At 43.7% G+C, this 72,089-nt stretch overlaps 1 protein-coding gene across 1 annotated transcript; it reads left to right on the plus strand.

Moving 5' to 3' along the window:
* Positions 1-5,721: 5,721 nt before the first annotated feature.
* On the plus strand, positions 5,722-52,168 carry LOC126187725 (glucose dehydrogenase [FAD, quinone]-like). Its single transcript, XM_049928968.1, has 3 exons — positions 5,722-5,771; positions 16,105-16,436; positions 47,810-52,168. Exons 2-3 carry the CDS (start codon positions 16,107-16,109, stop codon positions 49,397-49,399), a joined length of 1,920 nt encoding a protein of 639 aa, XP_049784925.1. The 5' UTR covers positions 5,722-5,771; positions 16,105-16,106; the 3' UTR covers positions 49,400-52,168.
* Positions 52,169-72,089: the final 19,921 nt, after the last annotated feature.

The raw sequence follows: 72,089 nt of genomic DNA on the forward strand, positions 1-72,089 counted from the left end.
TGTGGGCTGTGTGACATGACCCCAAGCATGTCAGAGCGTGTGTTTTGTTTCAGTGTGATAAATATACTATCACAATAAATTCTTTCAAAATAAATAAAGTACACTCCTTCCTCTCCAGCAGTCCAGGGCAAACTGAGTCAATTTCCCACCAATCCATAGGAAGAGGTGGCGGTCAGGTAACTTAGGTTAGTGGGGTAGCCCAAGTGCCCTCTCTTTCCTGCCAGTTTCTTAGATTAGAAGAGACAGCCCAAGTGAGCTTTCTTTAGTGCCAAAATTCAAACTTCCCCTGAATCCCTAGGTGGAGGTGGCGGTTGGGTGACTTAGGTTATTGGAGATGACCTTTCTTCCCCAGCATTTTCTTAGGTTAGTAGAGATAGCCCAATTGACCCTTCTTTCCCACCAAAATTCAAACTTGGCACCAGTTCCTAGGAATAGGTGTCGGTCAGATGACTTAGCTTAGTGGAGGTAGCCCAAGTGACCTATCTTACCGCGATTTTCTTAGATTTGTAGAGATAACCGTGGTGTGATGGATTATCCTGTTGGAATTTGAACTTCCGCAATATTTGTGGGGGAGATGGGAGGGGATTAGGTTAGTGGAGATTACCCAGTTGACCTATCTTCCCACCAAAATCCGCCATCTTAGATATCGTCACAGCCGTCATCTTGGATGACATCGTGTGCTGTTGCCAAGTTTACACGCCGATATCTTGGATAGCGTCGTCACCGCCTTCTTGGATGCATCTCGCAACAATCCAGAGTGTGCCAGAAACCGATTCGTCCCAATACTTAACTTCACGTAACTGGATGTAACATTGCAAAGCGATATGCAATGGAACGAGGATGTGAGAACTGTGGTTGAGAAGGCAAATGGTCGACTCTGCTTTCTTGGGAGAATTTTAGGAAACAGTGGTTCAGTTATAAAGGAGAGTGCATATATAGGACCCTAGTGCGACCTGTTCTTGAGTGCTGCCCAAGTGTTAGAGATCTGTGTCAGGTCAAATTGAAGGAAGACATCGAAGCAGTTTAGACATGTGCTGCTAGATTTGTTAGAGGTAGGTTCGAACAATATGTAAGTGTTACTGAGATGGTTTTGGAACTCAAATGATAATCCATGAAGGGATGGCGGCGTTCTTTTCAAGGACTGAGAAAAATTAGAGAATTGGTTTTTGAGCTGACTGCCAGATGATTCTATTGCCTCCAAAATACGTTATACATAAAGACCACGAAGATAAGATACGAGAAATTAGGGTTCATAGGGGGTATATAGGTAGTCGTTTTCCTCTCACGCTATTTGTGGGTGGTACAGGAAGGAAATGACTACTTGTGGTACAGGGTACCCTCCGCCACGTACTGTAGTTGGGCTTGCAGAGTATCTCTGTAGATATCGATGTAGGAAGACTCCAAGCACGAGTCGGGCTGTGGTTCTGCCGTCGGCCCTGCTATGTTGCGACGGCAGACGGCGCTCGTAGTGCAGAGGTGCTGGCGGCGTGGCGCAGCAGGTGTGCGCCATTGGGTCCGCCAGATCGCGCATCACTGCTGTCAGTGTCTGACAGAAACTTGCAGTTCCCTTGCCAACTTCACGACGCTTGTGTGATGGTATCCATATGTGATTTCACAGACTGGATATTCGCCGTGTGGTCTGGCTTGTCATTCCCCCAGCTTAAATCCCACGGAACACGTGTGGGATGCGTTGGAGAAATGTACGGCAGCCCCCACACACATATCAACGGCCACCCAGCAGTTGTGAGCCTTGCTGGTGAAGTGGAGGGATGGAGGCCAGGCCAGAAGGACTCCTCACCAACCTCGCACTGCGATCCGCGGTGATTGCAGCACACGTGGTGTCATTTTACTTTCTCACACAGGTCGGCGGGCAGCAGCGAGAGGGCCGTGCGACAACGGTGGTGCTGTAGCAAGGGTCCAGAATGGGCACACTCTGAAAAGAATGTGTGAGCGCACGACCAATCATTTCCCTGTTTCACTTTTTGACTAACTACATCATTCTGGACTCGAAGCGTCGCTCGCATGCGAAAGAAATTCCTTCCCGATTCCGCACCGAAGTGGGCACATTATTTGGATGAGCCGTATTTCTGGAGACTTTCAAAACTAGGGAAGAAACGGTGACTAATCTGCAGTGCCATTTCTTGACTGGGACATTGACAGGCTGATCAAAACACTTATACTACCTTATTCATTCGGACTTGTACCTTCTACTCCCTTATGGGACAGCGCATGAGATGGTGCAGAGAACGATAAATTAAGCGCTGTATCAGGTAAACCTGCAACTACGCCGTAAGGTGTCCGGAGAACAGAATGATCGGTATCACGTGACATATTTTTGAATTGTTGAATAAGTGAAACTATTATTTAGGTACATAAATCTACTGTGAACTGAAAGCGGTTTATATGTGGAAAAGTTGCTGTACGTGGTCAATATTTATTGCGCAATGCTTAGTACTGCGGAACAATATTGATAGTCTATGGGTGATTTTGACGGTTTCCGCAGTATATTGAAGCAGATTACGGAGCTGAAGAGATGCTGACGCTCACTCGATATATTGCGCCGTATACTGAACAGTGGAAGGGAAGTATTGCGCAATAGATGACAGTTCCTACCGAGACCGAGAGAAATTTAATCCACTGTGAACAAATTTCTGGAAATAATGAGAAAAGTAAGTGACAAAAGAACGAGGCGTGCGTTGGAGGGTGTATAGTAAAGCGGCATGCGGTGCTTTGAGCAGTTAAGTTCCTGAGTTCTTAGGATACGCCAGATACTTCGTTTTCACAACAGCAGAGGACACTCAAGATGTGAGTGTGATGACAATAAGCAGAAATGTTAATTTTCCCTCTAGCAGTTTTCAGAATTGGGAAATAAGATCACGTAACGTGTCCAGTGACCATATATGCTATGTTTATTAAACAGTTGTCAGACCACCGACATAAGGATAAGTAATTTTTCAGTCGATATTCGGTAAATAATTATTTTATGTCGTCTTCAGTAAACTGTTGGCGTACCGAAATGTATGGCGAACAGCACATGCAAGCGGTAAATTACACAGTTCACTTACTCAATTTGTAGTTTGTTGTTGTAGTTGTGCTTGTTGTGGTTTACGAATCTATGCTGCAGTAAATGAACCACTGGAATACTGAAATGTTTACCGAATGACTCTCAAACGTACTTCGTCCTTCTGAGTAATTTATGTTTGTGTTTTGCAAGACGAGTAGCACAGTCGGAATATAAGTGAATTCCACATGGTCGAGCTCTAATATGTTCGTCAAGGAGACAGATTTCTAACTGATGCAGAGGGGTCAACAAAAATATAGACACTCTTTGATGGTTAATATCTTTCCGTTAAACACATCAATGCAATTTTGCGCTATAGCGCACTCCATAGTTTTCTCAACAGCTCTTGGAGCGCGTTTTCCAACGGATGACAGTGCAGCAGTGAATGAAGTGAGATTGTCTTTTGAACAACGCAAGGCCATGTTGAAGTGGTACTGGAAGTAGGAAAACATGGTGGAGGTACAACGGCAATGGCATAATGTGTACTGAACACGTACATCCATTTTCCGTATTCGAGATAAATCTGAAGCTCACGGTACTGCTCAAGTGGTCGGTAAGGAAAGGTCTGGCCGACCAGAAACATCAACAAGTCCAGCTTCCAACGCTCCTGTGTTGCAACGTTTTACTAGATCACCTCAGAAATCTGATGCAGAGTGCACGCGAAGGTGGGGTGAGTCGATCAAGCGTACGAGGAATTCTGAAGACTGCAGAGTGGAAAGTGTACATTCCAAGACCGCTGCACGGTATCGACGATGACTACCCGGATAGAAGGATGCAGAAGTGGGAGTGGTTCGAAGGCATGCTTCGCCAGTATGAACAGTTCGCACGGATGGTTATCTGTTCAGACAAGGCGCAGTTCAAACTTAACCGTGCTGTAAGCCACCACAACTACCTGTACTGGGCTCCTGAAAACCTTCACGTTCAGATGGACAAATATGTTCATCTACACGGTGTTAATGATTAGTGTGGTCTGTCATCGTGCGGTTTGATTAGTTCATTCTTCTTTGAAGGTACTGTAATTGGTGAGGTCTATCTTCATATGCTGCAAACATCGATTTTATCTGCCATCCGAGAGTGTGTAGTATATGCTATCTGCAATGTTACAAGAAAGACTAGTTGTTTCATGTACGGACAAATCGAGGAAAAACTGTTAAGATTGTATTTCTGTTCACCAAATAAAATGGTCTGTTTCTTTAAGTTTTCCTTATCTTACTTTTTGACGCAATTGGGAGGAGAGCGTCTGGGGCATGTTTTAACGCAGTGTGTGTCCATATGGATAATGAGGGGCGGCTAACTGTGAGAAATGCTGTGTGGGACACGTTTCGTTCTGTTTGGTATGCACGCAGAAGCTGGAGGGCCTCTCAGTCGATGTAGTTAACCGGGGCACCCACGACTGGACTTACACCCGTGCGACGAACGACTCACACACTCATCTTCTACTAAGCGTAACACAGTGCGCACTATCGCTCGACGCATGTAACAACAGGGACTTATCTACTATACGGTTTATTGGATAACAAGGCAAATTTTCCGCTGGGAAAAATCAGTATCAGCAGATAAATATGTCAGTTAGTGTGCAGTTTAGCCAGAAAATTTCACGGGCGGGATATCAAACGATTCGTAATAACGAAAAAACGTGCCAAATTTGTCTGTCCAGTTTTCCGGATCACAGGGTCTCGAGTAACAGAGAGAAATTTTGAATAGAAACGCCTCCAGTCACATTTTTTTGTGTTTCATTAAATTACACCACGCATTTCGAATGCTGTAGGTCAATCTTCACGTGAAAATCGTGTAATTCGTATATTAAGTTTGGTCTTGAGTGAGGTGAAATGCGTTTTCCTGTTACGAGAAAGTTAGATGTTACGTTTTCATAAAAGGAAAACGCATTTCACCTCACTCAAGAAAAAAAATGTAAATGTAAATGTAAGGTTTTACCTACAGCCAGATGGCGCTCCACCTCTCTACCACAGAGATGTCAGCAGAGCCTACTTGGATGTAAATCTACCTGGACGATGGACAGGTCGAAAAGACCCACCATGGCCTTCTGACCTTACCCTTCCTGACCTCTAACTATGGAGGACCTTGAAAAATGCAGTTTATCTATCGCAGTCAGCTACGTTGAACGAGCTACGAGGAAACATCGAGGCTGCCTGTGCGGCTATCACACCGGCATGACTAGCAGTTGTAGTTGGGTCAACAATCCAGCGTCATCGATGTCGTTTCGCCGCTAATGGGGGTCACTTTGAACACATAAAATAGCCTTATCCCACACTCGCGCCACCGTGCAAGAATTGTAACGGTATGTGATTTTGTTCTCTTAATATTGGCTATCAAAGAGGGCCTACATTTTTCTGAGCCCCACCCTGTTCTGCAATAATATTGCTCCGCTCAATACAGTGGCACAATGTTATTGCACAATAAATACCGAGCGTGTGGAAAGGCCCGTTAAGGAAAGGATGGACAAGAATGGCGTACCATCTGGTGCACCGCGTGACGCCATGTGGTGCAACCGGCAGCCACCAGAAGGTGCGACAGCGAGACACCACAGCCGGGAGGATGAGGAGGGTGCGGCGTGGCGGGGGCAGGAGGTCGGGGGCGGCGACCTCTGAGATAGCGGCGGCAGAATAAGAGGCGGCGGCTGCGGCCGGCGGCACAGCCAGTGCGTCGGCGGCAGCCGTCCAGCCAGCAGCCACTCACTCCTCGCCCAGAGGTAAGGCCGGCCGGGCTGACACGGCAGCGGAGCAGCCCCCACACCGCGCTGCCGCAAGCCAACTGCTGCTCAATCACTGTCTATTAACCTTTCCGTCTCAGTCGTGTATAATTTTCACAACGGTAACTAGTTTCGAACTTCTCCGTTCATTTTGAAACCGATACCTGATTCAGAAGATGTAACATTAATAAAAACAAAACCGAAGTACACAGCGTACAGGTTACACTAGTGCAAACGTCGTTTATTATATATCTGCATTTCTAAAGTCTGCCAGTACAGAATTCCAATGGAATTTTCAAAAGATTCGCTTATACAGGGTGTTACAAAAAGCTACGGCCAAACTTTCAGGAAACATTCCTCACACGCAAATAAAGAAAAGATGTTATGTGGACATGTGTCCGGAAACGCTTAGTTTCCATGTTAGAGCTCATTTTAGTTTCGTCAGTATGTACTGTACTTCACCGCCTGTTGGCCCAATTGAAGGAAGGTAATGTTGACTTCGGTGCTTGTGTTGACATGCGACTCATTCCAACGACATTTAAAAGCTCGACGGTCACCTTTACTTGTTTACACTTTCAGAACTTGGCACTCGCCTCGAGTTGTTTACTACGCATTCGTGCGCACTGTCTCTGGACTTGCTGTAAAGTTAAAATGAAATGCGTTCGTGTTGCACCGATAAAGGCCACAGACATTGTCGCACTATTTTACGAGACACTATCCGGGACAGTAGTCAGCTGATGCTTGCCATCTGAGTATTATGCAAAATAGTACGACAGTGTGTGGGGCATCTATCAATACAGTATGCACTAGGTGGGCCTACCAGGTGAAACTAAATGTAGCAGGTTGCTAGAATTATTCGACGAAGAGGCGATTATTACGGAGTTGCTTCGTGAACTCGGGTGGTAATCCCTGGAGGGAAGACGAGTCTCCTTTCCACGGAACGCTACTGAGAAAATCTGTAGACGCGGCATTTGTAGCTGATTGGATTCTAATGCCGCGAACGTACATTTTGTGCAAAAACCGCAAGACAAGGTAAGACGAGTTAGAAGCTGTACGTGGGCACATACGGACTCGTTCTCCCCTCCGCCTATTTTCGGTTGTTACGGCGCTTAGCGTCGGGACCAAACGATATGTACCCAGTTGGTAGACATACGTGCAAAATACATTTGCATTCAGTAAGGGCAGCAAGAACTGAAGCATAAATCAGACATGGAATGAGTAAACAAACATCACTGCAAAATACTCACATTGTACATTGAACATCTGCATGTCGGGCATTACAGAGTCCTTTGCCTACTGATGGCGTTGACATGCACAATTCTAAGTCCCTGTACAATACTTCTGTTGCATCCGACTGAAGTTAACGTTCTACGAACCTAACAGTTCTAGCCGTGAGATGACGTCACCGAGGCGCGGTAAACACTGAATAGTGATGTAGGAACAATTCTTTTGAGAACGGCGTTGGAATTCTGTACAGCAGGGTCGGGCAAGATTTGGGCTCGCTGGCCTTGCCCGGGCCCGAGTGCCAAAGCGCTCAGCCTAGATTCACGTTTCCCCCACCGCCACGACACGCTGTCTCAGCTAGAGGAGGGAGAAGAGGGGAAAACTGCAGTGCAGCCGCCTTGCACCCTACTTATTTTTATCTTGCACAGTCCTCAACAACACAGGTCCCAAACAAACAAATTTTCAATATTATTTAATTATTTTTGGTGTGGATATAATTTTTATCTGATACAAACAGTCGGCTTACCGACAGACGCAGACAGTTTCACAGAGCTTCGCACCTAAATTGCCATGTAATCTTGATTTACACTGAAGAGCTAAAGAAACTGGTACGCGTGGCCAATACCGTGTAGCGCTTCCGCGAGCACGCAGAAGTGCCACAACACGACATGACAGACACTTGACTAGTCTGGAGCAGTGCTGGAGGGAACTGACGCCATGAATCCTGCAGGGCTGTCCGTAAGCTGTCCATAAATCCACGAGAGTACGAAGGGATGCAGATCTCTTCTGAACAGCAGGTTGCAACGTATCCTAGATATGCTCAATAATGTTCATGTCTGGGGAGTTTAGTCGTCAGGGGAAATATTTAAACTCAGAAGAGCGTTCCTGGAGCAACTCTGTAACAATTCTGGACATGTCGGGTGTCACATTGTCCTGATGGAATTGTCCACGTCCGTCGGAAAGCACAATGGACACGAATGGATGCAGGTGATCAGGCAGGATGCTTACGTACGTGTCACCTGTCAGAGTCGTATCTAGATTTATCGGGGTCCCATATCACTCCTACTGCACACGCCCCACACCATTACAGAGCGTCCACCAGCTTGAAAAGCCCCCTGCCGACATGAAGGATTCATGCATTCGTGAGGTTGTCTCCATACCCGTACACGTCTATGGATACAATCTGAGACGGGACTCGTCCGGCCAGGAAGGAAACTTGACTTAACGTGCTCAGTACGTTTCGTTCTACTGAACGTCACGATAAGATCCCTGAACAACCTCTCCGCTATGTTTTGCACATCGGCTGTATCTTCTGGAGCCCACTCATCTTTCAGTTTCTCCTTCGGTGTGTCCATCAGATCCCTGGACGTCACAACTGCTTTGCTTTAATTGAAGGTGGTTTGTAGCTCAGGTTAGATGGCGCATTCCCCAAGGCATTGAGCTTTGTGGATATTCTTAATCAGGAATTAGAAGTTTCCACAGACAGTATTCTATTACTCAATCGTTTGAATGATTGTAAAGTGCTAGTGATGCCTTCTTTTTGAGTCTTTTTAAGTACAGAAAGGTGAAACTTTCTCGAAGCTGCACTCTTTACTGTTAAAAACACATTCTGAAAACCGGAATGAGCTCTGTTACTAGACACAATGCTTTTGAAATGAACTCCTGAGTTAGGACGACTGACTGCACGTGCCCTCTTATTTGACTGGGCGTTGATACCTACCAGCCCGCATCTCGTGGTCGTGCGGTAGCGTTCTCGCTTCCCACGCTCGGGTTCGATTCCCGGCGGGGTCAGGGATTTTCTCTGCCTCGTGATGGCTGGGTGTTGTGTGATGTCCTTAGGTTAGTTAGGTTTAAGTAGTTCTAAGTTCTAGGGGACTTATGACCAGAGCAGTTGAGTCCCATAGTGCTCAGAGCCATTTGAACCTTTTTTTTTTATACCTACCAGTGGCCTACGTTTTCCACTGGGAGGAGAATGAGAGAATTTTGAGGGCTCCATATTGGTCCCAATAGCAGCTAGGGAAGTGTAACTCCATCTAGACAGAACCTCACATGCCTAGATAAGCCTTATACAACTGCGATTTGGCACGTTCCCCAGAGGTAGCCTTCTAACGACTGTTCCACCTCAATAGCCACGCATCTCAATTGCGAGCAGCACACATTGAGATTTAAGGTTTTCTTTATAGCGGTTTTTACAACTTCAGCGATCTGGCCGGTCAAGCCAAGGTGTCCGTTCCCTGTGACGCCGCCGCGCCGCACGGTGGTCGCTGAAGCGTGCCCAGAGCTTATGGTGAGTGCGGACTGGCTCTGCTTACCAGTCCCCAGCTCAAGAACCTCGGGGTCGCCAAGACCGTACCCAGCAAACGAATGCTGTGCCCCTGAGGGCTTAAATAACTATGACCTAATGGATTACGAGATTTTTTTGCAGCCGGGGTTTGGCAGCTCAATAATGCTATATACAAAGAATAGGTGTTCCCCGTTAATCGTGGTTGTGAAAGTTGGCAAGAGGCAGAGTTATTTATTGCCATCAAACACAAATGGACACAGTGACCAGCATTATCATACGTCTCTGCTCACGGCTAAGCTCGGCATCGGTCAAATATATTGAAGTATCGTCACACATTGCTGGAACAATTTGCACACAATAGTCCGCATTTCAATCTCCTGGTCGGCGCGGTAGTTGCGAAAGCATTATTTCGGGACTCCGTATTTATAACGACTTTTCAAATAAAAACACTTTCTAAAAATTTGGTAGATTCTCTGGGGGTCAACCCACGTCGAATGTGCACACGCTCAGCCAGAACGATATTGCCGCTCGCCCTTCAGCTACGCCACTACAACCGCACTCCCCACACTACTGCTCGCTGCATCCCTCAACAGTAACACTCGCAGATCACACCGGCGCTTCACTATCGACGCCTGGGCTATGCTCGGCCCGTACGAGTAAAATATACTTTTCTCTGTGCACTCTGAAAGACTTCTTTTGAATCACAGTCTGAAAAGAAACTGGAAAAGTAAGTTAGGGTTACAGGACAGAATTTAAAGAACATTAAATTCCAGAACAAGTAATAAAAGTTACAATATACCGGGGATAATTTCCCTTTGACTCTGGTAATGAACTACAAAAAAAATCGTGCCAACATTGAGTATACATTAACGGAAAATGGTAAATATTTACACAAGGTTTGTTTTACATTTAATTGCAATGATTATTTACTTTCCATAGTTTGTATGGCCATAAAACACAACCATAACTTGTTATTTTTGCGCCACTGCACAGAAGCATTTTTTATTTCAGGAACCCCCTTTAATTTTCCTCCCTTTCAGCACGGCTCTCATCCATTCTATCAAGATTATTTCAGCTCAACTTAGGCACCACCCACGAAAGGTAGAGAAGAAATACCACAAATCAGTAACAATTTCATCCTTATCTTTGCTCTACTAATTGTATACATATGAGTAACAAAACATGGTCCTCATACATCATAATAGACAGATTGACAACTTTTTACTTTTTAAGTCAATGCTCTAAACATGTCTTAAGTAAGTACAGACAATTGTAAGTAATGTGTTTATACATACAGAAAATTTACAGCAATGACGTTATTAATCAGCCTTAGGTTATTTATTTTTGTTATACAGCTATTATAGCTTCTTCAGTCAAGACATCATTTAAAATGAAGTGTCAGTATTCCGTACTGATTAACTACCATCAGAACTTCTGAAGCCTGGAGCAAATTCTTGCCTATCGACTCCGACAGCTAAGCAGATCATTGCATCATTATTTAATTGCCATTTGTGAGATACCTTTAACTTCTTCTCGTCATACGTTTTTCAAATGGTTCAAATGGCTCTGAGCACTATGCGACTTAACTTCTGAGGTCATTAGCCGCCTAGAATTTAGAACTAATTAAACCTAACTAACCTAAGGACATCACACACATCCATGCCCGAGGCAGGATTCGAACCTGCGACCGTAGCATACGTTTTTCAAGATCACTTATAGATACATACATTCCTATATGAGTGGGACAACTTGTGTGAAATAAGTGACATCATTCAAATGTTATTTCTTAAAATACGTCATATTCCATATACTTCTCTACTCACTTGAACATCCATTACACATATCCCTCTCAGCTCAATACCGTCTTTATCTGAAACATTTTCTCCTTAAGCATCTATTAATCATCATTATTTACCTCAATAATTACTTAACGATTTCTGTATGTTCCTTAACTTAAAAAACCATCCACCACATTAAACGATTTATCCTTCTACTTGGAATCACATATCTAAATAAATGAGTCCTCATCTTCGTGTCATTTTAAATGTTATCCTATTTATCACAATCATCAACCATTATGTCATTCCAGCTTTTGCAGTTTCTCTGCTCCTTCATGACTCAACAGAACAAGAATACATGAACACTTTATTGATACTATTAGGTTGGTGCATAAGTTCGTAGTGTTTTTTTCATAAGTCTAATGAACACAACAGATACACATAACAGAGATTTTAATTGGCAATAAAATATTCTCCTTCACTATTTACTAGCCTACCAACGCTGCAGTAACTTCTAGATTCCACGGTAGTAGAAATCACATGGTTTTCAGGCAAAGAACTCATCGAGCCAAGTTTGGGGCGCATTTTCATCAGCCACGGAAGCTGCTTGACGGTTGTTCGCTAGCGACCCGTAAAGGCGAAAATCTAGGGCGCAATATCACGTGAATGAGGTGGGCGCGGAATGAGTTCTCAAGCCAATTCCTGTGCAGCGCGTTTTGTCAGTCTAGCAGAATGCGGGCGCGCGTTGTCGTGCTGTAGCATCACTTCACGTGGTCTTCGTGGTCGTTGTCCTCGGACTGCGTCTGCAAGGTGACTGAGTTGTCGACAACAAATGTCAGCTGTGATGGTCACACCATGGGAAGCTACCCGTAGTGCCCCACATCGTCGCTGTTGAACCAGGTGCGTAACACTATCTTTTGTGGATGCACACAACTCTTTGTACTGAGAGTCGGTGCTTTTTTTGGGCTCGACCACTCCTTTTCTCTCCTTATGTTAGCATAAAGACAGCATTCATCGTCACCAGTAACGACACAGTATAAGAATGGTCGGTGTCGTTCACACACTAACTGATGACGAGCAAGCAGAGACGCACACATCGCCACCCACTTATTTTTGTGAATTTGGCTTAGAGCATGCAGTACTCAAACACCGATTTTTGAATCTTCCCCACTGCGAGCAAATATCGCACGAAGTTGGAAACATCACCGTTCATCACATTTGTCAGTCACCGGGAACACTGACACCAATCATTGTGGAATAATGCGTTTAAAAGATATTCATCAAACCACAGGTCAAAACAATCCTACAATCCTCCTTAAAGCAAGAAAACCATTTTCTTGCCATGGTGTGTCCGGTGGTATTATACCCATACACGGAGCGAATATTTCTGGCACTCCCCTTGACACTCCATCTTCTATCGTCCAAGGCTGCATTCACTATCTCCAAATGACAAAATGGCAATACGTAAACTCAGTTAGCAACAGTGAACTACAAATAAAAATTACAATCGATGAATAAACCTGTAGCAGCCAGAATACGAATGTGCAAACCAAAACAGTACGAACTTACGTACCAACCTAGTCATTAGCTTCACTCACCATTTTAAGAGATGTTTCCTTTTACATTTCACATTTACATATGTTATTTTGGGACTAATACTTTTATAATTTTGACTTTGAATAATTACACAAAACATGGATTTTTTGACATCTCGATTACTGCTATAATACTGACGTTATATTTTTACGGTCTAAACTGTTCCTAATTAAAATACCTGGACAACCACCGTTTAATCTACTGCTACTGTTTTCTTAATCCAAGGCTAGGAAGCACGGGAGAGAAGTGAAACAGGAAATAAAGTTTCAGCCGTCTGGGAACATACCAGTCGCAGTTCGTATACCAGTAAGAGAGTTTCTAGTTCCATACAGGTGTTCTGAATCTATCTTGTTGTCTGAGTTATCCTAGTCTGCAACTAAGTGGTGCCTTTTTATGTTTTCACCATGTTCTGAGCCATGAGCTCTCTTAATTAGCACTTACTCTAGTTCCACAGTGTTTGGATGTTCAATCTTTATGACCCTGTTGTTGTGGTTGTGGTCTTCAGTCCTGAGACTGGTTTGATGCGGCTCTCCATGCTACTCTATCCTGTGCAAGCTTCTTCATTTCCCAGTACCTACTGCAACCTACATCCTTCTGAATTTGCTTACTGTATTCATCTCTTGGTCTCCCTCTACAATTTTTATCCTCCACGCTGCCCTCCACTGCTAAATAGGCGATCCCTTGCTGCCTCAGAACATGTTCTACCAACCGGTCCCTTCTTCTTGTCAAGTTGTGCCACAAACTCCTCCCCATTTCTGTTCAATACCTCCTCATTAGTTATGTGATCTACCCATCTAATCTTCAGGATTCTTCTGCAGCACCACATTTAGAAAGTTTATATTCTCTTCTTGTCCAAACTATTTATCGTCCATGTTTCACTTCCATACATTACTACACTCCATACAAATAGTTTCAGAAACGACTTCCTGACACTTCAATCTATACTCGATGTTAACAAATTTCTCTTCTTCAGAAACGCTTTCCTTGCCATTGCCAGTCTACATTTTATATCCTCTCTACTTCGACCATCATCATTTATTGTGCTCCCCAAATAGCAAAACTCCTTTACTACTTTAAGTGTCTCATTTCCTAATCTAATTCCCTCAGCATCACCCGAGTTAATTCGACTACATTCCATTATCCTGGTATTGCTTTTGTTGATGTTCATCTTATATCCTCCTTTCAAGGCACTGTCCATTCCGTTCAACTGTTCTTCCAAATCCTTTGCTATCTCTGACAGAATTACAATGTCATCGGCGAACCTCCATGGATTTTAATACCTAGTCCGAATTTTTCTTTTGTTTCCTTTACTGCTTGATCAATATACAGATTGAATAACATCGGGGAGAGGCAACAACCCTGTCTCACTCCCTTCCCAACCACTGCTTCCCTATCCTGCCCCTCGACTCTTATAACTGCCATCTGGTTTCTGTAAAAATTGGAAATAGCCTTTCACTCCCTGTATTTTACACCTACCACCTTTAGAACTTGAAAGAAAGCGTTCCAGTCAACATTGTCAAAACCTTAAGTCTACAAATGATATAAACGTATGTTTGCCTTTCCTTAATTTATTTTCTGAGATAAGTCGTAAGGCCAGTATTGCCTCATGTGTTCCAATATTTCTATGGAATCCAAACTGATCTTCCCCGAGGTCGGCTTCTACTAGTTTTTTCCATTCGTCTGTAAAGAATTCGCGTTAGTATTTTGCAGCTGTGACTTATTAAACGGATAGTTCGGCAATTTTCACATCAGTCAACTCCTGCTTTCTTTGGGATTGGAATTATTATATTCTTCTTGAAGTCTGAGGGTATTTCGGCTGTCTCATACATCTTGCTCACCAGATGGTAGAGTTTTGTCAGGGCTGGCTCTCCCAAGGCCATCAGTAGTTCTAATGGAATGTTAGTTGTTGTAGTACGCAGGTCGGCTCCCAGGTGATGCTGCCGCTCTATTACTCTGGTGTGCCGAGATCGGTGTTTGGAGTTCCCAATTTCGCCACTTGAAAGCCTCCTCTCTTGCACGGTGCAGTTCAGTTCGATTGTGATCTGCAAATTCCTTGTGTGCGTCCGGTGTAGAGTTACTCCGCTACCGCCTGTCACTCAACAATCGTATTCATTTCGGAACTGACACACAAATCACAGATAACGGCTCGATTTAAAATCAACCGATTTTAGCTGCTTAGGCCTGCTACGTACGTGACGAATATTTGACCTTTTTCATCGCTATAACGTCACATGTGTCTGTTCAGGACATGACTTTTACTGTTATATACACGATATACAAGAATTTCAACGTTCGCTCTGTAAGACACAGTACATTAACATTGTTTGTGCCGGCCGCGGTGGTCTAGTGGTTCTAGGCGCGCAGTCCGGAACCGCGGGACTGCTACGGTCGCAGGTTCGAATCCTGTCTCGGGCATGGATGTGTGTGATGTCCTTAGGTTAGTTAGGTTTAAGTAGTTCTAAGTTCTAGGGGACTGATGACCACAGATGTTAAGTCCCATAGTGCTCAGAGCCATTTGAACCATTTTGAACATTGTTTGCATCATTTGATAAGATACGTTCTTTCTGTCCATTAAATTTCGGCCATGCAGACGCGCAAATAAAATTTCTTCCACTGCTATTTCGGCCGCGTATCGTCGTATCGTGCGGCCATCTTCAGAAGGAGTCACAAGAAGTCTTGCGACTGAGTATGAGGATGGCCGAAAAATACGCGGCCGAAATAATACTATCCAGTGGTTTGCTCTGGACCAGAGGTCTTAAATAAGGGTCGAGGAGAGCAGTCGCTCCCGCCGTTCCTCTGACGTTTGAGACATCTCGCTTTCCACGAGCGGCGTAATCAGCTCCAGATCAGTTGGGCCTGCAGAACGCGTTTACCTCATTGCTGAAGCCTCAGTGTTTAAAGGAAGGTAACTGGTCTCCAATTAGCAATAAATTTAATAGTTTTGTTGCTCACTGGTTGCAGTTATTCGCTCAGCTAGGGTAACGACGATCACTGAAATTACGAGCGTCATCAATGCCATCCCTCAAGGAACACTAAATGTCTTACTGCTCTCGCACCATTGTTGCCACATACTCTGGTGGCTTTATTTATTTCGTGTAATTTGTGTTCTCCAACTATCCGCGCAATGAGAGTCGAGTTTATTCTGCATTCAACCGAATAACATAACTCACTCTTTGCTAGCAATGTCAATGCGATTACGTTTGTCTAATAGCGAGCCTCTTGTACAGAGTGGGTTGAACAAAACTGACTCGGAACAATATCCTTCAGATGGACAACAAAACCCACATCGTCTGCCCTAAATGCAGATCGTGTAAGTTGGCTTACCTGGCGCAAAGTGCACGAAATCCGTACTGAGCCACTTTAGTTCTGCCCGCCGCGTGTATGTATTCGCAGACTTGCGTGTATCAATATGCTAGTGACACGCCACTGTTGAGCGCTCCCGTGTGCGCAGCTATGGACGCGGCCGGCGCTTCGCAGTGGGCGGCGCAGGCCGGCAGCGCGTGCCCCGTGGGCGGCGGCGCCGGGGCGCTGTTCGCGCAGCTGTTGGCCACCCTGGTGCACGCACAGTGCGCGCTCGCCGACCGCAGCGCCTACCCGCCGGACACGGCGCGCCCGCTGCCCGAGTACGACTTCGTGGTGGTCGGCGCCGGGTCTGCGGGGGCGGCGGTGGCCGCCCGCCTCTCGGAGAACCCCGACTGGACGGTGCTGCTGCTCGAGGCCGGCGGCGACCCGCCGCCCACCTCCGACGTGCCCGGACTCTTCCCGCTGCTGCAGAAGACCGAGGTGCGTATCTCCTGAGCATCGCCAACTGTGTCACACAAACACAGAGGGTCCCAGCGATGTACTCACCGACTGCCCTCCTAGACTCGTATACAGGACTCTGCTCAAAGGGCAGCCTTTACTCCCTGACTTCGGTTTCGTTTCGGCACCACGCCGTGGTTCTTACCTTAAAGTACGTCAATAATTGTATGCCGTAAGACCGAGCATATCTTATCTAACATTTAAAACTGAAATGGCGCCCAAGCTTTTTTCGTATTGCGTAGTTCCAAAGGATTAGATTTACGCACTTCTTGTGTTATTACTGTGGTCTTCAGCCCAAAGATTGATTTGATGCAGCTCTCCATACGAGCTTATGCTGTGCATCTCTAAATAACTACTGCAACCTACATCCTTCGGAATCTGCTTACTCTATTCATCTCTTGGTCTCCCTCTACGATTCTTACTCCCCACACTTCCCTAGATGGGAGGATTCTTTGATTTCTCAGAATGTATCCATCAACCCATCCCTTCTGTAGGTCAAGTTGTGCCACAAATTCCCTATCTCCCCAATTCTGTTCAATACCTTCTCATCAGTTGCGCGATCTGTCCATAAGATCTTCAGCATTCTTCTGTAGCACCGCTTTTCAAAAGCCACTAATCTCTTCTTGTCTCAATTGTTTATCGTCCACGTTTCAGTCCCATATATGGCTACACTCCATACAAATACTTTCAGAACAGGTTTCGAAACACTATACTCGACGTTTACAAATTTCTCTTCTTCAGAAGCGCTTTTATATTGTTGCCAGTGTAATTTTATATTTTCTCTACGTCGGCCATCATTAATTATTTTACTGTCCAAACAGCAAAATGCACCTACTACATTCCGAGTTTCGTTCCGTAATATAATTTTCTCAGCATCACCTGATTAAATTAGACCATATTCTTGTTTTACTTTTGTTAATGTTCATCTTATATCCTCCTACCAAGACACTGTCCTTTCCGTTCAACTGCTCTCCAAACTCCTTTGCTGCCCCTGACAAAATTACCATGTCATCGTCGATTTTTATTTGGTTTTCTTTACTGCTTACTCAGTGTACAGATTGAGTAACGTCGGAGACAAGCTGCAACCATGTTCCACTTCTTACAAACCACTGCTTCATTTTCAAACCCCTCCACTCTTATAAGTGCCGTCTCTTATTCTAAACAGACTTTCGCTTCCTGTTTTTTACCCCTTCCAGCTTCGTAATTTCAGAGAGTATTCCAGTCAACATTGTCAAAAGCTACCTGTAAGTCTACAAATGCTATATATGTAAGTTTGCCTTTCCTTCATCTATCTCCCGAGAGAAGTCATGGTACAGTATTGACCCGTGTGTTCCAACATTTCTCTGGCATTCAAACAGACCTTTCTCGAGGTCAACATCTACAAGTTTTTCCGTTGCTATGAAAAGTATTCTTGTTAGTATTTCGCAACCATGACATACTAAACTGATAGTTTGGTAATATTCAATTCTTTGGAATTGGAATTGTTACATTGTTTTTGAAGTCTGAGGCTATTTAGCCTGTGTCACACGTCTTGCACGCCAGGTAGAAGAGCTTCGTGACGGCTGGCTCTGCTATCAATAGTTCTGAAAGAATGTCTATTCCAGGGGCCTTTTTTCCCGTCAGGCCTTTCAGAGATCTGTCATATTCCTCTCGCAGTATCATATCTCCCATCTCATCTTCATCTATATCCTCTTCATTTTCTTTCATAATGTCTTCAAATTCATATCCCTTTTATAAGTAATTTACATACCCCTTCTTCGCTTGATACTAGTTTTCGACCTAATACACTCAAAGACCTCTTTAATTTTCCTTCACGTGATATCTATCTTGGTCTCTTTAATTTTCCTGTTGGTGGTGTCTACTTTTCTTCATATCTGATATGCTTGTAAATCCTTAATACTTCTAGCAATTTTGCACTGCCTGTCAATCTCGGTTTTAGCCGTTTGTATTCGCTTTCGCCTGCTTCATTTGCTGTGTTTTATATTCTCTCCTTTCATCAATTAAATTCATTATCTCCAGTGATGTCCAGGGATACCTGTTTGATCCTCTGCTGCCCTCATTATTTCACCACCCAAGTTACACATTCATCTTCTATGGTATTCTTTTCCCCTGTTCTAGTCAACCGTTGCCTAAAGTTCCCTCTGAAGCTCACAACACCCTATCGTACTTTATACGTTTCCAGCTACCGTCTCCGTAATTTCCTACCTTTTTGCAATTTCCTCCGTTTTAATCTGCAGTTAATAACCAATAAATTGTGGTCAGAGTCCACATCTGCCCCTGGAAAGGTGTTTCGATTAAAAATGAGGTTCCGAAATCTCTATCTTACCATTACATAATCAACCTGAGACCATCTGGTGTCTCCAAGTCTCTTTAACATATATAACCTTCTTTCATGATTCTTCAACTAAGTGTTAGCGATGGTTAAATTATGCTCTATGCAAAATTCTTCCAGGCAGTTTCCTCTTTCATTCCTTTCCCCCAGTCGATATTCAACTACAGTTTTTCCTTCTCTTCGGTTTCTTACAACTGAATTCCATTCTTTAAACAATTCTTTAAACAATTAAATTTTCGTCTTCCTTAACACTGTGAATAATTTCCTTTATCTCATCGGAGCGCTAGCTGCCATTCAAACTTGTAACACTGTGGTGAGTGTCGGCTTCATATCTGTCGTGGCTACGAGACGCGTTTACTACGCTGCTGATAGTAGCTTACCCCCATTTCTATCTTCTTATTCACTATTAAACCTGTTCCTGCATTACCGCTATTAGATTTTCTTACATTAACCGACCGGAAGTCCTGTTCCTCTTGCCACCGAACTTCACTAATTCCCTTTATGTGTAACTTGATGAAAACATCCTCCTAAGTAGTTCCTGCCCGGATATTTGAATGATGAACTGTTTTACCTCCGGAATATCTTACCTGTGAAGATGCCAACATTATTTAACCATACAGTAGAGCTGCATGTCCTCGGGAAAAATTCCTGCTGTTGTTTCAGCTCGCTTTTTCTGTACGTTCACAGCAAGGCAGCTTAGGCTGATGTCAGATCAGTCAGTCATCAAGACTGTTGCCCCTGAAAGTATTGAAAAGTTGCTGCCCCTGCTCAGGAACCACACAGGAACCACCACCACAATCGCAGCCACGCTCTGCTACCACTGAAACACAGGGCTTAGCGAAGGCAGCATTTGGCGTGGACGTGGCCTTACTCAGTTACCGTTGGTTGTTCAGATTTCTTTTAAAAATCTCGTCCACTTTAATTGGAACCAACTGCATATAAGTTTAACAATCAGGAACAATTATCAAATTTGACTGTTAAAACAAAATCTAATTAAAAAGTCTTTAGACAAATTGCATTCACATCTGAAGGCCTTATTGACTAGGAATTCAAATTATTTGCGGCTGAAGACCCAATAGTAATTACTCAAAAAAATTTGATGACTGAAGGTCTAGATAGGAAATTCTTACTAAAATATTTTAAAAAGGACAATCATGTTAAGAGATAATAATTAAAAATTCCTAAGACAAATTGTATTCACGGCTGAAGGCCTTATTGACAATCATCACAAGCCAAATTATCTAGACGCGCCACAGAAATATGTAATATTTTAAAGGTTACTGTTGTCTAAAAATTGTAAATTTTTGAAAGTTCAAAAGCTAATATCTCGGCAATGCTTTGGCCGATTAATACGAACAAAGTGTCTACGGATGCAGTTAGTAGAGCTGCATCGACAAATCATAGCCGATTTAGCATAATCTGTACCATTTGTGAATGAGAGATCGGAAAATGGGATTCGAGTGAGGGAAACTGTGTTTTTGTCAATAAATAAATATAAAGAGACGAAACTAGCGACAGCATTCTAAAGTTTAAATAGGTAGATGAGTAATTATGTATTTTTATTTGTTTACTTATGTTAAGTATAAAAAATCCGGGAAAAGCAATATCACGCCACAAGAACATTATTTGTGGTAAAACGATGGCAGATACAGAAAACTGGACCTTAAATTCTTATTGCCTGGAACATTTCCAAATTTTTCAATATATCATATATTTTTTGTATTTAGTTTTAGAATATTCGTAATTTTTGTCAAACATTGTTTTGAGTTAGGCAGTCGTTTCGAAGGTGCATAAGACGGCCATCTTTGATGACTGGAGTTCTTTCTGAGCGACGCTAAGAGCCGCACCGCGACAGGAGTGGAAATACAGGTAGCAATATGTTTTACGAGATCTTGTCGTATAGACTGTTCTGCACGACAGGTGTTGTATGGTAAAAGTGTCGGCCTACTTCAATAATCATTTTTTCTGAGCCCACATGTGCTAATGGACATGGCTGGGAGAAATGGAAAAAGTGGAAATTTGTAGTAAGATCTTAGGGGACCAAACTGTTGAGGTCATCAGTCCCTAAGCTTACGACCTACTTAACTTAAACTAACTTACACTAAGGATTACACACACACCCATGCCCGAGGGAGGATTCGAAACTGTGACGGAGCGAACCGCGCGGACCGTGACAAGACGCCCTAGACCTCGCGGCTGCCCGCGCGGCATGGCTGGGGGAAGGTTGAGGTGGATAGAGGAGGGGACGTACAGAGAGAGAGAGAGAGGCTTAATACGAGAGTATGAACAGAGAGCAGCAAGCAGGAGGACATGGATAGGAAGAAGGGGAAAAAGGTGGATGGTGTAAGGGGATCGAGGAGATGAATAGGGAGATGGGGCGGAAGAAAATGAATAGGTAGAGGTGGGGAGGAGGTGAAGAACACAAGTAAAGGGAACGGGAGGAGGTAGATATGGAGAGGGAGCAGGAGGAGATGGACAGAGACAGTGGGGGAGGAGCAGATGGACAGGCAGAGGGGGAATTTAGACAGAGAGAGAGAGAGGGCGAAATAGATAGACAGAGAGGCGGAATGGTTGCAGAGATATAGCGGAGGATGGGATGGACAGAGAGAGGGGAGGGGAAAGTAGGCAGCGAAATGGAAGTATACGAGATGGGCAGAGGAAGCAAAGAGAATGACATGCTCAGAGAGAGGGGGAAGGAAAAAAGAAAGAGGGTGGCAGAAGGAAATTTGCAGGTGACGTGGGGAGGAACTTATTGTCGGAGTGAGGGGCCATAGGAGATGGACAAAGAGAAAGGGAGTATAAGGAGAACAGACAGAGAGAGAGGAGAGAGTAGATGTAGGGACAGAGGTGTGTTCATCCCTGGTTACAACATTTTCACAGTTCCTGAGCACAACAGCGCCTAATGTAATTCAGCCAATCAATATATTGCTTCCTGCTCCATGTATCTGATGGAAAGACCACGAGTGCAAGATTAGATAGATTCGATCTCACACGGGCCCTTATCATTTCTGTGAACCACTCACGACCGCAGCAGGAAACACGGTGAACTGCCTCAGGTACGTGGCTCGCGGAGTACTGAGATAGATGCAGATGTAGACCATTAGTGTCAAAACTGGTTAACTGTAATGTATCTAACAAATGTTAAAAGTTCATTTCACCTTATAACAAGGGCTTAAAAATGGCAAGCAGTTACAGGGTAAGGAACTGGATTGGAGCAATATTTCAGTTAGCTGATGTACCTCCAATGTTGTCTTGTGCCGAAAAGCACTCACACGCGGGTGTTCTTCCGACGAGAGGTACATACACAAAAGACATAATTACAGTAAAAATAATTACACAATAATAAGCGGAAGAAATGCATCGTTATGATTCCTGACTAGAACTACCCACTGTTAACCATGTATTCTGCCGGCATATGCAGCGTTAGTTTACCAGTGACGCTCACCAGTGCGTGTCTTGGACCCCATCTTGCTGGCCAAGGTAGTTGACTTACACCTTCTAGAGCACGTTGGGTGGCACGGGATACATGCGGACGTGCATTGTCCTGTTGGAACAGCAAGTTCCCTTGCCGGTCTAGGAATGGTAGAACGATGGGTTCGATGACGGTTTGGATGTACCGTGCACTATTCAGTGTCCCCTCGACGATCACCAGTGGTGTACGGCCAGTGTAGGAGATCGCTCCCCACACCATGATGCCGGGTGTTGGCCCTGTGTGCCTCGGTCGTACGTATGCAGTCCTGGTTGTGGCGCTCACCTGCACGGCGCCAAACACGCATACGACCATCATTGGCACCAAGGCAGAAGCGACTCTCATCGCTGAAGACGACACGTCTCCATTCGTCCCTCCATTCACGCCTGTCGCGACACCACTGGAGGCGGGCTGCACGATGTTGGGGCGTGAGCGGAAGACGGCCTAACGGTGTGCGGGACCGTAGCCCAGCTTCATGGAGACGGTTGCGAATGGTCCTCGCCGATACCCCAGGAGCAACAGTGTCCCTAATTTGCTGGGAAGTGGCGGTGCGGTCCCCTACGGCACTGCGTAGGATCCTACGGTCTTGGCGCGCATCCGTGGGTCGCTGCGGTCCGGTCCCAGGTCGACGGGCACGTGCACCTTCCGCCGACCACTGTGGAGACCTCACGCCCCACGTGTTGAGCAATTCGGCGGCACGTACACCCGGCCTCCCGCATGCCCACTATACGCCCTCGCTCATATATATATATATATATATATATATATATATATATATATATATATATATATATATATATATATATAAGCGGTCCACCGACCTCCGAGCCTGAAAGCTAGGCAATCTTTCTTCTTTTTTTGCTATGTAAAACAGAACGTCTCGGCATCTCCATCAAACACCTAGTCACACCTATGGACTGCCTTAACCAACACTCTGTCTAGTAAACTTGAGATTTACCACGTTAGCAAAATTGTCTCCATAGTGCGGCAGATGCGAGTCGTCCTAATTTGTGGTAAGCATGTACTGCTGAAACGTCAAAAGGCCATCACCCTTCCTCCCCCATACCAGCAATAAAAAATATACAAATTGAGCAAATGGTTCAAATGGCTCTGAGCACTATGGGACTTAACATCTGAGGTCATCAGTCCCCTATAACTTAGAACTACTTAAACCTAACTAACCTAAGGACATCACACACATCCATGCCCGAGGCAGGATTCGAACCTGCGACCGTAGCGGTCGCGCGGTTCCAGACTGAAGCGCCTAGAACCGCTCGGCCACACCGGTCCAAATTGAGCAATTAACCAGCATCGTGAAGCAGAAAATGATTTAATACCCCTTGATAACTCGACGAAAACACTCGCTTTTTTATCTACACACATACATTATTCACTGTAAAAAAAATAGTTCCTAAAAATGTATGTTAAAAATTTCAAGAGCATGATGCCGTTATAACGCTGGAAACTTTAAACGCTGTATCTCTTTGCAACGCAGAAGCTGCCTATTTCAGTAAGGGAAAATTACACATTAAGTGTTACCAATCTAACGCTTCCCAAAAGATCCGCAGCGTCTTGGAAGGTGTCGCCAGATGGAAGTTAAAATCGCATTATGACGAGCACTATGGGTGGCTGTGTGCTGCCTGTTGCACGTTAGCCGTAGTCGCTATCCTAAACAGAAAAATTTACAATGAAAATTTATTTACTGAACTCCAGAAGAACCGATCAGGTATTACACTTTACTAACCCTTTCACGTAATTCTATCTCACAGTCTACGTGCGGCTGGGGACTACGGGATGGGAGAAAGCGTGCTCGAATGCTCATTGCGAAATAGTTTAACGAACTGAGTAGATGCATGATTTATTCAACAGATGGAGCATGCCCCTGAAAGTGCATTTACACGCAACTAACCTAAAAGCACAAACCCTGCGGTTGCATATGAGCGAAAGGTAACAACGTACCGATAATTTGTTAGTCGGCAACCATTTGTGGTCTAAGGAAACGCAAAATGGACGCTCAAATTACTTACACACGCAAAGATTCTAAAGCAAAGTTTGCTACTTTGCGTTACTAAATGAATCTTCAAAGCCATCTCGTGACTCAGAGCGAAAACTGGCATGACAATCGACTGGGCACACAATATATGAAGTGTACTGGCATTGTTCGATTCCATCTAAGTTAACGTAAAACGATACTGCAAACGCCACTGGCGAGAATTCCGTCCAGGTCCTAACCAATGAATTCACTTCTAATAGATAAACCTGGCTCAAAATCGAACTAACTACCATCGAAACACGAATACGCACTTAATCACGGAGCAGCGACTGCTTCCTGCGAGTCGTTTTGTTCGCGCCCCAAGTCTCAAATTGTCTCGCCTTGACCAATCGTCAATCTGCTTTTTTGAGAAAGGGCGGGCGTTTTCCTCGATTTAAAAGGTAGGAAATTCCTCATCCTTTCGGTGTAAAATTCGCGTTCGGGAGGACGACGCTTCAATCCGCGTCCTGCCACCTGGATTTAGATTTTCTACGATTTCCCTAAATCGTTCCAGGCAAGTAACGGCTCATTTGACAGGGCACGGCCTGTTTCCTTTTCCGTCCTTGACACAGTCCGAGATTGTGCGGCGTCTCTATCTTGATGTCGACGGGACCTTAAATCTAATCTTCCTTCCTTACTTCTGGTACGATCAACGGTGGAAATTCTGAAGGCCTTTGTCAGTACCCGGATTGGAACCGGCCGACCGCGCGCCCGCACACCTGGAGACGCGGGGTCGGCCACGTGGCAGCCTCCACGTGCCTTCCCAGGCCGCTACTGCACAGCTCGACCAAGCGCCGCCACCCGAACTTGCCTACTTGCGTGTATTTGTTATTTCACCTACATTCACTCAAAGTGACCGGTCATACATCTTTAGGATAGGTGGCTATACGCCTGACCTCTGCTGCTGTAGCGATGTAACAACTTGCTCTTTAAACTACTCACATTTTCGCTACGTTTGCCGTCACTGCCTCTATGGCGAATATAACCAGACTGTTGGAGCAGCGGCGTGGCTGTAAGCTGCAAGTTATTTTAGCAGTGGTAACACACACTGTACACGGTCACTCCAAGACAGCTTCAAAGTGCGATCGCGATTAGTAAAAGAAGTCTTCTGCGAGTACTAAATTTCAATGCATTCCATCTGCTCCACATTTCGCACCATCAACAGCTTCGTGTTCAGATTCGCCGAAAGGTGTCTAGGAAAGATGCAAATTGATGTGGCGTTCCCGTGCAGTATTTAGTTTAAGGATGAAGAATTTTACCAATCCACTAGCAAATCAGTCTTCACAGTACGCCCATCAGACAGTTGAAAATCATCACTAGGTTATAAACAACGACCTTGATGAGTGTTCGTGTGGTGCGTAGTTTTCAAGGAACGTATCTCTGGTCCCTGTTTTAGTGATGTGACCCTAAGTAGCCTCAAGCATATAAAGTTATCACGTCCTCCTGGAAAGCGTGATAAGTTCGTGACAGTTGTAGCTGTTACGTAGTGCGCCCGTCCATCACAGCTAGGGACAACAGTGATAAAGGAACTTGGCGACACTGTTAGCCGGTTCCTTCTAACTGATTACTCGCCGTTAAACATCGAGTCCACACTGTCCCTATTTGAGCGTGCGCAATCACGGCTGCACTAGAGTCGCTTTCAAATGTGTCATCACGAGGAAGCAGAGTAGCAGTACTTTACTACAAAATGGCTCTGAGCACTATGGTACCTAACTTCTGAGATCATAAGTCCCCTAGAACTTAGAACTACTGAAACCTAACTAACCTAAGCACATCACAAACATCCATGCCCGAGGCAGGATTCGAACCTGCGACAGTAGCGGTCGCGCTGTTCCAGACTGTAGAACCACTCGGCCATCCCGGCCGGCAGTACTTTACTCACAACTCACCTGCACTGCTTCACGGCGACGTGATTCACCAGACTAGTACGTTGCTACGAAAATTGTTTCCAAGTTGCGGCACGTAATAACAACATGTATACAATTTCAGTGAACTTGATACATTAATTAGCAGGTGAACTAATATTAAAACAAAAATTTAAGCATTTCATTTTAAATTTATAACTAAATGACGTACCTTTTAAAATTGTAACATCAGAGCAAGTAAAATAAACCTAGTGTATCATCACATTACCAGTTATCTGTCTGTTCGCATACCAAGTTTTATCAGTCCTTTCTAAAATCTGTTTATATTTGTAAGCTCAATTTTTTTAGAATCTACCAAGAACCTGTGTAAAGAATTTCTCAAGCTCTTAGTTGTTCTGCGCAATCTCTAGAAACTCCCACTTGAAGATTACTTCCCTTCGGTTCAGCTGCTGCTCTCCGCTGGCTATAGCTCCTCTTTCCTGCACTGAATCATTATGTTGTTCAAAGAGACAGACTCTGTCGTTTAATGAAACCACCCTTCGACAGTCAAGCCCAAGTAGTTACATATCAAGGAAACTAATTTTTGAATCTTATTTATAATATTTTAGAATATTAATTCCTGACTCATTCCCACCAACACTTCATTCATTCTGTGCGAGTTCTGGTTTCTCTTATTTTATTGTAATGATCATATCTCCCTATGTACTTGAGGGCAAACAAAATATTTTCACACTTCGAGGAGAAAGCTGGTGACTGAAATTTCATGAGAAGGTCCTGCAGCAGCGGAAAACAACTTCCTTTTAATCACTGCCACACCAACTGGTGTACCATACCTGTGGCATTCTTTCTCCTATTTCACGACGATTCAAAACGAGCTGCCCTTCTTTGAAATTTTTAGATGTCCTGCGTCAGTCCTATCTCATGCGGATCTCACATCGCACAGAAATACTCCAGAGGAAGGCGTACAAGCGTCTCTAGTAGACTTGCTGCATTTTCTAAATGTTCTGTCAATAAATATCAGTGTTTGGTTAGCTTTCCACAGAACATTATCTATGCGATCGTTCCGGTTTAAGTAATTCGTAACTGTAATCACTAAGTATTTAGTTGAATTTACAGCCTTTGGGTATTGTAATTTATCGTGTAACAGAAATTTAGCGAATTTCCTTCAATGCTCATGCGCATGTCTTCACATTTTTCATGATTTAGTCAGTTGCCACTTTTCACACCATGTAACTATCTTGTCTAAATCATTTTCATATTGCATTTGATCATCTGATGACTTTACAAGACGTTAAATGACAGCCTCATCTGCAAATAAGCTAAGAGGGCTGCTCAGACTGCCTCCTAGATCTTTTATATACATCAGGAACAGCAGAGGGCCTATAACACTTCCTTTGGGGGCAGCAGATATTAATTCAGTGTTACTCGTCGACTTTCCGTCAGACTTTCGCGACAGGAAGTCACGAATCAAGTCACACGGCTGAGACGATAGTCCTGGAGCAAGCAATTTATTTAGAAGTCGCTTGTGAGAAACGGTATCAAAAGTCTTCTGAAAATCTAAAATTACGGAAACAGTTTGACGTTCCCTGTCGATAGCACTCATTACTTCGTTGCAATAAAGGCCTAGATGCGTTTCACGAGAAAGATATTTTCTGGCCGGCCGTTGTGGCCGAACGGTTCTAGGAGCTTCAGTCGGGAACCGCGTTGCTACTACAGCCGCAGGTTCGAATCCTGCCTCGGGCATGGATGTGTGTGATGTCCTTCGGTTAGTTAGGTTTAAGTAGTTCTATGTTCTAGGGGACTGATGAGCTCAGATGTGCTTCCAGCCATTTGAACCATGTTTTTTATATTTTATGAGTTCGTGTATGCTCCTTGTCAATAAATTGTTTTCTACGATGTTATTCATAATGTTGGAACACGGTATATGTTCTAAAATACTCCTGCGAATCGACGTCAGCGATACGGGTCTGTAATTCGGCGGATTACTCCTATTTCCGTTCTTGGGTATTGATGTGACTTGTACAGCTTTCCAGTACTTGGGTCTAGATATTTCTACGAGCGAGCACCTGTATTTGATTGCTGAGTTTGGTGCCAGTGTGTCAGCGTACTCCGAAAGAGACATGACTGGTATACAATTTGGACCGGAAGCCCTGCTTTTCGTAAGTGTTATTAGCTGCTTCACTACAGTGCGGATATCCACTTCCAAGTTACTCAGCAGTTGTTCTTGATTCGAATTCTGGAATTTTTATTTCGTCTTTTTCTGTGAAGCAACTTTGGAAGACCGTGTTTAGTAACTCTCTTTAGTGGCTATGTGATTAAGAATATCACCATTGTCATCGTGCAATGAAAGCACTGATTGCTTTTGGCCACTGGTGTACTTTACATAGGATCAGAATGTCTTTACGTTTTGTGCCATGATTTCGAGACAATGTATCGTTGTGGCAACTACAAACACCAAAAAAAGTTTTGCATCACCCCGGTTCCCAGAACTACTGAAGATAGACATTGACTGTGGATACTGTATCACAGACACAATCCCTTTGACTATTCAGAGATTTTACTAAACCCGCCCAAAGATGTAAATAACCATGTCTGAGCAGCGCCTTTTAGACGGAGGGGGTCCGACAGCGGATCAGTTCCAGTCATTCCAGCAGGAAGGAGGTACAGGGCTCATATTGTTTACGTTTAACCATGCCTAGAAGGTCAATACCGCGGTTCGATAGCGTCCGCATTGTTACTTTGTTCCAGGAACGGCTCTCAACTAGGGAAGTGTCCAGACGTCTCGGAGTGAACCAAAGCGATGTTGTTCGGACAAAATGGTTCAAATGGCTATGAGCACTATGGGACTTAACATCTGTGGTCGTCAGTCCCCTAGAACTTAGAACTACTTAAACCTAACTAACTTAAGGACATCACACACATCCATGCCCGAGAAAGGATTCGAACCTGCGACCGTAGCAGTCGCGCGGTTCCGGACTGCAGCGCCTAGAACCGCTCGGCCATCGCGGCCGACCTTGTTCGGAGATGGAGGAGATACAGAGAGACAGGATTGTCGATGACATGCCTCGCTCAGGCCGCCCAAGGACAACTACTGCAATAGATAACCGCTACCTACGGATTATGGCTCGGAGGAACTCCGACAGCACCGCCATCATGTTGAATCATGCTTTTCGTGCAGCCACAGGAAGTCGTGTTACGACCCAAACTGTGCGCAATACTCTGCATGATGTGCAACTTCACTGCCAATGTCCATGGCGAGGTCCATCTTTGCAACCACGACACCCTGCAGCGCGGTACAGATGGGCCCAATAACATGCCGAATTGACAGCTCAGGATTGGCGTCACGTTCACGCATAGGCCTTCAACCAGACAGTCGTCTGAGACGTGTTTGGAGGTAACCTAGTCAGGCTGAACACGGACATACTGTCCAGCGAGTGCACCAAGGTGGAGATTGCCTACTTTTTTGGGGTGGCGTTATATGGGGTACGCCGCTGGTGGTCATGGAATGCGCCGTAACGGCTGTACGATACGTGAATGCCATCCTCCGACCGATAGTGCAACCGTATCGGCAGCATATTGGCGAGGCATTCGACTTCATGGACGAGAACTCGCGCCTCCATCGTGCACATCTTGTAAATGACTTCCTTCAGGATAACGATGTCGCTCAACTAGAGTGGCCATCATGTTCTCCAGGCATAAACCCTTTCGAACATGCCTGGGATTGAAAAGGGCTGTTTATGGACGACGTTACCCATCAAGCACTCTGAGAGATCTACGCCGAATCGCCGTTGAGGAGTGGGACAATGTGGACCAACAGTGCCTTGATAAACTTGTAGATAGTATGCTACGACGAATACAGGCTGGCATCAATGCAAGAGGGCGTGTTACTGGGTATTAGAGATACTGGTGTGTACAGCAACGTGGACCATCGCCACTGAAGGTCTCGCTGTATGGTGGTACAACATGCAATGTGTGGTTTTCATGAGCAGCAAAAAGGGCGGAAATGATGTTTATGTTGATCTCTATTCCAGTTTTCTGTACAGGTTTCGGAACTCCCGGAACCAAGGTGATGCAATACTTTTTTTGATGTGTGTATTAAAAGCACATCGTATATAAGTTCGTGCTAAATTTCGAACTTATGTAAAACATCGCACAGTCTCACTTGTGTAGTTCCCGTAGTGTCTCCGTCCGTGAAACAGACATATTCGCGAATACCTTATCCGTACCCGCCGCACGCCTCTTATACGAAGTGCTCATAAATCCATTCAAGAAGCAAGCCCTGCTGCCACATTCTTAGTGTTTCCCCAAAATGCACGGACGTGGCCACTTAACCGCCTGTCAGACAGTGGAGCAAATGCTCCCATCTTCTGTCGTTACGCTTCTTTTGATTTCTCAGCGAGTCACCTCAGTTCCTCTACCACCAAATTTGTTAACTCTGTTTTATCACGTTCTCTTTCTATCGATCCCTCTGTGGCATCCATTGCTGTCTCTTCCTATAACTTGTCGCTTTTCAAGATCGAATGTAAACTGCGTCTATTCTCCCCTTTTTTTGTCCAATAGCAACGACTATCTGTTTTATGATGTTGTGTATGAGATGGAACTTGTATGATACTTATCGTAAAGTATGTAATATGTAGAACACGTGGTTAGATTGTCTAATGGCCCTAATCTTGGCAGGTTAAATAAATCAAAGGACGAAATAAAATAAATAAACACACGGCGCTGGGATGCGATAACTCAACGTGCTGAGTGGTCTGACCGGAACTTTTTACGGAATGCGACTGTGGCGAAGGACAACACTTGGTGCGCTGCACATGACAGTCACGTTAATAAACTAACGATGCACAATAGCCTGTCACGCGTGCTTACAGTTGTTGCAGTAGCGCACCAATTTCTGACGGCGGGACAGTGCTCTGTTATTTTCTCACTGTTTGAACTAGTCCAATATACGGGGTGATTCAAAAAGAATACAACAACTTTAGGAATTTAAAACTCTGCAACGACAAAAGGCAGAGCTAAGCACTATCTGTCGGCGAATTAAGGGAGCTATAAAGTTTCATTTAGTTGTACATTTGTTCGCTTGAGGCGCTGTTGACTAGGCGTCAGCGTCAGTTGATGCTAAGATGGCGACCGCTCAACAGAAAGCTTTTTGTGTTATTGAGTATGGCAGAAGTGAATCGACGACAGTTGTTCAGCGTGCATTTCGAACGAAGTATGATGTTAAACCTCCTGATAGGTGGTGTATTAAACGTTGGTATAAACAGTTTACAGAGAATGGGTGTTTGTGCAAAGGGAAAAGTTCTGGACGGCCGAGAACGAGTGATGAAAATGTAGCACGCATCCAGCAATCATTTGTTCGCAGCCCAGGAAAATCGACTCGTAGAGCTAGCAGAGAGCTGCAAATTCCACAATCTGTCCGTAACTACCTGAACGTCAACAACCCGAGGCGATGGATCGGCCGCCAGGTAGCCCGTGACAGAGCACTTCATCACTGGCCTCCAAGAAGCCTGATCTTACCCCCTGCGATTTTTTCTTATGGGGGTATGTTAAGTATATGGTGTTTCGGCCACCTCTCCCAGCCACCATTGATGATTTGAAACGAGAAATAACAGCAGCTATCCAAACTCTTACGCCTGATATGCTACAGAGAGTGTGGAACGAGTTGGAGTATCGGGTTGATATTGCTCTAAAGTCTATTCACCGAGAGCTGGGACGAAACATAAACAGTGTCACGTGAGCGACTACGCTCGTTTCCAGAGAAAGCATTCGGTGTTCACGTGATACATAGGGGTGTGGAAAATCCTTGGCGCACGCTTTGCAGCTGGCGGCGTTCGGCTGGCTGCCGAGCGGTCACAGCGGACCGTGAGAAACCTGGGCAACAATGTACGAAATAAGTTTAACAATAATGTTAAAACAATGTTAAACTGAGTTCATTCTGTCGAAGCAGATTTATTTTCATTCAGGTTGCTAACAAAACGCTCCATTCAAACACAATTAATTGTTAATTCTAATAACAATACCAGTAATAATACTGATAAAGGACGAAACAAGGTTCACTCTGTCGAACTTGAACTGTTTTCATTGAGGTTTGTAACAAACCGCTCCTCTCTCTCCTCTATAATGCAGTCTAATTGCCAGATTTGAGTTTCCACTTTTTCTACGACATGGAGGATGCACTTGTTCCAAGTCTCTGCAGTCACTGTTCTTACTGCTTCTTCTAGCAGTACTTTAACTTCCGGCATTTTGTATGTTTTGTTTTTCGCTGCCTTTGATTCAGGCCCACACTAACTCGATGGCGTTTGATTCACAGTGGTACGGAGGAATTCTGAGAACAGTTTTCCGTACATTCTTCGCCATTTCATCTATTGTGTATTCGTTGTGCGCTGCTCTGTTATTTTTATCTATATCTAAAAGTTCTTCCTTCAACATACCGTCTTCGAAATCGATGTTATTAGATTTTAGCCACTCTGATATTTCGTGCTTATTGGAATTCGCGTTGGGAACTTTTTCTTTTCTCCGAGAATGGTACGGCATGTTATCAAGAACAATAACTGCATTTTACTGAAGCCGAGGAAGAACATCTTGAAACCACTTCTCGAAGGTTTCGGCGCACATCTCCTCATGATAATCTCCACTTTTCTTGGATTCGAAAGTCCACAAACATCCTTCAAGGAACCCTGCTTTGCTGCCAATGTGTGCGATAATCAGACGTTTCCCTTTACCTGATGGGCCCTTGCTTCCGGTGGATAACCCGGACAGAAACTCTTGTTTTGAGGAATTTATAGTGTCATCTACCTAGACGTAACTTTGGGTATGTCCTGCGTTCACACACGTGTCGTACAAATAGTATATGGGTCTGCCTTCATCTCTCAACCGTTTAATGGTTAGAAGATAACGCCGGCTCCATAAAATGATGTCATCCCTGTCTATTAGGATGCTATCGCGCCCACGCCGGACATATTTGAAATTCATTTCTCTCAATAATTTATCAAATGTAGTTCTCCGAAAATTGCCCAGATCTGCATCTTTGTTCACGACTGTAAGCACTTTGTCAGTTGTTGGCAATTCGTTACGAAAAAAAAAAATTCGTGTACTTTCCTTCGTATCGCATTTCTATCGAAGTCATCAACACTTTCAGAAAGTTTCTGTCGTAATTTTCCTTTCTCGGGAGACTTCAAAGAGTGTGTGGCCTTGTACTCACATATCACACGATACACTGAAGAACGTCCAACTCCTGTAGCTGCAGCTGTTTTCGAAACAATATCACTCTTCGACTGCTCTGGATGTAACAGCTCCGTTTTATACACATTAAGCACCACGTGCTTCTCAGAAGAACTTAATGATTTCCTCTTTGCTCGCTTCTTTGGTGGACTCTGAACTGACACGTCGACCTCGCTCGCTGAATCGGTGGATGACATAATAAGGACAGCCGTATGTGATGCTAATGAAATAAGTGAATATATAAAATTAGAAACCATGCGATGCTATCGGATGCGCACATAAACAGTGAATGCTTAACGTGACTACAAACACATATACTTAGTCTAATAATCAACAACTAGTCTTTCAAGCGTCTTTACAGATGAACTTAAGATATCCTAAAATCGCCGCTGTACCCACTAATGAGCTCACACATGCAACTGAGACGGCCACACTGACAGAGCGCAGCGCCTGCGAACCGCACAATGCATCGCTCATAAAGGACAAACGGTTGCACCGATCGCATTCGAAGAAACTACAAAATTAAATTCAAACCTTTCTGAAACTTTTTTCGCTTACACCCCCACAAAAAAATTCAAAGGGGAAAAGTTTGTCGCTTACTATATTTCGGATGATGATTTGGTAAAAGTTATGCATCAGACGTGAGATTTTAATTTATTACTTCAATATTACTGACTCTATTGGGCAGAAAATTTGCAGACGTCATCAAAATACAGTACTGAAGGCAATTATAAAATTATTTTGCTGTGCGACACACAGTTTAGGAGATATGGCGTGATAAATATAGAGTAACGCGAAAAGACAACTTTTCCTGAAAGCTTAAATATTTCTGTTTTTCAGTGACAATAAATTTTAGTGTAATGTAAAATGAGGTGTCGGAAGGTAGTTCTCGGATCACTTTATCATGTTCAGTGCCAAATTATAAAAAAACAGGACTTTCATTTTTTAGTTTCTGACACCCGTGCCTTGTACACCCCTCGATGGCAGCGCTGTGGTCACGCGCCTTGCCGTGTTTACAGTACGTTTCTTGTTTCGGTGAATGGAGTATAGTGTCTGGAGAGGGCCATATTGAACATCTCCGAACTTGTTTTTGAGTGAAAAAAAACCTTTTTAAATACTCTTTGTAATGATGTATAACAGAAGGTTATATTATGTTTCTTTCATTAAATACACATTTTTAAAGTTGTGGTATTCTTTTTGAATCACCCTGTATTTTATGTCTTTGAAGTGTTCTTCGAGACCAGTAAATGTTTCCGTTTTAAAAAAGCGGGTGCCGCAACGTCAAGGTCACGTGGCGCAAGTCAGAGAACAGGCCGCAGGGAGCGCTCCTGGCTGCGGACTGCGGCCGCCCTCCCCCGCCCCCCTCTGTGACGGCAGCCGTCCGCGCCCTCGCCCTGCTGGCTGCGGACTCGCCGCGCCGCCCACACCGGCCAGTCAGTCAGTGAGCACGACGAGCGCCGTCGGCTGCGCTGCCGCTCCCTGGCGCTCCCCCGTCGCTCTACTGTCCAGCACTCCGTCCCAGACGTTGCTCTACACGTGACACGGCTTATGTTGTGTTGGCAGAAGAGCCAACACCGTGTTACTAGTGGATGCCGAAATGCACGCATTTGACTCACGCAGGCTGGCGTGAGGAGGGAAGAGCTATACTGACGCGAGGTCTAGAACATGACAAGGAATTAGAATTCACAAAGCGGGACGTAATTTTTTTTTTTCATCAGTCTACTGACTGGTTTGATGCGGCCCGCCACTAATTCCTTTCCTGTGCTAACCTCTTCATCTCAGAGAAGCACTTGCAACCTACGTCCTCAATCATTTGCTTGACGTATTCCAATCTCTGTCTTCCTCTATAGTTTTTGCCCTCTACAGCTCCCTCTAGTACCATGGAAGTCATTCCCTCATGTCTTAGCAGATGTCCTGTCCCTTCTCCTTATCAGTGTTTTCCACATATTCCTTTCCTCTCCGATTCTGCGTAGAACCTCCTCGTTTCTTACCTTATCAGTCCACCTAATTTTCAACATTCGTCTACAGCACCACATCTCAAACGCTTCGATTCTCTTCTGTTCCGGTTTTCCCACAGTCCATGTTTCACTACCATACAATGCTGTACTCCAGACGTACATCCTCAGAAATTTATTCCTCCAATTAAGGCCGGTATTTGATATTAGTAGACTTCTCTTGGCCAGAAATGCCTTTTTTGCCATAGCGAGTCTGCTTTTGATGTCCTCCATGCTCCGTCCGTCGTTGACTATATTTAGATTCAGATTTTCTAGTTTCCCTATCACGTTCAAGCTTCTGACATTCCACGCCCCGACTAGTAGAACGTTATCCTTCCGTTGATTATTCAATCTTTTTCTCATGGTAACCTCCCCCTTGGCAGTCCCCTCCCGGAGATCCGAATGGGGGACTATTCCGGAATCTTTTGCCAATGGAGAGATCATCATGACACAGGCCACATGTCCTGTGGATACACGTTACGTGTCTTTAATGCAGTGGTTTCCATTGCCTTCTGCATCCTCATGTCGTTGATCATTGCTGATTCTTCCGCCTTTAGGGGCAATTTCCCACCCCTAGGACAAGAGAGTGCCCTGAACCTCTATCCGCTCCTCCGCCCTCTTTGACAAGGCCGTTTGCAGAATCAAGCTGACTTCTTACGCCGGAGGTCTTCGGCCGCCAATGCTGATTATTTATCAAAATATAGGCAGTGGCAGGGATCGAACCCGAGACCGAAGACGTTTCGATTATGAATCAAAGACGCTACCCCCAGACTACGGGTTAGTTTGATACTTAACTTTAATCCATTGATGATGAACGTCGCTCTTGACGGTACATGATTCACAATATTATCTGTTCAGAATACATTCTAGTAACTCAATATGGCACCTTGCTAGGTCGTAGCAAATGACGTAGCTGAAGGCTATGCTAAACTGTCGTCTCTGCAAATGAGAGCGCATGTAGTCAGTGAACCATCGCTAGCAAAGTCGGCTGTCCAACTGGGGCGAGTGCTAGGGAGTCTCTCTAGACCTGCCGTGTGGCGGCGCTCGGTCTGCAATCACTGATAGTGGCGACACGCAGGTCCGACGTATACTAACGGACCGCGGCCGATGTAAAGGCTACCACCTAACAAGTGTGGTGTCTGGCGGTGACACCACAGCTTGAGCTTCCTTCTCTCTGCTACCATTCTTGTCGTCATTACGTGACGCGACACACTGCAGCACTGAAAAATTGAGAGATCCTTCTCAGTCCAGTTTCTCACACAGTGATTATTTCTTTGTCTTAAATTCGCACTTGATCAACACAATTCCGGTTTTTTTGTGTGTTATGTGATTTCTGCTTTAATTAAAGCACCTATACATCGAATTTGTTGTAATTGATCGATTTTGCCAACTTACTGTATTATGCTCAAGGTTCAAATGGTTCAAATGACTCTGAGCACTATGCGACTTAACATCTGTCGTCATCAGTCCCCTAGAACTTAAACTACTTAAACCTAATTAACCTAAGGACATCACACACATCTATGCCCGAGGCCGGATTTCAACCTGCGACCGTAGCGGCTCCCGACTGAAGCCCCTAGAACCGCTCGGCCACAATAATTGTCTTAAACAAGAGAACGAGGTCACCTTTATACTACTAAATCATTAGCGGTAAACTTCTGTAGCCTCGCTACACGTCTGGTCGTCATAGAACGAAGACAAATGAGGTAAAACAAATTCACGGTATCACCAGAAGGCAAGGCAAACGGAAGACAGTTTTGCTAGCCATACTCCTGGAAATTTAAGTCCACTGTTGACGAGACCGAATACAACATAGTGATGCGGCCTGACCTCGGCGAGTGGTGTTCTCATCAAGTAGACCTGACAGTGGACGTTCCAGGAATCCATTGGCGCATTGAACAAACTGTAGGACCTTCCTTAATACGTCAGACGTGCACTACATGCAGGAAGCGGCTACTCGGGTGTACACGTGGATTTTTAGGAGAGAGGATAACCTCCAGACGCCCGGTAAGATGCATTGCGAGTCCAGGTAGCGTAGCATCTGTCATACCAGATGCAGGAATGAAATATCATCATCGTATTAGTTAACTGTAAGAGCGACGCAGAACTAGTCTCACTTACAAACAGTAACAATGCCTTCATAGTACTGGGAATAGAAATATGAGTGAAATCAGATGGCCGGCCGAAGTGGCCGAGCGGTTCTAGGGGCTACAGTCTGGAACCGCGAGAGCGCTACGGTCTCAGGTTCGAATCCTTCCTGGGGCATGGATGTGTGTGATGTCCTTAGGTTAGTTAGGTTTAAGTAGTGCTAAGTTCTAGGGAACGGATGACCTCAGAAGTTAGGTTCCATAGTGCTCAGAGCCATTTGAACCATTTTTGAAATCATATGTCAACAGCAGTAAATTTCTAAATTAAAAAAAAAATGGTTCAAATGGCTCTGAGCACTATGGGACTTAAAATCTGACGTCATCAGTCCCGTAGAACTTAGAACTACTTAAGCCTAACTAAACAAAGGACATCGAACACATCCATGGCCGAGGCAGGATTCGAAACTGCGCCGGTAGCGGTCGGGCGGTTCCAGACTGAAGCGCCTAGAACCGCCCGGCCACACCGGCTGGCCCCTCTAAATTCAGACACGAGTGTAAATCGCAAAGATAGGTTGAACACTGGTGGTAGAGACGTCATAAAAACACGATAACATGTAGTGAGATTGAAAGAAGATTACTGTTAATGAAGTAAATGATCCACGCAGTGGACAAAATGAAAAAGCTACTGTTAATCAGAAGTCGTAGTTTAATTCACAATCGATTTATTGATTTTAAACAAGACAAGACAACAAAATTTTTAAAGAATCATCATACAAAAAAAATATTTATTTAACAAAAGCCTTCCTAAAATGGGATCTATGGTGGACAAAGTGATCTGTTGGGAATCGACACACGACATTAACCAGAACACTACTCACTTTATCTCACTTCATACACGTGAATACAGGTTATGGCATCAAACTACGCAACCACCAAGCATCTATATTCTACCATACAAAAAAAAGGAAAAATATGGTTCGAAAGAAAAGGATGCTGAGAATTAGATATTATAGCCCTACGTCGCAGCAGCGAGTACTTTACCATCCTACTGGTCAAGGTGACACAGTACGATGCGTTCGGTGACTGAAGTCATGGACGGCGGCAGTCTGTTATTAAATGCGCGTTCCCGAAAAATGCAAGTACGCGGTCTCGTGTTCAGTTGATTCAGAATGCAGATACTTCCCTATGAGCCTCTGAAACCCAAATGGATTCCAGTGTGCAGGTGGACCCGTTTGCTGGTCTGCCAAACCAGTTTGTGTCCGTGCCACGACTGTGCGTGTCGGAATACGTCAGATGTTTAGACGGCCGACTCAAGACTAATAAGTACACACACATGTCACTCGTTGTGACCGTGATGATATAAGCTGTACCTCTGACGGTTCAGAAGGTGACTGGCATAGGCTCCAAGTCGCGCCCTAGCAAAGGACACAAGGTAGAGAGCTGCAGTTCTTTATTAGCGAAGCGCCAGTACAAGAGGCTTCGTACCAGAGTGCCTATCTCCCTTTCTCCCCATTTCCTTGCCGGCTCGGTTCCAAAAGCACATTCCTCTTTTTTGACTTCCCCCACTTACACACAAGCCAATCACGAGTTGGAGCCCGGCATTCTAAGCTCAGTGAATGGTCTTTGCGCTGCAAACCGATTTGACCAATCAGAGACTTAAAGTTAATTGGCAGAAAACGGAAAAAATTCAGCTTCGCGGGATCTTTCCCACAGATTTGTCGTGTCTTTTGTTAACACAATACAGGGTGGAAACACAGCCCTCCATAAACAGCTTGTTATCTCCCCTGTTGCGTCCATTCCAAAGTTTGCAAAGAATGGCCATAAACTCGCATTGACAAAAAATGTTTTGAAACAGAGTCTGGACGTCCGGGCCCCAGTTTTCCTGTCCCACGGACATTTGCAGAACGTTTACATTTCTTTTGGCGGCTTGCTCGCTAACAAGGCCTACAATGCGCTGTCGGCTATTTTTCGGCGCTAGTCCGTATACCTGGACGTCTGGCGCCAAAACTTAATGTGTTTCTGCACAATGCGTCGCGGCAAGGGCCGTCTGGAAATGTCTCCTCACCGTTCTCCAGAAAAAACACGCTTTGTCGCCCCACCATCGCCGTGCTTTTACTGCAGTTGTTTAAGTCGACACCCTGTTCCTTTGAACGCAGGTAAAGTTTACCTTATTTCTTTCCCTAGATCATGCAAACAAGTCCATAAACCGCTGCCCACCATTTCATCACAATTTATGAGGTCAAATCGCCATAGATTATATTCCCCACACCGAATCAGGAGTGAGAGTGCCCTGCAATCTCTCAAGATTAGTGCAGATCCCGAATGCTAAATAATTCGGGTGAAGAGAAATGTTATTGGTGGATCAAGAGCAGGACCGGTAATGGCGAAACATTTGACGGGAAACTTGGAGAATATTTCAATAAATTTTCTGGTCATGCTGCAGTTTTAGGTCGATATTTCAACTTTCCTTTATAGACTAGGAGGTTTGTAGTAATGACAAGGAAATTTCTGAAATTCTTTTAAATGCCTTGTCCGAAAATTACCTTGAGAAATTAATCAGAGGATCGACTCGTGAAGGTAACAGCTGGTAATGGACCTGAACTTTTCGACTCAGCGTTCAAGAGGGGGTCACTGATCAGAAGGCCGTTACAGCGTCACTGAATGCGGCTGTACAGGTGAATAATAACAAAGTTAGGGAGACCATTCTGCTTAGAAAATGCGAAGAAAAGACAGAATTCAGATATCCTCAACGGTCAGAATAGAAATATCATCTCTGGCACTAACAACGTTGAGTATCAATGGAAAAAGTTGAAGAGCACTTACAACACGCTTTGGACAGGTATGTGGCAATCCGAGTTGTGAGGGATGGAGAAGACACGCCGTATATCGACACCCGTGTTATAAATCTGCTACGAAAGATAAGAGAGATTCATTGTAAATATAATCGTAGCCAAAGCTTCACAGACGAAAAAAAACTAAACGGAGCCAAAATTAACGTAAGGAGAGCCACGCGTGCTTTTTACGAAGTTTGAAGTAAAATTCTGTGTGCCGACTTGACAGAAAATCTTAAGAAGTTTCGGTCTTGCTTTAAAACAGTAAACGGATCAGAGCCATGTGTCCGGATACACTGCGACCATAACGGGAATCAAATGGAGGACGACACAGACGTATTTCCCAAAAATGTTTCACCGAGGAAGTGCGACTGTAGTTCCTCCTTTAAATCGTCGTAGGAGCGACAAACTGCTGATACCGTAATGGAAGGAAAAGAGGCTGTAATTGCTCGAGAGAGGGAAGGCCACTACACCTGATGAGCTACTCTGGTTCGATTCTGCTTCTAGTACACGAAAGAACTCGCCCTCTTGTAGCAGCTGTGCACCGCAGGTCTCTGGAGGAGTGAAGAGTTCCTAAAGTTTGGAAAAAGCACAAGTATTTCCCCTTTTCGAGAAGGATCGTAGAACAGGCGCACAAAACTGTAGCCCTATACCTCTGACTTTGGTCAGTCGTAAGATTCTGGAACCTGTTTTATAGTTGGTGTATTATGACATTTCTGGAGACCAAGTATCCCCTCAACATGGGTTCCAAATCAACTGTCGTGTGAAGCGCAGCTCGCTGTGTTGGTCCAAGTGACGCAGAACGGGGTGGACACCAGCTACGTGACATGGCAAGGCGCTCGGTACAGTTCCGCGCTACCACCTAATGAACAAAATACGAGCGTGTGGGATATTAGACCAGCTGCGTGACTGGACTGAAGAGTTTCCAACATAAAGAACACAGTACGTCATTCTCAATTAAGACAAGTCTTCAGACGTAAAAGAGACTTCCGGCGTACCGCAGTGAAATGTTGTAGGTGCATTACTTTTCACGATAGATATAAGTCACAGAACATACAATATCGGCAGTTCCATGAGGCTTTTCGCGGCGATGTTATTGATTCTGCACGAAGCCGCAACGCTAGAAAACTGTAGCGACACGTAGATAGGTGTGCAGAGTATCCACGCTTGGTGTAGGAACTGACAGTTGACCCTCAGCGTTAACAATTATATCGTTATGGGTATACACAGACAGAGAGACGCTTTATTGTACGATAACACGACTACAAAACGATCACTAGAAGCGGTTACTTCCAAAAAATATGCAGGAGTACGTGTACGGACTGATTTAAACTGGAACGACCACGTAAAATTAATTGCAGAAAAGACAGAGGCCCAACAGATTCATTGGAAGAAACCTCAGGAAATGTAGTCCTCGAAGAAAATAGGTAGCTTACAAAATCCTCGCTGGACCGATACTTGAATATTGTACGTCAGGCTTGGGATCCGAACCAAACACTATTGATAGAGCAGGTAGAGCAGATCCAAAGAAGAGCAGCACGTTTCGTTACAGGTTTATTTAGCAAGCACCAAGGCGTCACGGAGATGATCAGCCAACTCGTGTGCCAGACGCTGCGTGAGAAGCTTTCTGCATCGCGTCGTGGTTTACTGTTAAAGGTCCGAGATCGTACGGTCTAGTGGAGTCAACAAGTATACTGCATCGCCGGCCGGAGTCGCCGAGCGGTTCTAGGGACTGCAGTCTGATACCGCGCGACCGCTGCGGTCGCAGGTTCGAATCCTGCCTCGGGCATGGATGTGTGTGATGTCCTTAGGTTAGTTAGGTTTAAGTAGTTCTAAGTTCTAGGGGAATGATGACCTCCGCTGTTAAGTCCCATAGTGCTCAGAGCCACTTGAACCATTTTTTTATACTGCATCTTGCTACGTACGTCTCGCGAAAAGATCGTGAAAATAGATTTAGAGAGATACGAGCGCACGTTGAGGGTTGCCGGTAGTCGTTCTTCCAGCGAACCATTCGCGACTAGGACAGGGAGAGGGAAAAGTGACAGTGTTGCATAAAGTACCCTCCACTACACACCGACAGATGCTGGCGTAGATGTAGATGTAGATGTAAACGTAAAAGGTCTCCGCACCTCATGCGAAAAAGAGACAAAGAAGTTCAAAGAATGCATCTCCATCCATGGCTCCTCTCTCAGTTCTGAATTCCTCGCTAACCTGAAACAAAGTCTAAAGGGAGTGCATGCTCTTCGGTATACTCTCAGATGCTGAACAAATGCATTTTAAAGGCAAAGGCTTTCTCTGTGTTTTTCTGTCCCAGAGACATTGGGCAAATGTTTCATCACCGAGCGGGATTAGCCAAGCGGTCTCGGGCGCTGCAGTCATGGTCTGTGCGGCTGGTCCCGGCGGAGGTTCGAGTCCTCCCTCGGGCATGGGTGTGTGTGTGTTTGTCCTTAGGACAATTTAGGTTGTTTGTAAGCTTTGGGACTGATGGCCTTAGCAGTTAAGTCCCGTAAGATTTCACACACATTTTGATTTTGAAATGTTTCATCAATCCAAAGATAAGCTACGGGCCGTCATGAAAACTGGGGTTTATGATTGTCGGGAGTGTCAGTCCCGCTGTATAGGAGACAAAGGGAGGTCAACCTGTAGTAGAACCGCAGAATACCACGGGACCTGCAGATTAAAGGAGACAGGTTTATCCTTTGCTGAAAATAGCTTAAACTACAATCATGTAATAGATGTTAGAAGTCCAACACATAGAGGGAAAGTGTGCAATGCTCACTCAATTAGAAAAATTAGAAATTAAAAATCAGATTTGTGTATCCCCACATCTGCCTCTTAGTGAGCAAACTCAAGTCAGTTATTCACCCATTTAGACAATTGTACAACCTCCAAATAGATGGCGACACAAATTCCCATTCTTCCACACATAGCTCTACTCCAGTGTATGTCTATTCGATAGTTGTTGTAAACGCTGTTAGTGTTGTAGAATACAATTGCAGCTGTGTCAAACTTGTCAACAAAGAAAACTTTTATCGTTTAAGTCCCGGATCGATAGATTAAGAACGTGGCTTACTGATCTGTGTTTGCTTACAATCGTTGGTATCAGTTGTTTACTACACTCCTGGAAATTGAAATAAGAACACCGTGAAATCATTGTCCCAGGAAGGGGAAACTTTATTGACACATTCCTGGGGTCAGATACATCACATGATCACACTGACAGAACCACAGACACATAGACACAGGCAACAGAGCATGCACAATGTCGGCACTAGTACAGTGTATATCCACCTTTCGCAGCAATGCAGGCTGCTATTCTCCCATGGAGACGATCGTAGAGATGCTGGATGTCGTCCTGTGGAACGGCTTGCCATGCCATTTCCACCTGGCGCCTCAGTTGGACCAGCGTTCGTGCTGGACGTACAGACCGCGTGAGACGACGCTTCATCCAGTCCCAAACATGCTAAATGGAGGACAGATCCGGAGATCTTGCTGGCCAGGGTAGTTGACTTACACCTTCTAGAGCACGTTGGGTGGCACGGGATACATGCGGACGTGCATTGCCCTGTTGGAACTGCAAGTTCCCTTTCCGGTCTAGGAATGGTAGAACGATGGGTTCGATGACGGTTTGGATGTACCGTGCACTATTCAGTGTCCCCTCGACGATCACCAGTGGTGTACGGCCAGTGTAGGAGATCGCTCCCCATACCATGATGCCGGGTGTTGGCCCTGTGTGCCTCGGTCGTATGCAGTCCTGATTGTGGCGCTCACCTGCACGGCGCCAAACACGCATACGACCATCATTGGCACCAAGGCAGAAGCGACTCTCATCGCTGAAGATGACACGTCTCCATTCGTCCCTCCATTCACGCCTGTCGCGACACCACTGGAGGCGGGCTGCACGATGTTGGGGCGTGAGCGGAAGACGGCCTAACGGTGTGCGGGACCGTAGCCCAGCTTCATGGAGACGGTTGCGAATGGTCCTCGCCGATACCCCAGGAGCAACAGTGTCCCTAATTTGCTGGGAAGTGGCGGTGCCGTCCCCTACGGCACTGCGTAGGATCCTACGGTCTTGGCGTGCATCCGTGCGTCGCTGCGGTCCGGTCCCAGGTCGACGGGCACGTGCACCTTCCGCCGACCACTGGCGACAACATCGATGTACTGTGGAGACCTCACGCCCCACGTGTTGAGCAATTCGGCGGTACGTCCACCCGGCCTCCCGCACGCCCACTATACGCCCTCGCTCAAAGTCCGTCAACTGCACATACGGTTCACGTCCACGCTGTCGCGGCATGCTACCAGTGTTAAAGACTGCGATGGAGCTCCGTATGCCACGGCAAACTGGCTGACACTGACGGCGGCGGTGCACAAATGCTGCGCAGCTAGCGCCATTCGACGGCCAACACCGCGGTTCCTGGTGTGTCCGCTGTGCCGTGCGTGTGATCATTGCTTGTACAGCCCTCTCGCAGTGTCCGGAGCAAGTATGGTGGGTCTGACACACCGGTGTCAATGCGTTCTTTTTTCCATTTCCAGGAGTGTAGATAATGCGACTATAACCCGAAACCTAGGTCGTATAATAATAATAGATTGTGAAATAAGGTTAAAAAAACGTGTTTCGATTACTTAATAGAAGTTTAAAGAACTGAAATGGAAAGAAAGACGATGTCATTACTCGAAGTCATTTTCAGGTAAATGCAGAGAACTGCTGTTCGAGCAAGACAGTGGATGAATTCTGCTGGCTGTATACCTCGCAAGGAGACTCCGAATATGAGGCTTATGCAGAGTGCGCGTACGGAAGGAAACAGACAAAGCTTTACTCCTCGCAACATTTGTGCTCTCAGTGTCTGAGAAAGCGACTGAAGTACAAAGTACTATCCACCACAGAATGTTTGCTTACGGAGTGTACATGAATGTTTAAACGTATACTTTGACAGCCACGCGGTAACGTTTGAAAACGATCCACGCTCTCAACGAACATTTTCCTAACGTCTGAAAACGATCCACTCTCACTATGAACATTTTCCTCGCGTTTTCACTATAGTAATTATACGTTTTCATCATGTGTAATCTTACATTTTTTTGTTTTTTCTGCAGTTTAATACATTCTAAACGTTTTGCCGTTGGGTTTCGATGTACATTGTACACAATATGCTGCTGCTTCAAAGCACACGTTATAAAAATTGCGATAAGTCCCACTTAGAAACTAGTTTGATGCCTATTTGTTTGGGGCAGTAGTACAACCTGGCCTCCTCAGTCATTCTTCGCTGTATCAATTAATCGTAACGATGGGACCCTGTAAAAGGTGTTAGACATGGAGGTGGCGGAGGTACTCCAACTCGTAGAGCTAAATATGAACAACGTTATTTTTAAATAAAAATCTGTCTGTTATACTTCACTTCGACATCATTCGTCTGAGTAGCAATGCGTTGTCTGAAGGTTAACAAACGTAATGGCTGTAGAAGCACAACTCACTGAAGAAACAGTTATGATAAGTATAATAAATGAGATATTATTTTACAAATCCTAAGGATTTGCTGGAATCAATACGTCAACACACACAGCACTTGTAGAGTCATACTCCGGAAATAGAAGCTGCTGTGTTATCGGTATGTCTTCCCTTATTCGTGATGGAAGTACGAAGGTATTCAAAGGAATGGTTAAAATACAGTGGAGTGAAATGCGTGCAGACATGAAAAGAGAAAAGTGTCAGCATGCTAGACCATTTTCAGTGTATTCACACTGCAGTATTCCAGCATCAAAAGCCACTGTGATGACTTTATCCATAGTCTGCCAAGAGTTGTCATATCCCTCTATGATTTAATCATTTCATTAAAACTCCGCGTTTATACATCGATGACGTACATTGGAAGAGTGTACAACAAAGCGGAAATTTTTATATTTGGAAATATAAGTAATTATTCTATGTGTTGACATATATTGTTTCAAGGCAATATTTTGCTTTATGACTAATATAATTTCATTTACTATGATTGTACACAGATACGAAGTTCAAGGATAAATAATCTTGATGCGTTGTAAAACAGACACATATTCGTATTTTACAGCGTTTTGCATTCTGTTTCAGTTGGGGTACTTGCCTTATCTCCAGAAAAATATCGGTACAGTTTAGGCTCACAATTTACACACGTTTCGTCTTGCACTACTGCGTGTTGCCCTCAAACAACAAGGATGTTGCAGGGACGAGACTCTATTAGAATTTTCCTTTTAGCTTCGATCGAACACAAGAACACTCACCGAACAATTATTTTCAGAGTGGTCTGCATTGAGAAGTGGGTCAGTACGGATCTCAAGTGTGGCGGTCCAGCAGCAGTCAGTGTGAGGGTTTCTATGTCACAATTATCACTTCTTTCACCTCTGGCACTGTCAGCTCAAAGATCACGGCGTACACCTCCAATGAGGCCACTCCAAGTAAAACACTGCGGTGTTGGCGCTAGCCTGCTGATTGACGATTGTGGAGGGAAAAGCTAATCCAGCAAAAACAAACCATACTCGTGCACCGAGTGTAGACAACATCTACATCTACATCTACATCTACATGATTACTGTGCAATTCACATTTAAGTGCTTGGCAGAGGGTTCATCGAACCACAATCATATTATCTCTCTACCATTCCACTCCCGAACAGAGCGCGGGAAAAACGAGCACCTAAACCTTTCTGTTCGCGCTCTGATATCTCTTATTTTATTTTGATGATCATTCCTACCTATGTAGGTTGGCCTCAACAAAATATTTTCGCATTCGGAAGAGAAAGTTGGTGACTGAAATTTTGTAAATAGATCTCGCCGCGACGAAAAACGTCTTTGCTTTAATGACTTCCATCCCAACTCGCGTATCACATCTGCCACACTCTCTCCCCTATGACGTGATAATACAAAACGAGCTTCCCTTTTTTGCGCGCTTTCGATGTCCTCCGTGAATCCCACCTGGTACGGATCACACACCGTGAAGGCAATATTCTAACAGAGGACGAACGAGTGTAGTGTAAGCTGTCTCTTTAGTGGACTTGTTGCATCTTCTAAGTGCCCTGCCAATGAAACGCAACCTTTGGCACGCCTTCCCCACTATATTATCTATGTGGTCTTTCCAACTGAGGTTGTTCGTAATTTTAACACGCAGGTACTTAGTTGAATTGACAGCCTTGACAATTGTACTATTTATCGAGTAATCAAATTCCAACGGATTTCTTTTGGAACTCGTGTGGATCACCTCTCAATTTTCGTTATTTAGCATCAACTGCCACCTGCCACACCATACAGCAATCTTTTCTAAATCGCTTTGCAACTGATACTGGTCTTCGGATGACCTTACTAGACGGTGAATTACAGCATCATCCGCGAACAACCTAAGAGAATTGCTCAGATTGTCACCCAGGTCATTTATATAGATGAGGGAGAGCAGAGGTCCCAGGACGCTTCCCTGTGGAGCACCTGATACGACTTCGGTTTTAGTCGACGATTTGCCGCCTGTTGCTAGTGCGGCGACCGGGCGTGCTCTGGTTGCAGGCAGACTGGGCCTACCTGACGGAGCCGGACGGGCTGTCGTGCCTGGCGCTGAAGGGCGGCCGCTGCTCGTGGCCGCGCGGCAAGGTGCTGGGCGGCTCCAGCGTGCTCAACGCCATGGTCTACATCCGGGGCAGCCCGCAGGACTACGACAGCTGGGCCGCGCTCGGCAACGACGGCTGGGCCTACCGGGACGTGCTGCCGTTCTTCAAGAAGCTCGAGGACTTCGACGAGAAGGAACTGGAGAAGAGGCCGCACACCGAGTCCGTGCACGGCCGCGGCGGCCCGATATTCGCCACCATGCCGGAGTTCGTCGAGCCCTACACGGACGCCCTAGTAGAGGCTGCCCGGGAGCTCGGGTTCAAGATAATCGAGGACTACAGCGCCGAGCCGAACTTGGGGTTCGGCCGGGTGCACTGCAACATCAAGAACGGCACCAGGTGGAGCACGGCCCGCGGGTACCTGGCGCCGGCCAGGGACAGGAAGAACCTGCACGTCGCCAAGTTCGCCTACGTCACCAAAGTGCTCGTCGACCCGGAGACGCGGACGGCGTACGGCGTGCGGTACGTAAAAGACGGCGAGGTGAAAGAAGTCGCAGTCAAGAAGGAGGTAATCGTATCGGCGGGAGCCGTCGACACGCCGCACATACTGATGCACTCAGGAATCGGGCCGAAAGATCATCTGGAGAAGTTCGGAATACCCGTAATAAAGGATCTGAAGGTCGGATACAACCTACAGGACCACCTGATGTACACCGGGTTGTACTACACGAGAAAGCCGCCGACGAAGACGTCGCCCGAAGAGGCCGCTTTCCAGTACCTGCTGAACAGGACGGGGCCGTTGTCGACCACCAGAGTCAGCTCCTTCACCGGGTTCCTCCGGACGGACGAGGCGCCCCCCAACCGGGTGGGCCTCCCGGAGGTGGACTCGCCGACCTACCCGGACATGCAGATGCACTACATCCACGTGGAGAAGGAGCTGGTGGGCGCGCTGGCGCACGACTACAACTTCGGCGAGGAGGCGGCGGCGGCGCTGGCGCGGCTGACGGAGCGCGACGACGCGCTGCTGGTGATCCCGACGCTGCTGGCGCCGACGAGCCGCGGCCGCGTGCGCCTGGCCGGCGCCGACCCGCGCCTGCGGCCCCTCGTCGACGCCGCCTACTACGCGGACCCGCGCGACCTCGACAACCACGTGGCCGGCGTGGCGTTCGCGCACCGCATGGGCGCGACGCGCGCGCTGCGCGACGCCGGCTTCGCCGTGCGCGACCTGCCGCTGGCGGCGTGCGCCGACCGCCGGCCCGCCACCGAGGACTACTGGCGGTGCGCGCTGCCGCACCTCACCACCACGCTGTACCACCCGGCCGGCACCGCCAAGATGGGGCCCGCCGCAGACCCCGACGCCGTGGTCGACCCGCGGCTGCGCGTGCACGGCGTGCGAGGCCTGCGCGTGGCCGACGCCTCCGTCATGCCGCTCGTCGTGCGCTGCAACACCAACGTGCCGTCCATCATGATCGGCGAGAAGTGCGCCCACATGGTGGCCGAGGACTGGCGGCGGCGCGACGCCGGTGCTCGCCCGCCCAAGCAGGAGCTGTAAGCCGAGGTCACCGCTTTCGGGCAATGTCGCCCATCTTCGGGCCCCATTCGTAGTGGCACTGTAGCCGGTCTCCCGAGAAAACTTAGTTTCGTATGTACAGGATCCAGTTTGCTCCAACAGCTCACTGCGTCAGCCTAAAAGTAGTTTTTAGTCGGTTTTGCACCCCCATTAGACAACTCTTGAGCTCATCGCAAATCTGCGCCTTAAAAAATTCGATACACAGAGAATTAACAACAATAATGCCCACGGCTCGTGGCCTCGCGGTAGCGTTCTCGCTTCCCGCGCACGGGGTCCCCAGTTCGATTCCCGGCGGCGTCAGAGATTTTCTCTGCCTTGAAATGACTGGGTGTTGTGTGTCTTTCATCATCATTTCATCCTCATTCACTCGCAAATCGCCGTAGTGGCGTTAAAGAACTTGTGGAGCGGCGGCCGAACCACCCCGCGAGGGGTCTCCCGGCGACTAATTCCATACGTTCATTATTATTATCAACAATGCCACACACCCATTACTATTATTAACAACAATAATTTCGTTTGGTTCAATGCCGTGGAGCAAGTCTTTCAGTTGGATGTCATGTGTCCCTAACCTAACCCACTTACCCGACACGGTTACCTCGCTGTTTAACGTGGATTCTCAGCTGTGTGTCGGCTGTGGAGTCTCCTCACACTGCTGAGAGGTAACGGCTACATTAAAGGTTCACTGAAAATTGCTGTTGCCCTACCGGGATTCGATTCCGCGATTTCTCGGTTGCCAGGCATGCTATACAGTTATCATACGATAATAGACATTTCAGTACTAACTCAGTCCTCAAATGGATGGAGCACACAACTTCTCTCCCTTAAACTAACTGAGCACTGTGGCGTGGAAACAGCAAATCCTGTACAATGAGACAAACACCAGGACAAAGAGAGACACTCAAACGCATATATCAATGTGAAACTGACGTTTTTTGTGTAAGGCGGTCTCTGCGTAACCACGACTATGATGGTGGACAGTGTCGGAAACTGGCAGTCGTGAAATAATAGACACCATTCGACAGAAAAGTGTTCTTTTTTTTTTTACCTTCGCTCGGACGCTATAGGCGACCACAGTTGTTCTATCGCTGCACCAAATTTCGTGGTAAACAGTGATCGATACACTCAGAACGTCCCTGCTAGTAGTTAACAAACGCAAGGCATTCAAATTTTCTGCGTGTAGTAGGTCTTTCGACATCTGAAAAAAATGATAATTATGTGTCATCGACAACTGCTGATGAAATAAGCATTTGTGTGTATTATGTACTGTACCGGAGACCTAGAAACGACGGGGAGACTTCGTCCCCCCGTAGCCCTCAGTGGTTCACAACCCCACAACAGGCTACCACCCACCCCACCGCCGCCCCACACTGAACCCAGGGTTATCATGCGGTTCGGCCCCCAGTGGACCACCCAGGGAACGTCTCATACCAGACGAGTGTAACCCCAAACGTTTGCGTGGTTGAGCAATTACGGTGTACCCGTACGTGGAGACAGTGTTTGCGCAGCATTTACTAGAAACGTATTTAGATTTGTGTCAAAAATGATGGTAGTTCTCACATCGCTACCCAGCCTGTATGTGTAAAGAAAATCGTGAACTGTTGCTGCATTCTTTGCTTAACTATCGACAGTTAGAAGCTCTTTCCATATTTTGTTTTTACGTCGACTTGTAAATAGAAATCTGCTATCCTCTTCCTCAGTGTGCAAAAGACACGCCACATGGCAGCAGGGAACAGCTCTCCGCAGCCCAGGACAGAACACAGAAATGCTAATATTTTTCACATACATCACAATTTCAGACTGGTATTTCACTTTACACAGGACTGTGCGCAGATCTGAAACTACCTGGCACATTTAAGCGGTGTGCTGGACGGACACTCGAACTTGAGACCTTCGCCTTTCGTCACAGGCATGTGCTCTGTCGACTTACAACTCACGACCACAGCTTCACTTTACTTCCGACAGCAACGTTCGTGAAGGCAGGAAGATAGGGTAATGTTCGTGAAGGCAGGAAGATAGGGCAGCAGGGGCGGCGGGGTTGAACCCGCGGCGGCAGAGCACCAGTCCTGCCGGCGGGCACACATGTAGCCGCTGCGGTCGGTAGAGCACTTGCCCGCCGAAGGCAAAAGTCCCAGGTTCGAATCTCCGTCTGGCATACTGCTGTAATCTTCCAGGAAACTTCTATAACGCACTTATTTTTTGTTGACCGCATGTGATCGCTGAATCTCATGCCGCTTTCACACGATATATTTGTATTTATAAGAATATACGTTCCCATAAATGCATTTTAACCTTGGATATTTCGTTTATATGTATGAAGACTGTCAATTCCATTACTATGTAGTGTCGATTTAATTTTATTGCCATTGTCACTACAGAATGGTATCTTATAAGCGGCCATAACAATATTTATGACAATTATGTGAGATAGTTCATTGCATATGATTCCACTGATAGTTCTTCAAACGTATCTCTTGTGTTCTCTCCATTGCTATACAGCTAGCCTTACGACGATCGTTTCTCTCAAAACTGGTAGCACATTAAAGTTTATTTTATCAGCGGGCCTTGGTTGTGCATAAATACACTTTGTTTAAAGAAATAGGTATTTTGTTCAGATAGTATTTCTTAGTTTGCAGTATAATTATGAAGCAAATTTCAGTATAGTTTTTATAATTATTCGTCACAGATTATTGTTTATGACTTGCGTGTGTAATTCCATTCTTGTAATAAAGAGTTGTTTAAAAAACTAAAAAACAGTTTCTCGCTTCAGAGGCCATGAAAGTACAAACATTTTTGTTTAAGCATAAATCAATCACACATGTGCCTGAAATTTTTGTGATATATATATGAAGAATATTTCAATCGTCATGAAAAGATTATTGAGACTATCTGACTCGAAACAAAACTTTAAGAACTAATGCGCAGCAAACACTTTCCTGTAATTAAGGACGATGACTGATTAACTGCAAGGTATGATACGTAAGCAGATTCATGAAAGCAGTGGGTGCCACTAGTCACTGTTGATTCCACGCCTATAAGAATCCGCGTTCAAAGTGAATGCATCACTTAAGTATGTGCAAGGACATAGTTCAGTCTAGAACAATAGTCAGTAGTACATTCTCACAGTGCATAAAAATATTATGAAGTTCATTGAGACTATATCAATAAAATTACACACTATATATATATATATATTTTTTTTTTGATACGCAATCGTATTATTATCCCTCCTTTGATTTTCAGAGAATTACAATTCATATTTGGGAAAAATGATAACACTAATAATTATCACTCTCCAATGCAGTATTCATAACCCATGAATTTGTAGAGAAATTTCTGAGTCTATTTGGGGCATCAAGGTGTTCACAACACTTAGTATATTTTTAGAAGGGACAGTTACTCTAATTTTCCGACAAGTTTTCTCAAAACAGTATACAAATATCAGTACTGAAGTCTTATATAGAGCTATACTCCCTTACAACTGAGTTAAAACTCAAGTATAGTGCTACACTGAAAATGTATCTCTGTTTTATAAGCTAGTTCTTCATTATCCAAAATTATTCACAAAACCACAATGGTTTTATACAGTTAGCTTGTTTCTACCTCCAAGCAACAAAATATGCATCACCAGTTATTAGATTACATAGGGTAAGTGAGAACATTTATAATAAACACAGCAGACAGAAATCAGGGAACTTTGGCCTGGTTTTACATAGTAATTAGGTTTTTACATTACAGGAATATTATACAGTTTGGGCTTTTACCAATGAAGATAGGTAGATTTACAGATTTTTTTGATACAGTGATGAAGTTTCTTCCAGATATTATAGTACTAATTTCTTTCGTCATACATTCATCAATATACCTTGGTAAAGATAAAGTCATGTTACTTTATCTCATTGGTCTGTTTTGAGAGAAGTTTCTGAAATTCAGTATTAAGTAATTTACTTTAGTAGCTATGCAAGACCACGTTTACCACAGGTGTTTAAAACTTTCACTCAGCAAATAGATCAAATTTGCATTATAATAAAGGGTTCATAAAGTTACCGCTAAAATCTTTGATTTTATTGATCATCTAATAGATCTTATAATAATATTTTTCCATGAGATCCACTGATAGTTTCTGTTCATAATAGTGGACAGTTATGAGTATATAATTTTAACGTATTAAGTTTAACAGTTCACCTTTGTGAGACCGGTCGCATTTGACAGGAGGCTTCTCAGGCAAATGGATGGAGCAGGTGGACGGTCAGTTAGAGCTGTGCACTGTGGGTACGTGGTAATGGCTCACCAGTCTGCACATACCACGGGCTGGAACAGCTCTCCCTCCCATTGACAGTTCACATCCTCTCAGCAGATTTACCCAGATTATGACTAGTTGCTGTCGCTGATCGCCATCTGCCATAGAGTACATGTAATATTACACAAGAGAATTAATATACGTACAGTATTTTTATAACATATTATGGTCTGTAAGAGAACATGTGCTATCACATTAACTCACATAGACACAACATACAATATCATCAATTTGTGTGATTCGCGGTATAGTCTGTTCTAGTGAGGATTTTAATTACCTATATTTTAGATGGATTGTACACTCTGCCAACAATCACCTTGATCTAACTTCGCTGTGCTTCACCACCATTTGCTTAGGTCCATTGCAGTTGGTGACAAAACTGTAGCGCACCTAATCACCAGTATAGATGCACACTCACTGAATATCAGGACGAAAAAAATCTTTCAGGCAGTTCTCACATACACAGTAATAATTGTACCCCGTGTCAGACTTCCAGTATGTGTTCACTACTCTTCTATCACTTTCCGTTTAGCACGTTTACAGTGTCCCACTTCTCTCACCCCAATAAAGTGGTCCAGACCATTTACTCTTCAGTATCTTTTTAGTTCACTTTCTATGTACTTGTGACCAGGCAGTAAGCAAAATCCTACGTATTAATAATATTTACAACCTTCAGGCACACTTCGTGATATACATAATGATCACTTACTCATTTTTCTCTACTGCATCTGCTTCACTCATTACATTAACGATCATCAAACTCTTCAGTTTCATTGGTCTCTCTTATGCCAGGTTAACGTATGATTTATGCAGTTTTAATTATGGACTGTGCTGGTGGGATTCAAGAATAACTTCATCTTTGCATTTACAAGAGTGTACTCCCATGCCTACCATGAACAAAGGCAATGTGACAGAAAGGAATTACTCTTATCACAGTTCTTCTAAGCGTGGACCACGGATGGCGAAAGTCATCAGAGCCGATAATACTCTCCACTCTGTCAACTGTAGGAAATAATTGCAAAGCCCTTTGGAACAAGACACGTCTTCATCTACCTCACATTCATTGTAGAATGTACACCAACGAGGAGAAGGAAGAAATGCTACCCATCTATGGGGAATGTGAGTTAGCAGAACAGTAATTGCAATACTGTTTTCTTATGTGCGGGTACATTTAGTACAGTAGTTTAGTCCTTTTAAATACTGTTGTGTAGAGTAGGCATACAGTAAACGCTTTCCTTCCTACAAAACTGCATCGACATAAAATTTCTTTTAGTGTTGTTGTTGCTGAAGGTAAAAGAAATGTTACGCAGGCAGCGGAACTGTACAGAGAGCGATATCCCGACAAGAACCCACCTTCTCGACGGATGTTTTCTCGTCTTGTTGCGACGCTTTAGGAAACGGGAAGTTTCAACCCACGACAACGCAATCGCCTTAGGACTCGCTCAGATGAAGCTGCCGTTCATACGTGAACACAAGACAGCTTGAACGCGAGATTGCCGCGCGGTATAAGCCGAGTGGTCCGGGACGCTGCAGTCACGGACTGCGCGGCTGGTCCCGGCGGAGGTTCGAGTCCTCCCTCGATCATGGGTGTGTGTGTTTCTCCTTAGGATAATTTAGGTTAATTAGTGTGTAAGCTTAGGGACTGATGACCTTATCAGTTAAGTCCCATAAGATTTCACACACATCTGAACATTTTTGAACACGAGATTGACATTCCTAAAACCAGTGTACACTGTACTCTTAAGCGTCACCGGTTCCATCCTCACCATGTACACCTACCTCAAGAATTTCACAGGAATGATTTCCAGAATCGTGTTCAGTTCTGTCAGTGGGCACAGCAGCAAATTCTCGCCAACTCGAACTTCTGCTCCAATGTTCTATGTACCGATGAATGTTTCTTCTCAAACAAAAGACAGGTAAATACATTATTGGTCCAGTGACAACCCATGATGGCTTAGACAGGTGGAACATCAGCATCAATGGAGAGTTAACGTCTGTTGTGGGATGCTTGGTACTGCAATTATTGTCCCTTATTTCATCAATAATAGTTTAAACGGCGCAGCGTGTGCCAACTTCCTGAGACGAATTCTTCCTCCTCTTCTGGATGAAGTGCCGCTAAGAACCTGAATGCTTATGTGCTGTCAACTCGATGGATGTCCAGCACATAAAGCCTTGCGTGCACGTCGTGTTCTGACGCGAAGGTATCCTGCCAGATGGATTGGTCCAGGAGTAATAGTTACTTGGCCTGCTTGGTCTCCTGATTTAAATCCTCAGGACTTTTTTCTTTGGGTATGCATTAAAGACGTTGTCTATCGCGATATTCCAACGACTCCAGAGGACATGGAGGAACGTATCGTGCTTGCTTGTAATTCTCTTCAGCAGGCTACACTAGAAGCAGTAAATAATTCTTTCATTCAACGAGTGCACCAGTGTATGAATGTCCAGGGTCACCACTTCGAGCACCTTTGAATGTTCTACTCCTGAGCAATGGTACAGGAGAGTCAAAGTCAATTTTGTGTTATGTTTTTTACTTGGTTTTCATTTGTTTTCTGACAACTCCAGCAAATGGACGAGATTGTGATCCCGGGCTCAAAGTCAATGTTGTGTTATGTAATTAATAACGTTGTGGTTCAGTGAATGGTACACTATGATACATTTTTGAATAGGTCTTTATGAGAGGAAATCAATTACCGAATAAAAAATATAGGGTGCCATTTAAAAAAGGCATACCGCTGTTCATATCTTTGTAAGAAACAAAGCTACAACAAAGGCAATCATGCTGATTGGTGTACCCCTGATGGCTAAAGAACATTTGCTTGAATTATTTTACAATTTCTATATGTACAAAGAGTTATTTGTGGTAGTCGAGACAAATGGGACACGCTGTATAAGACAAGTGTCTTGTGCACTTGTATCATCGGTTACTGCAGCTACAATGGCAGGTTATCGAGATTTAAGTGAGTTTAAACATGCTGTTTGAACACGAGCTATGGGACACAGCATCTACGAGATAGCGATGAAGTGGGGACTTTCCCATACGACCATTTCACGAGTGTACCGTGAATATCAGGAACCCGGTAAAACATCAGATCTCTGGGATCCCTGCGGCCCATGACGACTGAAGAGAAGCGTTTAGCGTGACGGAAGTGCAACCCTTCCGCAAATTACTGCAGGTTTCAATGCTGGACCATCAACTAGTGTCAGCGCGCGAACCATTCAAAATAAATGTCGTCCATATCGGCTATCGGAGACGAAGGCCCACTCGTGTAACCTTTATGACGGCACGACACAAAGCTTTACGCCTTCTCTGGGCTCTTCATCACCAACGCTGAACTATTGATGGCTAGAAACACGTTGCCTGGTCGGACGAGTCTCATTTCAAACTGTATCGAGCGGATGGACGTGTATGGGTGTGGAGACAACCTCATGAATCCACGGACACTACATGTCAGCAGGGGACTGTTCAAGCTGGAGGAAGCTGTGGACGTGTGCAGTTGGAGTGATATGGGACCCCTGACATGTCTAGATACGACTCTGACACGTACGTAAGCATCCTGTCTGATCACCTGCATCCATTCATGTCCACTGTGCATTCCGAGGGACTTGGGAAATTACGGCAGAACAATGCGACACTCGACACGTCCAGAATTTCTACAGATCGGCTTCAGGAACACTCTTCTAAGTTTAAACACTTCCGCTGGACAGAAGACTCCCCAGACATGAACAGTATTGAGCGTATCTGGGATGCCTTGCAACGTGTTGTTCAGAAGAAATCTCCACGCCCTCGTATTCTTACGGATTTATGGATAGCCCTGCAGGAGTCACGGTTTCAATTCGCTCAATCAGTACTTGAAAGGTTGTCGAGTCCAGCCACGCCGTGCTGCGGCACTTCTACGTGCTCGCGGGGGCCCTGCTCGATGATAGACAGTTATGCCAGCTTCTTTGGCTCTTCAGTGTGCATCCCTGTAATATTCTAGTGCTCTTTGTCTAAGTCTCTCAAGTGTGTATGTTCTAGTGAATGTCTAAGAGTCAAGTCCAAGCATACGCAACAAGCTATTATTTCCTACTTTTCATGGAACATTGATTCCTATGACGTTGTTTAAGTTATGGTTGATCTATGACTTCCTCTTAAAATTACTATATACAGCTTCCAGTGAGAACCATGATATTTCCGATTCTTCCTGTACTATTACGAAAAAAATCTTAAAAATAAAGAGAAAGCTACTTAATGCTAAATAAAAAATCTATTCTACACGAAATGTTTACATATTATGGCATATTTGTGCTACACCATTTCTTATTAAATTAGGTAAACAGTTCAAAAGGAATAATGTAAATCACTGAAAACAATACACGTATAATACGAAAGAATAAGAATCACTGATTGCTTAACTCTGTATTATCAGTAATATGACTTAAGTTCATGAAAGGGATATAGCCTTTTTATTTTCTTGGTTTTTGGTCAAGCAAGCTAGTAGCTCTTACCGTGTAGTGTTTGTACGATTTCATGCAGACCCGTATGTAGTAATTGCCTTTTGTCATTTTTCTGATGCCAGAAGGAAGACTTTAAATGTGTCTATAAGAGTACAAAGTCACCTATGACATATTTGTGTGTTTGACCAAGAAGCTTATCGTGATATTCCTTGTGCAGCTTTGCTGCATCGTAAATGCAAATGGAATTTGCCTTACCTTGTCTTCCCAGAATATATTCTCCCTAGGAAGCTCTGGTAACTGTCTTCTACCTTTTCTACGATTTCGGCTGGAGTGTATGTAATTCAGCTAATTGGTAGCTGATTTACTATTTCTTCAAAAAGACCAAGATACTTTACCAATTCTATGAGGTGACAGGCTGCATAAGTTGTAATAAAATGAGTGAATTTCTTAAACATACCAACTGGGTTTGCTGAAGGATGAAATTCTGAGAATAGCACATGCTTGATTCCTTGTTACTTTAAAAATTCCTTCCATTTCGACTAGTGAAATTGGCCACATTATCTGACATTAGGATATCAGGTTTCCCAGTACTTACAAAACAGTTATCCATCAGGTACCTAATAATAGAAGCTGCTTCTGAGGATTTGGCATCACAAAGTTTAACAATGGCTATGATATATTAAGACATGTCCCCTGCTTATAGTGAGAAGTCATGCAATGTCTACTGATATTATATTTAATAGTTTTGTAGGGAGAAGAAGGTGCAGTTCAGTATGCATGTTCGTACTGGTGGGTTTAATATTTTGACAGACAGAAAGGTTTTCAATAGCTTTAGTGTGTATCTTCTCTTGTTTGAAAAATGAAAATACAAGCTCATTTCCTTTGTACACTTGTTCAGCTTATAATGGCTCCAAACAAAGCGACTACGACAAATCAGCTTATCTTTATATGCCTCTGGTATACGTACACACCAACTGAAAGAATTACATCTATAGAATAAAACATCATGCTTCACTGAAAAATGTTTCACAATTTTTCTATCGGCTTCCTGAGTTAGCTTTAGTCTTACCTTGCTCCATTTACTGTCATCCTGCAGCTCAGCCATATTGTGACACATGCCAAGAAAATACTGTCTATTCCTGGCATCTGGCATTAACAGTTCAGGAAATTCAGAAACTTGTTCTAAAGAATGAGAAAATTCAGTAAAGTCTTCAGGTAGATGGGACAGGGCATCTGTCACTATATTGTCTTTCACACTGGTATATATGATTTCATGGTCATGCTCTTGAAGTAGTAAGGAACATCGAGCAAGCTGTTGGTGTAATAACTTACAAGATGTCAGGAAACTAAGGGCCTGATGGTCACAAGACACTTCATTAGTTTTCCATATACAAAACAATTAAATTTCTTAAAGGCCCAAACCGTAGCTAATGTTTCTAATTCTGTGACAGAGTAAGCTCGTACACATTCTGGTTGCAGAAATTGTGACTGTATTTCCTTAGTATCCTTGTTAATTTGATGCCATTGGAACAAAGAAGTTTCCAGCACTGTGGAGGAATCTTCAGTGGTAATGCAAAATTTCTTGTACACATCAGGGTGATTCTCTGATAACATATCAGACTGATGTAGTATCAGAGAATTTGGCAAAGCTTGCTTTGTGTTGTTATAATGCTCCTGACTGCTTACTTCATAACTGACAAGAATTTTTCTTTAACTGGTTCAGCAAAGCATTACTATTTAATATCTGGACAGATAAAAAAAATCTTCTAAACAATGAAACTAAAACCTAGACAGCATTCAGCTGTTTTTTAGATATTGGGCTCAGAAAATTTTTGAGATATTTGATTTTATTAGGGTCAGGTGTAATGTCCTCAGGGGAAATTATATGACATAGAAATTTTATTTTGTCCTATCAATACTTAGATTTCTGTAAGTTAGCCATGACTCCCATTTATGAAAAGTTTTCTAAAGTTCTTCTCCATAATTTAAGATGTTCTTCCCAAGTCTGTGAGGCTATCAACAAATCATTCACATAAACTGTTACTTTTACTAACAAATCAAGGTCCAACACACTATATAATACAGTGACGAAAACTCCCCCACTGATGTTTAGTCTGAAAGGAATTACTCGAAATTGGTATCTCCTTCTAGAAAATATAAAATTCGTATATTTCCTAGACTCAGGCAACAGGGCCACCTGCCAGTAGGTGGTCCTCAAATCCATGCTAAACAAAAATTGTATGCCATGAAGCTTTTACAACTGCTCCTCTAAGTTTCAAGGTCTATTACAGACAGGTGCCACAATTCTATTGATGTCTGTTGCGTCCAGGAATAGTCGAAGTTTTCCTTCTGGTTTTGCTAGCGCCAGTAATAGGGTTAGCAAGGGGACAGAGGAGGCTCCATAATACCCCATTCAATCATATGTTTAATTTATTTAACTACTTCTTCACATTTCGGCCAAGGAATGGAGCAGTGTGTTTTGAAATAGCTCTGGTATGGACTTACATTCATATGGTACACATAAGCTTTTATGATACCTGTTTTTTTTTCTTTTCAAGTGTGTCATTTTTAAGTCCTTTACCTCATTGCTGCTACCAGGTACAGACCTGTGAGATATCGTTTGATTTTTTTTTTTCAAATTTAATCTTTATTCCTCGAAAATATTTCCTGTGTAAAGCCTCAGTATTTAAAAGACCAGTTACAATTTCTTGGCCCTTAGCTAATGAGTATCATTCACTTGAAGAAAGATCAATCTTTGCGTCCCTTTCTCTAAGAAAAGCACGCCTGAAAATGTAGCCTGTAATCAATTTACCTTCTACAAGGAATGGGCATTTAGTTACACCATCTCCAATATCTACTTCGATCCCATCTGACACTTTACAAATTGAGACCTGCTGCCAAAAACACCAACATCTCGACAGTTCTGTACCAATTAATTTTTAGTATTATTTACCGAGTGATCAAAAAGTCAGTATAAATTTGAAAACTGAATAAATCACGGAATAATGTAGATAGAGAGGTACAAATTGACACACATGCTTGGAATGACATGGGGTTTTATTAGAACCAAAAAAAAAAAATACAAACGTTCAAAAAATGTCCGACAGATAGCGCTTCATCTGATCAGAATAGCAACAATTAGCATAACAAAGTAAGACAAAGCAAAGATGAAGTACTTTACAGGAAATGCTCAATATGTCCACCATCATTCCTCAACAATAGCTGTAGTCGAGGAATAATGTTGTGAACAGCACTGTAAAGCATGTCCGGAGTTATGGTGAGGCATTGGCGTCGGATGTTGTCTTTCAGCATCCCTAGAGATGTCGGTCGATCACGATACACTTGCGACGTCAGGTAACCCCAAAGCCAATAATCGCACGGACTGAAGTCTGGGGACCTGGGAGGCCAAGCATGACGAAAGTGGCGGCTGAGCACACGATCACCACCAAACGACGCGCGCAAGAGATCTTTCACGCGTCTAGCAATATGGGATGTTTTTTTTTCTAATAAAACCCCATGTCATTCCAAGCATGTGTGTCAATTTTTACCTCTCTATCTACATTATTACGTGGTTTATTAAGTTTTCAAATTTATACTGACTTTTTGATCACCCAGTATTTGATGAAATAAGTCCTGGGAAACCACACTGGTAGCCACACCTGTATCGAAAATGAGAACCGAACCATAGCAATACCGCCTACCACTGCTTTGATATTTGCATGAACAGTACTTTTGGGTTCATGTACATAGTTATTCTTCCAACAATTCCTCTCTCATATCGGAATCAGAACTTTATCACAAAGGATTAACGTCTTTAAGAATTTCGCTCTCACTCCGTTACACCACCAACATATTAGGGCAAGATGTGGCCAATCTTAGTTTGTCAAGTTCTCCACCTGAGGACGTGATTCCTGAGCCACTTCAGTTATGTTCATGGGTGCAATGGGAGGTTGCCAGTGCTGACTGTAAATGTTGTTCGACACTGAGTTATGCTCAGAGTGAAACTTGTTGTTATTATTATCATTATTATTATTATTATTATTACATGATGGATATACTCCAGGAAGAGTCCAGTTTCGACCATAATTATCATTGTTACTACTGTTATACCAGGAACCGCCCCCTATGTTGTGGTATCCTGGTTGAAAACTTGTCAAATCTAAGTTATTTATTAGGATTCCCAGGATTAAATCGAAGGGGGTCTGAATTACGCGATGGCGGACAAAAAACCTGCCAACTACTGTTCACACTGAGGAAATATTGCATCTCCTGAATGTTAGGTGGTGGACATGAACATCGTTTTGATAACCTAAACCACTAACATTAGTGTAATCACCATTTTGAACACGTTTGAAATCTTAGTAATACCCATCAAGGGAGTCAAGCAGAAAAAGAAAATGTTCCACATAGGTTATGGGTACATTGACGAGTTTCTCCCTGATATCTACAGGCAAATTAGTTTTTAGTGTCCTCAGTACAGTTCGTTGCGAAGTGGGTTCACTCCAGTATTTTATTTTATTTAGATACATCTCAACATATTTCTTTAAATTAATATTCTTAATATTGTACCTCTCAGGGTAGACAACCTATTGACGCAATCGCTCCTGAATACCTTACGATCAGTATTTAGCAAGGAAAGCGTTCTCAAACTGTTCAAGTATTTGACAGTATTCAATAGCTTCAGTTGCCTTGAATAAATCCTGATAATTATTGTATTTTCTCTCCCTCTTACTACGAATTTGGTAAAGTACCCCGAACCGATCGTATGAACACTGCAGGAATGGAGACCTGTGATTGTCGATTGGCCATCGAAAGCTCGAGAATTTTCTTCGAACTGACGTGGCTTGAAAACTCAGAAGATACACTACTGGCAACACCACGAAGACGCGAAATTTAACCGACTGGAAGAAGATGCTGTGAAATGCAAATGATTGGCTTTTCAGAGCATTCACACAAGGTTGGCGCCGGTGGAACACCTACAACGTGTTGACATGACGAAAGTTTCCAACCGATTTCTCATACACAAACAGCAGTTGACCGGCGTTGCCTGGTGAAACGTTGTTGTGATGCCTCGTGTAAGGAGGAGAAATGCGTACCATCACGTTTACGACTTTGATATAGGTCGAATTGTAGTCTATCGCGATTGCGGTTTATCGTATAGCGACACTGCTGCTCGCGTTGGTCGAGATCCAATGACTGTTAGCAGAATATGGAATCGATGGGTTCAGGAACGCCGTGCTGGATCCCAACGGCCTCGTATCACTAGCAGTCCAGATGACAGGCATCTTATCCGCATGGCTGTAACGGATCGTGCAGCCACGTCTCGAGCCCTGAGTCAACAGATGGGGACGTTTGCAAGACAACAACCATCTGCACGGAACAGTTCGACGACGTTTGCAGCAGCATGGACTATCAGCTCGGAGACCACGCCTGCAGTTACCCTTGACGCTGCATCACAGACGGGAGCGCCTGCGATGGTGTACTCAACGATGAACCTGGGTGCACGAATGGCAAAACGTCATATTTTCGGACGAATCCAGGTTCTATTTACAGCATCATGATGGTAGCATCCGTGTTTGGCGACATCGCGGTGAACGCAGATTGGAAGCATGTATTCATCATCGCCATACTGGCGTATCAAATGGTTCAAATGGCTCTGAGCACTATGGGACTTAACTTCTAAGGTCATCAGACCCCTAGAACTTAGAACTACTTAAACCTAACTAACCTAAGGACATCACACACATCCATGCCCGAGGCAGGATTCGAACCTGCGACCGTAGCGTTCACGCGGTTCCAGACTGTAGCGCCTTTAACCGCTTGGCCACACCGGCCGGCTACTGGCGTATCGCCCGGTGTGATGGTATGGGGTGCCATTGGTTACACGTCTCGGTCACCTCTTTTTCGCATTGACGGCACTGCGAACAGTGGACGTTATGAAACGTCCCCTTAGAAGAATTATGCAAGACTGTGCTTAAACTGACACACAATATTTTTAGCGCAACGCAATCTGACTTTCAAAAATCCCTACAAAAGAATGGCCCTGACTAACGTTAACCTATACCTCTCACAAATCACTTACCTCACCAAAAATCTTCGTTACTCGAACTACTGCAATACAGCGAGCGCCACTACTGCCAGCTAAATAAAAGATTCAAACTACGGAAGGCACTATCTACTGATAGGCATAGTTAGCAAATGAAAGGTTTTGATAGAGAACAAACAATGTATTTACCTCAATAGTGTTCAAAAGTCATAATGTATATAGCAGTTCATGATATCCAGTATTGCAAATTTCAAAACTCCGCCATCTCTCTCCTCACATCCACCACTGCTGGCGGCTCACCTCCAACTGCGCAACGCTACGCGCTGTTAACATCCAGCTGCCCACCACTACAATGGCAGACAACAATGCAAACTAGCCACAGACTGCACACAGCACAACCAGTGATTTTCATACAGAGCGCTACGTGGCGTTACCAATATAAAAATCTAAACAGCCTACTTACATAGCCCCCATGCTCCCCACAAAAAATTTTACAAATTGTTTTGGGCACTGGCCAATACAGATTTGAAAAAAAATTTTCATAATTACAGTAACAAAAATATCAAATGCACACACTTATTAATACAATGTTGGTCAAAAGCTAAAATTTTCTCACAGTCCATAAAGACAGTCCTGATCATTCATCACAGTAAAACTGCCGTTTCTTTTCTCAAAGTCTGAGCAGTAAAAGACAATGCACACGGAAGTAGTGGATTTCCATGCAGTCTTGAAGAAGTAGTGTTCTCCTTCCAACGGAAAGACAGTGCTGACTCTTGACATGCAGACAGGTATTGGTCCACAACAGAGCAAACCCACAGCAGAGTCAGTCGAAATTTTGAAGAGTATTGGTAGGTAGGTCATCACAGAGCAGACCCACTGTAGTCCTGGTAGAGATTATGGTATTGGTGGGCTACCAGAGGTGCAGACCCACTGCAATCCTTGTCAAAATAATGGTATTGGTGGGTCATCAAAGATGCAGACCCACTGTAGTCCTTGTAGAGATGGCCAGCAGCCATCTGTTGTGACTGTGCAGGTGCACAATCACCATTGAAGAGTCTTGCTGATAATATAGCAAGTCCATAAACCACCACTTGTGCACTCACAAAATTTTTTTAATGTACTTAGAACCAGCAATGCTGTTATCCAGTCCCTTCCTGAATTATCTACACACGTGCAAGCACTAACAGTCCCAACGTCTCACATACTGTGCATAAACTATGACCAACAGAAACGTGTGCAGTGAAATGTAACTTACAAGTTACTTAATTTGATGAACTGGTGTCAATTACAATTTTATAACATAAAATTACAATAACAAAGGTACAAAATACATCATTAAAGAACATAACAGTACAGATAACATTTGTAGTAACACAGACTTTACAAAAGAATAGAAATAAACATGCAGATCAGTATTACAAAAATTATGACATAAGTAAATAGATAAAATAATGAGTACGTACATAAAAGATCAGAATAACTTTCGAAACATCAACTTTACACATGAGCATTAAAACAAACAGAACAGATAAATAATGTATAAACATCTTTACAAAGTAAATAACATATTATTAATGCAAATTATATTTGAGGATAACAGTATTCCTCATCATAGCGAATGTAGCTGAGTATTAGAAAAATTCTACAACGTAAGACTTATCAGATAAACATATAAAGACAGGAGGAACATAAATATACAAGGGTACACAAACACATAGTGGGATAACAAAAGGAAAGGACAGGGTTTGTTTTACTGCAGTATTTTGCAAACAAAACTTTCTTTACTTCTCGGAGATCTCCCTTCGTTCTTCATTATTTCCAAAAAGTCATATCCATACCTGCTCTCTTTACTTTTCTGGTATAACCTCTCAGTGCATTTCTTCAAATTCATCGCAACTCATTCTCTTATAGGCTACCCCCTCTTAAGCTAACTTAAATCTACTGAGCTCAGATGCATAAACTAAGGGATGAGGCAATGCAGCAGCACAAAACAACTAACACGAACAGCAATGACAAAAAAATTCAAACTGGCAAAGCAATTGCAATATTACAACTAATATAAGGCACTGTGCAACGAACAAGAAAAATAAATCAGTAGTAAACTGGCTTAGAAGAGTAACACAAATTAAAATTCAGTAGCACTATGCCTGACAAACAGCAGCAACAAATGCAATAACTTATATCTAAACATGACAAAGCTCAAGCAGAAAAAATATTACACTACAAATGGCCATGTTTAATACCTATGTCACATCTTAATACTAGAGTGATGCATCACAATTTATTCTACAAAAGAAATTACCAACTACTTGAAAACAAAATTATGTATGCAGTTACTGTTATTAATCCCTTCTTATTGTTCTTTCCATTCCAAGTGCTCCTTTTTCGAAGAATCTGGATCATAAAATAATTATTTAATAGATCTGTTGACAGAAAGTGTTCACATTAGCAAATGCATTTTATTTTATTTTATAAAACCAATGCTGCAACACAGCTGGAAACCAGATATTAAACAAAATGAGCAAACTCTCAACTAGAAAGACAATAGATGTAAAATGTTTCTCATCATTTCATTAGGCATTTTAGTAAATATCATAAATTAAGAGCTCCACAGTGTAATCATATATTTTCAAGTTTGAGCGTGTCGTATTTAGGATGCTTTCTACAAAGAAATGTCAATAGCGAGGATGATGGCCTCCTATTTTTTTGTCCATCTGAGCCTCTGAAAGGCACACACTAATGGCTTTTTTCCAGGCGACTGTCATGCAGCTCCCTACATAATGCGTCGTGCCCACGACGGATTATGTGAAGGTCACTTAACTTTCTTGCCGAAATATTTATGACACCAGTTTCCGCTACAGTGACAGTCTCATATAAAAATATTTCACAGGTCAAGAATTTGCGTTACAAATCTGTAGAAACAAAATGCTATTGATATAACAGTGTCCAAAAATTTTCGTCGGCATTGTAATACATTCACGCATTTACATACATTTCATAACTCTTAAAGTACGACTCTTGGTTTCCAACAACCTTTTTCACAAACCAGAGTCCCTAAACACTACTCATTATTCCTTACCTTATTCGTCGACACTTCTTCAATATTTCATCATAACAGCTACGTAGCATAATCAAATAACTCATATAGCATCAGCTTATTGATCATAAGCATACCTCAGCAGCATAATACACATCGTCGTCATAATAATAACATCATAACACCTCAGTCAAACCTCAAAAACGTTGTAGGTTTCTGCAATAATTTCAAAACATAAAGAAAATTCTCTGCTCATTTCAATAGTGTCATCTACCTGCAACATACTTGAAAAATTATGACCCCATACCAAATACGACAGTCAAATTTCTCATAGTATCACAATGGTTCCGAAAAAATATGAACAGTTCACAAAGTACAGACAAAATACAATTTCGTATGACTGAAGTTATCCAACGCTGTAATTACATAAACATCTGTCACTGATGTAGTAAAATAATGTTTATCTCTCAGTTAAATGATCAGATAGCTGTGTAATTTGTGTGTTAGAGAAATATGGTACCGATGTGTAAAGTTGTATAAGCAAATACCATATTAGCTAGGGCTCCTTGTGCTTGCCAAACACATGGTACACAAAGTAAGCGTATACCCCCCCGAGGATTAATGTAATTATACCCTCAGGTGTTACAGATTACAGCAATGGAATGAAATGTATCACAGAAAACCTTTGTAATTCAAAAATCTTGAAAAATAAACGGTTCAAGTACACAATTAATCACTCAAATGCGTGTCCTGTAGCGCTAAATGTGAGTCTTGTTGTAAGATAATTCTGTGGAAGTGTGGTAGTTATCGTCCTCTGTAAGCAAAGTTCTGCTGAAGTCAATGTACTTACCTCATAATAAACGAAGTGAATTGCTTTGCGTATAGATATCTTAGTTATTACGCTTATTGCCGTGATGAAGGAAGTACTGTGCTGTAACGTATTGTTGTGCTACGGAAAAGGCTGTCTCATTGTAGCTATACCACAAAAGTTACTACTAAAACATGTTTTACTTTCCAGAATAATTCAGAAAAACTGTGCAGATATAAAACAGATACACCGCAAAAGCAACATTGTAAATTGCCACTCATTAGTAGCGTCGTGATAAAATCGTGTAGTTGTCACATAAACTAACCACTGTGTCATCTGGTATCTCACAGAAAGTACTTTAAATCCAGAATGTATCTTCAAGTAAACCAAAATGTTGCATTAAAATCTCATTAGCAGTACCAGTATATGTCCTAAGTATGTAAGCCTGATAGTCGTTACGTAATCGTGGAACTAACAAGCAAGAATGTACAAATACAACACTGTGTCGTCTGTTCACAATAACAATGCATTCGTAATTTCTGTTTAAAAATGTTCCCTAGGTTCTAGACTGGATATTTAACTTCAAACATTGTTGCATGTTAACAATTTCTTAAGTCTGAGAAAGCATACTAGAAATGTGAAGTGAAAAATTTTATAGCAAAGACTAAGTTAAAAAGCAGATTATCTCTCAATAAACGGTTTTACATGTGACATTTGGTGTATTCCTTCACTCTTCCTCAGTATGCAGAATATCAACTTGAACGCAATCATCATGTCGTATACGTCGGTAAGGAATGCTAAAATTTTTCTCAAGGTTAGCGTCTATGTTATTTTTCGCTGAGCCGGCTGGCGCACGTGGCTGCCTGTGGTGCAAGTCATTGTCTGCCTCTTTGTTGACACGCGCTGTTATTGGGATTAGGAGACCTAACTTCTACAAATTCACCTTGATGAGAAGGCCCTGCCCTGTTTGAAGCTCGCCAGTTCTGATGGAATTCAGGTCTGTTGTTTTGTTGGTAGATTCCATAGTTTCTTTCTTGTCGGTCACGTGGTGGAGAATTTCTCCCTGAATCGTAACTGTGTGCTGGACCGTTGCGTCTAAAGTTATTCTGTCTCCCCTGATAATATTTGTTTTGGTTCCCATATAGTCTGTTCCTCTGATTGTCTCTGTGATAGTCATTACCGCGGAGTGGTGATCTTTCCCTGTAATTTTTACTAATCTGCCAACGGTTGTCATACGGGTGGTGTCTGTTTTGGTCATGATTTGTGTTCGGAGAATAGCCTTGTCGTGTCCAGTTATTATTTCTTTCATCGTGGAATTGCGACGGATGTGGCCTGTAATTGTTGTGTTCCTGTTTTCGCGTTCCCCGATTGTCAGTGTCAATTTCTAATTCTTGTAAGAGTCCCTGAAAAGCTTCAATGTCGTCTTTGCAACGTCCTGCCAAAATAATATGCCGTAAATGTTCAGGTAATTTGATTAAGCAAGTTGTTCTAAATGTTTCATCAGTATGATGCCATGTTTTACTCGGTCTTGTGTGGCTTGAGACCAATTTGATGAGAGGAAGGCATGGTAAAATTCTCCTTCACTGTGACAATCGTGAATGACCGATCGCATTCTTACAGCTGGTTCATTCTCTAAGTAGCCACACATAAATTCTAATCTGTGTTCTAATGACCAGTTGGGAGGAAAACAATGAGAGAATTGATGAAGCCACGCTTGTGGATGAATGTCGTTGCCAGAATTCTTAAATTTTTTGAATTTACGTGTAGTAATGAACAGCTTATAGTCAAAATCATCATGTCGGCGAGTCGCATGTCGGTCATTGTTACGTCGTTTCGGCGGTTCCATCTCAAAATTCGGTGTACCTTGCCAATTTCTTTCATAATTTCCGAAGTGCCCTGTGTTATTATTTTGTGGCTGTTCCGTATTTCTATGTCCCTCCTCCCCTATTGGAGCGCGAGTGTCCTCTGAAATACGTAATTCTTGTATTACCTGTGTCAGCTGATCTTGTACTTCCCGGATTTCTCTTTGGTGTTGCGTATTAATTTGATTCAGATTTTCTTTCAATTTCCTAATTTGTTCGCACTATTCTGTGTCATTAAAGACTACCGGTTTTGTGTCATTCAGATTATCATCTACCTTCGTAGATAAATTATTTAGCTGATCCGAAAGATCAACTACTTTCTCTGATAATGAACTAATTTCCTCTATGTGTCTTTCTGAACCAATTTTCAGAGTGTCTACTGTGTCCTTTAAGTTTTCTTGAGTATTTGCAAGTTGTGTAACCGAATCGGTAGATGCAACTGAGTCAATTTTAGCTTGCAGGGTCTCATGATTTTGATGAACAATAGTTTGCAGTTCTTTTATGGCTGCTTCGTGATTCTGTAATGCATTTTCATGCCGCGAAAAAATTGGTTGAAAATGCTCACAAAATTGTGTTTTTACGTCATTACAGACTTTTTGACATTTCGATTCAATGTTATGTAACTCAGTAGTTAAATCTTCACGTGTTTGTTCAAGTGTGGTGTCTAACTTTTGAAGCTTTTGCTGTGTTTGTCTCTGATTTTGTTCCATTGTGTCTAACTTTTGCTGTGTTTGTCTCTGACTTTGTTCCATTGTGTCTAACTTTTGAAGATTTTGTTCCATTGTGTCTAACTTTTGAAGCTTTTGCTGTGTTTGTCTCTGATTTTGTTCCATTGTGTCTAACGTTTGAAGCTTTTGTCCCATTTGTTGCATTAATTGTAATAACAATGCACTGGTGTCTGAAACATGTTCCTCGGTGCTATTCGGCAATGCATTTGAACCGGCAATATTCGCAGTTAGAAAAGCAGCAAATGTGTCTTGACTTATTTGAGAAAAGGGTGAGGACGCAAAACCTGAATCTACAGTATTTCCAAGATTGTGTCCTGTCATTTCGGATTTCAGAGGCAAGCTGTTGCCGACCGATCGATCGATACTGCTTCCCTGTTCACTAATTGTTTCACTGTCTACACCATTGTTTGCAACCCGCTCCATTTCCCTATGTACAATTACCAAATTACTACTTTGAACATTAGTTAATTCATTACTCGGTGGCGCTAACACACTGCTTTCGTCTTCACTGTCATTTCTCAGTTTACTTTGCAGCCTAGTATTACGTGTTTCACACGCCATTATTGTCACAATATTTCACACGATAACACAGAAAAGTACAATTTGAAGAGCAAAAATAAAAGAACACATTAACGTAGTACTGAAAATAATATCTCGTTAATTGCAAGCGCAGCTGCGAAATACTTGGTGCAAATCTACATGCATGCCACAACTGTTTTACTGTACAACAATGAAAAACTACAACTACAAAGGAAATTCTCTCTATAATTACGCACTAGCAATAAACAAAAGCTACACTAATTACACAAACTACAAGAAAAAAATCAGAAGATTCCAGTGAGGTATCCTTGGCTAAGGGTCGACATATGAAACGTCCGCTTAGAAGAATTATACAAGACTGTGCTTAAACTGACACACAATATTTTTAGCGCAACGCAATCTGACTTTCAAAAATCCCTACAAAAGAATGGCCCTGACTAACGTTAACCTATACCTCTCACAAATCACTTACCTCACCAAAAATCTTCGTTACTCGAACTACTGCAATACAGCGAGCGCCACTACTGCCAGCTAAATAAAAGATTCAAACTACGGAAGGCACTATCTACTGATAGGCATAGTTAGCAAATGAAAGGTTTTGATAGAGAACAAACAATGTATTTACCTCAATAGTGTTCAAAAGTCATAATGTATATAGTAGTTCATGATATCCAGTATTGCAAATTTCAAAACTCCGCCATCTCTCTCCTCACATCCACCACTGCTGGCGGCTCACCTCCAACTGCGCAACGCTACGCGCTGTTAACATCCAGCTGCCCAACACTACAATGGCAGACAACAATGCAAACTAGCCACAGACTACACACAGCACAACCAGTGATTTTCATACAGAGCGCTACGTGGCGTTACCAATATAAAAACCTAAACAGCCTACTTACAGTTACATTTCAGATGTGTCA

This window comes from Schistocerca cancellata, chromosome 5 (assembly GCF_023864275.1).
Source record: "Schistocerca cancellata isolate TAMUIC-IGC-003103 chromosome 5, iqSchCanc2.1, whole genome shotgun sequence".
NCBI classification, from domain to species: Eukaryota; Metazoa; Arthropoda; class Insecta; order Orthoptera; family Acrididae; genus Schistocerca; species Schistocerca cancellata.

Excerpts from the sequence above, each read along its gene's own strand:
- LOC126187725 (XM_049928968.1), top strand. The coding sequence starts at position 16,107 with ATGGACGCGGCCGGCGCTTCGCAGTGGGCGGCGCAGGCCGGCAGCGCG. Across the intron at positions 16,437-47,809 it reads CGCTGCTGCAGAAGACCGAG|GCAGACTGGGCCTACCTGAC; the intron begins GTGCGTATCTCC and ends CTCTGGTTGCAG.